The 72,089-nt window shown below is 36.8% G+C and overlaps 1 protein-coding gene across 1 annotated transcript; it reads right to left on the bottom strand.

Annotated features, from left to right (window-relative positions):
• Positions 1-44,618: 44,618 nt before the first annotated feature.
• Positions 44,619-49,397, bottom strand: LOC131064252 (disease resistance protein Roq1). The gene is made up of 5 exons (XM_059208270.1): positions 48,605-49,397; positions 47,381-48,488; positions 46,963-47,253; positions 45,054-46,862; positions 44,619-44,963 (listed from the first exon to the last, which is right to left on the bottom strand). Exons 1-5 carry the CDS (start codon positions 49,138-49,140, stop codon positions 44,619-44,621), a joined length of 4,089 nt encoding a protein of 1,362 aa, XP_059064253.1. The 5' UTR covers positions 49,141-49,397.
• Between the last annotated feature and the right edge of the window lie 22,692 nt (positions 49,398-72,089).

Raw genomic sequence — 72,089 nt, 5'->3', positions numbered from 1 at the left:
AACAAAATTCATGTCGGCTTCTATGTCGGTATGCTTCCTTTCTCTGTCGGTCTCGGTGTCTGTGTGCCAGTGGATGCCTTTGCCAGAGTCATAGGATTGTAAGGTTGCCATCAATGACAAAACCTTCAATCACTTACAATGTCTCATTAGAGTGCATTTGCCAACAATCTCCCCCTTTGGCATTGATAGCAACACTCATGAGAAAAATAAGTGTCATAAAAAATGTTGTCCAAAAATGTGTTACCAAAAATGTGCTTGCTCCCCCTGAGCTGATGAGTCCATTTACCATTACTCTCTATTCTAAAATTTTTCTCATTACACTACTCCCCCTTTGGCATCAACGACAAAGGTTGTCAAAGTGTCAATAGAGTAGGGTTTCTTGTTTCATCCTTGTAGGTGGTTGATTAAAATTTGAAAAAGATCTGCCAAAACCAGATTCATACTCTCAAGAAACTTTTTACTATAATTTATTGTGGCCTCTGTCCTCTAAGCTGTACCGGTGAGGTGTTGCATTTGTTTTGCTGGTGTTTTCTATCCTTGAATTAGAGCATCAGATATTTCTTTCCTTAAAGTGGTAAGATAGTCCAATTTTGGACTTAGTCTCCATCTAAGATCTTTAGCCTTACCTTTTATCCTTTCTTTTTCTCTTTCCAATTTCAATAGTTCTTCCTCAAGACCTATTATCTTTTGCTCAAAAACTGATAATGAATCAGGTGAGTTGATGAAATTGTCAGCAAGTTGATTTATTTCTTCCTGTATCTTACTGATCTTTTTATCAATATCAACTATCAAAAAGTTAGTTTTACATGAATCTCTGTATAGCTCTTTGAATTCTTTTAAAGTATTACATAGTTCTGGTAGAAGTGTGTCAAATTTCCTCATGTATTTCTTTATTTCTTCCTCAAAGAATTTGTGTTTCTCTTTCTCTAATCCTTCCTTGAATGCTTCCTCTTTTATTTGTTCAACTATCACATTGTTGTCGGTAATATACTTAGACAAAGTATTAAGTTGACTCAAAGAATCCTTATTATCTATATTACATTTTGGAGCTATCATCTTCAAAATTGGAATTGTATCATCTATATCCTTGTATGCTTGTGAACTACAATCTATTATTTTCTTAATGGAGTCCAAAAGAACTTTTGTTACATTTGTTGATTTGAATCCTGCTGTTGAAGATCCAACATTCTGTATTCCTCTGGTGGAAGCAATATCCTTGCTTGTGGTGACCTCTGGTAGGTCAGTTTGTGTTTCCATTTCCTTGACTAAGGGTTTGCTTTGCTCAACAGTTGCTGGTGGCACTGACTCTGTATAAACTTGTTGCTATGATGGAGCCTATTGCTATGCTTGTTGATCAGCCTGTTTCCCTGTGTTATCCCGGTCTACCTTTTGAACCATCTGTTGTCGGGGCCTCACTAGCCATATCTGACTTTTCAGTTGTATCCTTATCTACCACAATATTAACTTTCTGAGTATCAATATCAACTGTGTATAATATCTCAAAATTAGGATTTGGATCCTCTTGTGGTGTTTACATACTCTTACTAGCCGGTTGATTATCAGTAGTAGCTACTGGTGGAGTATATAAGGGCGGTGGGGGTAGATTATCTATTATTTTTATGCTGGAAGGGTCCACCAACCTTGCCTTTTCCTTTATCCTTGTCTTTCTTGTAAACTTTGATGGGTTTAGGATTTCTATATTCTTCCTATTTTTCTTTCTCAACAAGAAATATATCCCATGCATTAGCAGTTTCCTCTGCAACCTCATTCACTCTACCAACCATAAGTGCTATATGTCGGTGTGCAATTGAGAATACTGACCGGTTAGCCTCTGAGATCATATCATCTATCTCCTTTGGTGATTTAACTAGATAAACATCAAGTAGCTTCTCTATTTTTATTTTCTTGTCAAGCTCCACAATAGCTTCCCTTCTAGCTTCAAGTCTTCTAAATAGTTTAGCTGGTAATTCATCTACAACTTGCATTAAAAATTTCTTGTAAATGTCTAAGTGTAGGATTACACTGTTTTCAACTTTCTCTTTGTCATCAGCTAATAATGAATCATATAATTTATTGATGTTATTCAGTTGTCCATCCTTTGTTATTTCATCAAGTAATTTATCAATTGGAGCAATGTTTGGTTGAGTCTCTTTCTTGGGTGTTGTCTTTTTCTTCTTTGGAGTTAAATTTTTAGTCGGGGGCCTCAATGCCTGTTGTTTTTATCTGGTTCTTCTAGGTGTAGCTACCGGTGAAAGTTCTCTTTTCCTTTCAACTCTTTTGAATGCAACTGGCATATCACTCTCTGAAGAAGTTGCTACTGGTGAAAGGTGAGTTTCAGGCTGTAGTGCTTTTAACTCATCTTTAGTGATGCCGATTTTCTTGAGTACATCTTCTTTTATGGCTTCAACTTGCCTGGATCCCCTTCTTACTGTTGCTTCTACTTTCTTTACCCTTTTCTTAGATTGGATTTGACTTTCAATGGTTTCAGCACTACCAAATACTTTTTCTTCAGGTTCCTTAGGTGCTTCTAGTAGGGCTTTTGCATATGTTTCAATTATGTGATCATCAGTTTCATAACCCATTTCAGTAACCCAAATTGTTCTTGGGATAACTACCTCCATCTAAATCTCATCTTTCTTGATAACAAAGCATATTTCATCCTTATACTTGTTTACTATTGCTTGTGATAATCTTATTCTAGAGTTCATCCAGGCCTTCAATGACTGAAAATATTCATTTATATTCATTTCCCTGTCTTCACCCATGTTGTTCAGTAAGTCAGACAATTGTTTGCCTACCGATATATCAAAGCCAAGATTTCTAACTCCAATACTGGGCACTTGTTTGATTACATGCAGCATTAAACAGACAAGTAGGTTTCCAAATCTAAATCTCCCCTTTTTGTCCTTCTTGATCTTTCCTAGATTATCAATCAGTTCATCCTTTAACCACTCACAAACATCAATTTTCACATTATCATTGATCATGTCATAAGCACTATTTATGCATAAGCTGGAAACTGAATTCAATCTGTTTGCATGTGTTGTTTTGTAGCCTAGAATCATGATAATGAATCTGACATTGATATCCTTAACATCATTTACCCTTAAAGATCGCTTGTCAAATGTTGCACTTATTAGTTTAGTTACTAGGTCATTTGAGACCTTATTTGTCTTATCAGGTCTGTTACCAGTGGAGGGTAACCCTGTTACAGCCTTTAATGCCTCTTTAGTAATTTTGTGGATTATATCCAACCAGAAAAATTCACCATGTACCCTGCTTAATACTATCCTTATCACTTCCTTGGGAAAAACCGGAATACTGAGAATATCAGTAAAACCTAGGGTTTCAAATATCTTGTGTTCAGGTTTGATATTGCCGGAATCAACACAAATTTCTGTCTTGTACATGTTTTTGATTTCCTCATCACCTAGTTCTTCTATGTGACGATGAATGTATAACCTAGGATCTTCTGCAAAAACTACTTCTTTTGGAATTTGAGAAAATGCACCAACATTATCATCCTTTTTAGCAATTTTCGGAGCTAACTAAAATACGGGTCTAGGGCGTTTGATCACTTCGACTACAGTAGGGTTTGCTATGAATTCAAGAGAAGATGAAGAAGCCATGGATATAAATACCTTTATCTGCCTTAGGAATGGTTGCTTGCCGAATTTCTCCTCTTCTTTGCTTGGAATGCCTTCGCTCTGGGATTTTTGTGCTCTCGATGATTTGAATTCATGGTGAAATGAAAATGGAGCAAAAAAACTTATTTATAATGTTTATTCTATCAACTACAACATTTAATGCATGTCAGTTAGGTAATCACTTAACTTATCTGCTGGTATAGAAGTAATTTCAACTTCTAACCATCAATTGAGGGAATAATAGCATGTTTTGCATTTAGTTTCTAAACCCCCAAAAGATTTTCCTTCAGTTTGATGAAGAGTCTCCTACCGGTGGAGTGTTACTCTATTCTACCCATGGAGGAGTATTCCTTCCAACATTCAGTTCTGATTTCCTGATCCATTGTTTTCATAATTCTTGCTTAAATTTCTTCTCTTCTTTGCTTGGAATGCCTTCGCTCTGGGATTTTCATGCTCTCGATGATTTGAATTCACGGTGAAATGAAAATGGAGAAAAAAAACTTATTTATAATGTTTATTCTATCAACTACCACATTTAATGCATGTCGGTTAGGTAATCACTTAACTTATCTGCTGGTATAGAAGTAATTTCAACTTCTAACCATCAACCGAGGGAATAATAGCATGTTTTGCATTTAGTTGCTAAACCCCCAAAATATTTTCCTTCAGTTTGATGAAGAGTCTCCTGTTGGTGGAGTGTTACTCTATTCTACCAGTGGAGGAGTATTCCTTCCAACATTCAGTTCTGATTTCCTGATCCATTGTTTTGATAATTCTTGCTTAACTTCTTCAACCTTTTCTTTACCTTTCAAGCTAGGACCTTTATTGTCTACCAATGAGGACTTGCTTCTACAAAATTTTGCAATATGTCCAATCTTGTTACAGGCATAACAAGTTACATTATTTTTCTGAATTGCTTTCCCATAGCCTATGCCGGTATGTGTCCTGCATTGATTAGATAGATGTCTAAATCTTCCACATACATAACATTTCACATTCATTCTGCAGTTTTCTGAGTTATGACCAATTTTGTTGCATTTAGAACATTGAACGGTGGGTGGATTGGTGTTCTGATAATTTCTAGATCTACACTGATTTGCTCTATGACCATACTTATTGCAATTAAAGCATTTGCAAAAAAATTTATAAGCATTAGGTTGTCTTACCAGTTTGCTGTGATCATGTGTGTTTGCAGTACCGGAGCTTTCTCCAATTTCAAAGCCAAGGCCATTGGTATCACCATTTGATTTCTGATTCTTTATCATCTCATTTAGTTCCTCTAAGCTTTTCTTGAATTTTTCTTTGTGTTGGATTGCAGCAGCTAGTTCTCCTTCCAAGATTCATTTCTGTCTCATGAGTTCTCTTGAATCATTTTGTGTGTGTATCAGATCTGTCTTCAACATATCATTTTCATGACTTAGTCTTGTGTTTTCATTTGCAGCATCATTTAGTATTCTAACCAAATCATTTTCATTCTTCATCCTATCTTCATTTTCTTTATAGAATCTCATAGTCATATTTTGCATCTCATTCTTCATTGTATTGTTCTCCTATCTAAGCTTGTTTACCAGATCATTAAGAGCATCTTTCTCATCATCATATTTTTGCATCTTTTCACAGAGTTCTCTTCTCTTATTTCTAGCTCTGGTGTAGTTTTCCTGAAGTCCTTGAATAATATCCTGAGCAGCCTTTAGATCATCTTCAAGTTTGATGTTTTTCAATTTTTCTGCATCATAGTCTGAAAGAGAAGTTTCCAATTGTTCCATCAATCTTCGCATGTTTTACCGGTGTCAAGATTTTCCTCGAGCTGTCAAGCTTCAGAAAATAGAGGACCAAGCTCTGATACCAATTGTTAGGATTCCCACAGATACTGAGAGGGGGGGGGGGGTGAATCAGTATCTTACCGATTATAAGATTTTCTTAACTTAAAACATGTAAAGCATATTAATACTGCATACCGGTGAACCAGAAATAATGCAATAAACAAATATAGCAATAACAACATGAACAACACACCATAACATAGTAGTTTAACAAGGAAACCCGGTGTGGGAAAAACCTCAGTGGGATTTGTGACCCACAATATTCTCTTACTGGCCAATAAGAGAGTATTACTTACAATAGGGGCCTGCACATGCAGGAAGGCCAAGTCCCTAGAGCTCACTGCTCAAATGGAAGTCTCACTGACTTACAAAAATGGATTACATGAATCCAATGTCTTGTACTGCTTCATAATAGCATCTACAATGCCAGATCCAGCACTGATTTATAGCTCTGCTTCATACATAAACCCTTAACCTATAATTCGCATAATAGGTCTGCCTGATTTCGCCTAATTTCATTCCTCCATGCTTATTCCTATCTCTCACTCCTTATCCAAAATGTTCTACAATGATCTCTTATATATATGAGTCATTTTACAATTCACCTAAGTCGGCTTACAATGATTTTAGAATAATTGCAAAATAAATTACAAACAAAATTCGTGTCATCTTCTATGCAGGTATTCTTCCTTTCTTTGCCAGTGCCGGTGTCTGTGTGTTGGGGTTTGTGTGCCGGTCGATGCCTTTGTCGGAGTCATAGGATTGTAAGGTTTCCATCAATGACAAAACCTTCAATCACTTACAATGTCTCATTGGAGTGCATTTGCCAACATCAACTGTGTGAAAGAATCTGGCAACTTTCTCAACTTCTTACAATTATGTAGATCTATAGACTTCAAGCTTATTAAATTTCCAAAACCATCAGGTAGTGAGGAGAAAATTTCATAACCTGATATTTCTAGCTTTTCCAGGTGTATCAACTGCTTAAAAGAATCTGGCAACATACTCAACTATTTTCAAGACTCTAGATGTATAAACTTCAAGCTTATTAAATTTCCAAAACCATCAAGTAGTGAGGAGATAATTTCACGATCTGATATTTGTAGATTTTCTAGGTGTATCAATTGAGTGAAAGAATCTAGAAAATTTATCAACTGCTTGCAATATCATAGATCTATAGACTTCAAGTTATTAAATTGCCAAAACCATTAGGTAGTTAGGATAGCATTTCACAATATGACATATATAGATGTTCCAGATTTATCAAGTGATCTAAGGAATCAGGCAATGTGCTCAATTACATGCCAACCTTTAGTTGTATAGACTTCAAACTTATTAACCTACCAAAACCATCAAGCGGTGAAGATAGATTTGGAGAGAATAACATCAAATATTGGACAGCAAATGTAGGCCATAAAACTTTAGTTAAAGAGGGTGGGCAGGAAAGGAGAGGTTGAGTTAGAGAGGGATAAACTTGAGAGAGAGAGAGAGAGAGAGAGAGAGAGAGAGAGAGAGAGAGAGAGAGAGAGAGAGAGAGAGAGAGAGAGAGAGAGAGAGAGAGAGAGGGAGGGAGGGGTTGAGGTAGAGATATAGAGCCAAAGTGAAAGAGATGGAAGGAGGAAGGTAGGATTTGAGGGAGGGGTTGATATGGGCATGTTGATTATTGAAATTTGACTAAGTTTGAAATTAAAAGCTACTCTAAATTCTAGAATCTACATTATAACTTCTACAAATCTGAAACCACTCTCAAACATCCTTACAATATATACATAAAATATATTGCATTGTTGAAAGAGAAATAAAGAGAGGGATTGAAAAATTGTTATGCAATAGATTTGGCATGCTCCTTATTCGGCATGTGCCATATTTGGCACACACCAAATAGAGTGAATGCCTAATGCAAAATTTACATTTTTTGAATTTGGTGCATGCCAAAGTAATTTCCTTGTGAAACGCTAAGCCTTAGGCTTGGATTTTCCTTGGGCATCTAACCCAAAGGCTTGGACATCCTTCTCAAGCCTGAGACATGCTTTTTCAGCAAACATTGAAAAATTTCTAACATTTTTGTTCATGCTCTCCGTCAAGTTTGCACATGTTTTAATGCAAACAAAAATAAACACCATACAATAATCAAGCTGTCTCTTAGCTATCCAACCATATAATTCTTTCCAATTTTTTATAGTGTTAAGGTCTTCATCTCTAATTTCTTATGTTAGTGTGTCTATTTTTTATTAAAAACTAACATGTTGTATGTTGGGCAATATATTTTTCTCATTTATCAAATTTTGAAACAAACTACATTTTTAGAAACTAGACTCCATTATGCACAATTTAAAATAAAAATGATTTTTGATTAGTTTTCACAAAGTTTTGGGTGGAGCATGCTCAAACTTCTATCTTTTAGGATGTGTCCACTTTAGAAATTTGTAAAAATTAATATATTCATGAAAATATTAGCTAAAAAATCTAGCATAAACGTCAATGTGTTGGCAACTTTTTCACTAGAATAATTTGCAAAATTCTTAAAAAAATGTTAGCATCTTAAGGGCACCACATTTAGTGTTGTGTTATGTTTTTCTAATAAAACATGACCAATAAATGTGGTGCCCCTTTTTGAAACCCTTATCTCCACCATTTTTAAAACAAATTAGTAATTTATAAAATATTTCTAGAGTACTTCAACTTTTGTTCTTGCTGTATCTTCAAATTTTGAGTGTACCTATCTTCAATTTCTCATTGAGGTTTAGACTTTGCTGATTTCTCGAAAAAAGAAAAGAAAAAGAAAAAGTGGCATCTTAAGACCCCTTTTTGGTCTCCCATCTTTGTGCACTTACCCATATTATTAATATCATTCTCAAGTATTCCTCGTCATCATCATCATCATCATCATCATCATCATCATCATCATCATCATCGTCATCATCACCTTATTATTTATTAAACTCAATGTACCTTTTATTTATTTAATAATTTAGAATCCTTTGTGTTCAAAGAAATTATTAAATAATAAAATCCATCTAATATCCTTATTGTCTATCAAATATTTTAATAAAACAAATCATATTCCACCTCACATTACCATATTATCCATTAAATTTATCAATTCTACCTCATGAGTTAACTAAGTTAACTCTTCTATCAATTCAATCTAGTATCCAATTAAATCAAATAACTCAATCCTACAAAAATGTTATTATAATTAACTATCAATCAAGTGTATTGATAAGCTAAACAATTTAGTTGACTAAATATTATGAATTAAGTATCATATTAACTAAATATCTGCACGCCAATAAAATGAATTCATTGTTTATTCATCTACATTTCATTTAATAATATATTACCACCTCTTCTCATTAGATCCATCAATAATGTATTACACAAACTTGATTCAATTTTAAATATGATTTATCCATTGAGGCTTTCAAAATTATATCAATTAAGCCTTTCTTCCAACTTTTCAATAATTAATTCTTGATACAAATGTATGGTTATAATTATATACTCCAAATAATTTCATAGTTATAATGGGTATGTGCAAGATCATGGGGGCCAAAAAGTGGCAATGGAGAAAAAAACGTGTTTTAAACTTCTCCAAATATGCTAAAATCTGCTTTGACTTTTTGTTTGGGTCAGCCAAAATTTGAATTTGGTTTGGTAATACCAAACCAAATCGGATATCCTTTAATATCGGATATCCAATTTGTGATGTCATATTTTTTCAAATCGGATATCCGATTTGTGATGTCATACTTTTTCAAATCGGATATCCATTTTTCTCAACATAAAAAATATAGTTTAGTAAAATGGACATAACGTTTGCATTTCTTATCAAAATTTTAATTTTTTACAGGCGTCGGAAAGGTAATTCAGAGACCTATGAAATGGATAAGGTAAATTTATGATATTATAGACCAAAAATTAATTATAATAATTTTAAGTTAGTCTTTCAATTTTAAAACTTTAAATACTCACAAATTTTGCATACAAAGTCTCATTTTTTTCCTATCACCTCCTTTATGTATCACTTGTCTATCTATACTTATATAAATATATTTCATCTATCTCTTTCTTATCTACTTATGTCACTTCTTTTCTCATCCCATCTAGATAAATAAATTCCCAAGTTACATGCATCTCTGCATATATCTCCACCTTTCTATTCCTATCTATCCCTCTCCCACTCAATCATTGTCATACCTTATTTCTATATTTCTCTCTAATAATCTCTCTTCTCTCTATTTATTTCCATCCTCTACCTTATCCTACCTATACTTATATATTACTTGTCTCTATCACCTCCTTTCTCTCCCTATCTTTCCCCCTCTATCTCTATATCCCTATAGATCTATCTTCATGTATATTTATATCTCATTATCTCTAAATCTCACTTTTTCACTCCATCTCTCTCTCCATTTGTCTTACTCTATCTATCACTTTCTATCCACATCTATCTCTATCTCCATCTTCACATCTCCATCTCCTTCCCTATCAATCTCTCTTTCTATATGTTCCTCTATCTTTATATATCTTCCTCTATACATGATTAATCTACGTCTTTGTCTCTTCCTCTATCACCCTCTTGAAGTATCTTTCCCTTTCTCTACCTTTATCTCTTTATTTAATCCCTCTGTATATATATTTGGCTCTCTCCCTCCATCCTTCTCTATGGTGCCTTTATATATCTCTATATCTCCCTCTTTCTCTCTCTCCATCTCTATCTATCCCTATCTATAATCTCTATCTCTCTTTCTCACTCTCTTGCACTATCTATATCTCTCTATCTATAGATATTTCTCTTCCTTTACATCTCTCTATCTCTTCCTTTTTTATCTCTCTCTTTACCCCTATCTAACCATTTTTCTCCATCTCTTTATATATTTATCTTTGTCTTTACCTCTCTCTTTCTCTATATCTATTCATCTCCCTTTCCCTTTATCTTCATTTTTTATCTCTATCTTTCTCTCTCCTTTTCAATATCTAGATATGTCTACCTCTTTCTATCCATCCTTGTCCTTTATTTTTTCTCCCTCTCACTTCATAATCCTTAATATCTATATCTCTATTTATGTCCTTGTCCTTTAGTTCTTCTCCCTCTCTTTAGCTCTTCATCTCTCTTCACCCTTATATCTCCACTTATTTGAAACTTAGTACATATTGTCTCCTAAGGGGTTATATGGTGTTCTAAGTGGTCACAGAACACCATATGACCCCTTAGGACACAATATGACCCCTAACGACACCATATGGTCTCCTAAGGGGTCATATGGTGTCCTAAAGGGTCATAAAACACCATATGACACCTTAAGACACAATAAGACCCCTAATCACACCATATGGTGTCCTAAGGGGTCATAAGACACCATATGACCCCTTAAGGCACCATACGACCCCTCATGATACAACGTGGCATCCTAAAGGGTCATATGGTGTCCTAAGGGGTCATAGGAAACCATATGACCAATTAGGACACCATACAACCCATAGCATCATATAGTGTCCTAAGGAGTAATATGGTGTCCTAAGGGGTCATAGGACACCATACGACCCATTAGGACACAATATGACCCCTGATGACACCTAAGGCATCATAGGATACCATACAACCCCTTACTACACCATATGGTGTTTGAAGTGGTCATATGGTATCCTAAGGGATCATATAACACCATATGACCCCTTAGAACACAATAAGACCCATAACTATATGATATGGTGTCCTAAGGGGTCATAAGGTGTCATGAGACACCATATGGCCCCTTAGGACACAATATGATCCATAAGGACACCTAAGGGTTCTTATGGTGTCCCAAGGGGTTATATGATGTCCTAGGAACCTTTACGACACAATATGACCCCTTAGCACACCATATAACCCCTAATGACACTATATGGTGTCCTAAGGGGTCGTAGGACACCATATGATCCGTTAGGACACAATATGACCCCTAAAAACACCTAAGGGATCATATTGTGTCCTAAGGGGTTGTAAGACACTATATGACCCCTAACGACATCGTATGGTATCCTAAGGGGTCATATTGTGTCCTAAGGGGTCATAGGACACCATATGACCCCTAACGACACAAAATGATGCCTAATGATACATAAGGGGTCATAGGACACCATTTAACCCCTTAGCACACCATACGACTCCTAATGACACCATATGGTGTCCTAAGGGGTCATAAGACACCATATGACCCCTTAGGACACCATACGACCCCTAATGATACAATGTGACATCCTAAAGGGTCATATGGTATCCTAAGGGGTCACAGGACACCATATGACTAATTAGGATAGCATACGACCCATAGCACCATGTAGTGTCCCAAGGAGTCATATGGTGTCCTAAGGGTTATAGGACACCATATGACCAATTAGGACACAATACAACCCCTGATGACACCTAAGGGGTCATAAGACACCATATGAACCCTTACGACACCATATGATCCCTTATGACACCATATGGTGTCCTAAGGGGTCATATGGTATCCTAAGGGTCATATGGTATCCTAAGGTGTCATATAACACTATATGACTCCTTAGAACACAATAAGACCCATAACAACATGATATGGCATCCTAAGGGGTCATATGGTGTCGTGAGACACCATATCACCCCTTAGGACACAATATGACGCATAACGATACCTAACGGATTATATGGTGTCTTAAGAGGTTATTTGATGTCCTAGGAACCTTTAAGACATAATATGACCCCTTAGGACACCATAAAACCCCTAATGACACAATATGGTGTCCTAAGGGGTTATAGGATGTCCTAGGAACCTTTAGGACACAATATAACCCCTTAGCACACCATACAACCCCTAACAACACCATATGGTGTCCTAAGGGGCCGTACAACACCATATGACCCGTTAGGACAAAATATGACTCCTAACAACACCTAAGGGGTCATAGGACACCATATGACCCCTAACGACACTTTATGGTGTCCCAAGGGGTCATATTATGTTCTAAGGGGTCATAGGACACCATATCTCCCCTAACGACACAAAATGATGCCTAACGATACCTAAGGGGTCATATGTTGTTCTAAGGGGTCATAGGATACCATATGACCCCTTAGTACACCATACAACCCCTAATGACACCATATGGCATCCTAAGGGGTCATCAAACACCATATGACCCCTTAGGACACCATACAATGCATAATGACACCATATGGTGTCCTAAGGGGTCATATGGTATCTAAAGGGGTCATAGGGTCATATAGTGTCCTAAGGGGTCATCAAACACCATATGACCCCTTAGGACACCATACAATGCATAATGACACCATATGGTGTCCAAAGGGGTCATATGGTATCCTAAGGGGTCATATGGTGGGTCATATAGTGTCCTAAGGGGTCATCAAACACCATATGACCCCTTAGGACACCATACAATGCATAATGACACCATATGGTGTCCTAAGGGGTCATATGGTATCCTAAGGGGTCATATGGTGGGTCATATAGTGTCCTAAGGGGTCATCAAACACCATATGACCCCTTAGGACACCATACAATGCATAATGACACCATATGGTGTCCTAAGGGGTCATATGGTATCCTAAGGGGTCATAGGACACCATATGACCCCTTAGGAGACCATACAACCCATAGCAACATAATATGGTTTCCTAAGGGGTCAAAGAACACCATATGACCCCTTAGAACACCATACTACGCATAATGACACCATGTGGTGTTGTAAGGGGTCATAAGACACCATATGACCCCTTAGGACATAATATAACCCCTAATGACATCATATAGTGTCCTGAGGGGTCATAGGATACCATATGACCCCTTAGGATACAATGTGACCCCTTAGGACACAAAATAAACCCTAACAACACCTAAGGGTTCATATAGTTTCCTAAGGGGTCATAGGACATCATATGACTCCTTAGCACACCATACGACCCCTAACGATACCATATAGTGTCCTAAGGGGTCATAGAACACCATCTGACCCCTTGGAACACCATACGACACATAACAACACCAAATGGTGTCCTAAGGGGTCATATGGTGTCCTAAAGGGTCATAGGACACCATATGACCCATTAGGACACAATATGACCCCTAACAACACTTAAGGGGTCATAGGACACTATATGACCCCTAACGACACTGTATGGTGTCCTAAGGGGTCACAGGATGCCATATGACACCTAACGACACACAATGATGCCTAACGATACCTTAAGGGTCATATATTATTCTAAGGGGTCATAGGACACCGTATGACCCCTTAGCACACCATACGACTCCTAATGACACCATATGGTGTCCTAAGAGGTCATATGGTGTCCTAAGGGGTCATAGAACACCATATGATCCCTTAGGACACCATACAATATATAATGACACCATATGGTGTCCTAAGGGGTCATATGGTGTCCTAATGGGTCATAGGACACCATATGACCCCTTAGGAGAACATACGAACCATAAAAACATAATATGGTTTCCTAAGGGGTCATAGAACAACATATGACCCCTTAGAAAACCATACAACCCATAACAACACCATGTGGTGTCGTAAGGGGTCATAAGACACCATATGACCCCTTAGGACATAATATGACCCCTAACGACATCATATAGTGTCCTAAGGGGTCATAGGACACCATATGACCCCTTAGGACACAAAATAAACCCTAACGACACCTAAGGGGTCATAGGACATCATATGACTCCTTAGCACACCATATGACCCCCAACAACACTATATGGTGTCCTAAGTGGTCATATAGTGTCCTAAGGGGTCATAAGACACCATATGACCCCGTAGGACGCCATATGACACATAACAACACCAAATGGTGTTCTAAGGGTTCATATGGTGCCTTAAGGGGTCATAGGACACCATATGACCCCTTAGGACACCATACGGCACATAACAACACCAAATGGTGTCCTAAGGGGTCATAGGACACCATATGACCCCTTAGAACACCATACGACACATGATAACACCAAATGGTGTTCTAAGGGGTCATATGGTGTCCTAAGGGATCATAGGACACCATATGACCCCTTAGGACACCATACGACACATAACAACACCAAATGGTGTCCTAAGGGGTCATAGGACACCATATGATCCCTTAGGAGACCATGTGACCCATAACAACACAATATGATGTCCTAAGGGGTCATAGAACACCATATGACCCCTTAAGATACCATATGACCCCTTAGAACACAATGTGACCCCTAACAACATCATATAGTGTCCTAAGGGGTCATAGGAGACCATATGACCCCTTATGACACAATATGACCCCTAACAGCGTCATATGGTGTCCTAAGGGGTTGTGGAACACCATATGACCCCTTAGGACACCATAAGACCCATAACACCACCATATGATGTCCTAAGGGGTCATATGGTGTCCTAAAGGGTCACGGGACACCATATGACCTCTTAGGACATAGTATGACCCCTAACAAAACCTACTGGATCATATGGTGTCTCAGGGGTCATACGACGTCCTTGACACCTTAGGACACAATATGACCCCTTAGAACACCATACAAACACCAACGACACCATATGGTGTCCTAAGGGGTCATAGGACACCATATGACCCGTTAGGACACAATATGACCCCTAACAGTACCTAAGGGGTCATATGGTGTCCTAAGAGGTCATAGGACACCATATGACCACTTAACAAACCATACGACCCTAACAACACCATATGGTGTCCTAAAGGTTCATAAAACACCACATGACCCCTTAGAACACCATAAGACTCATATCAACATGATATGGTGTCCTAAGGTGTCATATGGTGTCCTAAAGGTTCATGAGACACCATATGACCCTTTAGGACACAATATGACCCCTAACAATACCCGAGGTGTCATATGGTGTTCTAATGAGTCATATGATGTCCTATGGCCCTCTAAGATACAATATGACCCCTTAGCACACCATATAACCCCTAACGATGTCATATGGTATCCTAAGGAGTTATAAGATGCCATATGGTGTCCTAAGGAGTTATAAGACACCATATGACCCATTAGGACACACTATGACCCTTAACAACACCTAAGGGGTCAAAGGACACCATATGAACCCTTAGGACACAATATAACCCCCAATGACAACTAATGGGTCATATGGTGTCCTAAGTGGTCATATGACATCCTATGACCCCTTAAGACACAATATGACCCCTTAGCATACCATACAGATCCTAACGACACCATATGGTGTCCTAAGGGGTCATAGGACACCATATGACCCCAAACGACACCTAAGGGATCATATATTGTCCTAAGGGGTCATATGGTGTCCTAAGGGGTCATAGGACACCATATGACCCCTTAGGACACCATATGATCCATGATGACACCATATGGTGTCCTAAGGGGTCATAGGACACCATATGACCCCTTAGGACACAATATGATCCCTAACGATACCTTAGGGGTTATATGTTGTCCTTAGTGGTCATATGATATCTTAAGACCCCTTAGCACACTATACGAACCCTAACGACACCATATGGTGTCCTAAGGGGTCATAGGATACCATATGACTTGTTAGGACACCATATGACCCATAACGACACCATATAGTGTTTTAAGGTGCCATATGGTGTCCTAAGAGGTCATAGGACACCATATGACCCTTTAAGACACAATATGATCCCTTAGCAAACCATATGAGCCCTAAGGATATCATATGGTGTCCTAAGGGTTCATAGGACACTGTAGGACCCGTTAGGACACAATATGACCCCTAACAACACCTAATGGGTCATATGGTAAAGTTAGAGTTGAGGATAGGTATGCCAGAGAGATGGTATTTGGGGAAGAGAGAATTAGAGAGAGTTTGGGGTAATTAGGGGTTGGGAGGAGAGGGGGATGGGAAAGTATCAACAAAGGGAGAGAGGGAGAGATGAGGAGAGAGGTTCCAAGAGAGAGGTCTAGAGAGAAGGTAATTAGGGGAATGGGAAGGGGGGAGAGATAGGGAGGGAGTATCAACAAAAGAAGAGGGGGGGGAGATGGGGAGAGAGCCCCCTGATTACCCTATCTCTAGTCTATCTATTTGTTAATACTTCCCTCTTCCCCTCTGCTCCCCCTAATTATCCTCTCTATCACTTTCTTCACCTCTCTCCACATCTCTCCCTCTCTCCTTTTGTTGATACTTACACTTCTCCCTCTCTTCTTATCCGCTAATTACACCCAACTCTCTCTCACATTATTTATTTCCCTCAATTACCCTCAATCACCTCTCTCGTCCTGTGGGTTTATAGATACTTCCCTCTCCCCCTCTCCCCCTCCCCCCACCCCCTAATTATGCTCTATGTCCTCTTCATCTTTGTCCTCATCTCTCTTTTCTCTTTGTTGATACTTCCCCCTCTCCCCCTCTCCTCCTACCCCCTAATAATCTCAAACTCTCCCTCTCATTCTCGCTTCACCCCAATCACCCCCTCCCTCTCTCTCTTCACCTACCACCTAATTACCTCTAGCTCTCTCTCTCTCACTCTCTCTTCCCCCCAATTACTCTCTCCTTCTCACTTCTCTCCCCCTCTCCTTTTTTTGATACTTCCCTATGCCTCTCCTTGCCCCCTCTGAATTTTGTTGCTAGAGACGAGAAGGAAATGCAGAGAGACTAGTCTAGATCTTAGGGAAGAGAGAGTGACATAGAGGAGGAAATTATGAAGAGGTAGAAATATAAGCACCTTGTAGAGTTTGAGATAATGAATGAGGTATTCAATGATAGTTAAAGATATAGGTCTAGAGAGAGATGTATAAATATGGACAAAAGAGAGGGAGGAAGAAACAAATAGTTGGAGTGATAGGTTTAGGAGAGAGGTGGAGAAAGGAACAAACATAGATAACATGGTTTATCAAAATTTATTGAACTTAATTAAATTCCTAAATTTTCTATTATTAATTACTTATTTAGTTTATTTTGAGATGATTGTTACAAAAAAATCATGCAATAGGGAAATCATATGAAAAAGTAATGAGCTTTTTATGTTTTTTTGTATTAAGTATAATAGAATCACAAAGCTCATTTTTTCTCATTCGAGCATCCATGTTACAAACTTATTACAAATACCAGCTCCTTTTGAGCAAACTTATTACAAATACTAGCTCCTTTCGAGCACCAAACTAGAAACAACAATTGGAAGACCAAGGGTCACAACTTAGAAATTCACTTAACAATGAGACAAATACAACCAATGGAAGACCAAGAGTCACGACTTATAATTCTACACAAAGGTGTCCCTCATGGGAGTTGAACTTGAGTCTCCACATTAACAACTCAATGTTTTAACCAACTAAGCTCAACCCCTTGGACAACTTTTTATGTTTTAAAAATGAAAGATGAATGTAAATGAATTATAATTATTTTTTTAAACAAATAATTTAAATATACCTATTCCATATCATAGAGATCTAAATTGCCTTTCCAACGCTCATAAAAAGTCAAAATTTTGATATAAAACGCAAAAGTTATGCCCAATTTACTAAAATATATTTTTTTATATTTTCAAAACGGATATTCGGATATTCGATTTTAAAACATAAATTTTTCCCTCCATTTTTTCATTTGAGTTTTCTTTGGGATTTGGCTTGGAAGTGACAAGCCTAGAAAGTCAATTGAAAAAATGTGTTTTTCAGTATTCCTTGATTTTCTAGACTTTACACTGGTGGTTAACGACTTTTTTATAACCAAAATTAATAAAATGAAAAGGGTTTTTTAAGGACATTCTTAGGTTTCCAATAATATAAGGCTTGTCTTATTTCAACTTCATTAAATAATTATTATTTATTTTCTAATTAAATTTTGACAGAAGCCTTGATTGATAGACTGATTGAAAAAACACGCATAACTTTCAAACACTATAACATTTTTTGAATCCGAAACATGCCTCACATCCTATGCTTCATCTAATATAGAGAAAAAAAATGAATTTCATAAGGTTTTGACCAAGTTAAGGTGGTCAGACGTAGGAGTTTCTGAGTTTCTGAAAAGTTGTAGTAAAAAATTCAAAAATAATTATTTACTTTATAAAAAATTATAAGAAAATGTGTCACATCTGGACATGAGTCTAATATTTATATTATAAATTTATAAAATAATATTATGATTTGATTGTGATTAGGGTGGTCAGACATACACCTACTTCTTATCTTTTTCCTGTAATTTTAATACCACTGTATTGAAATTTGAAATTTTCATCAAATAGGATTTTTTTCCAAAAAACAACTAGTAGCTTAAAAACTACGTTCAATTTTCTATAGATTCTTTTTTAACCTTTTTTTTAAAATAATGTTCATAACTTATTCAATATTTCATGTCAATTTGCATAACTCTGATTTTTTGAAATTTCATTGCCACTTAAGGGCCTGTTTTGGTACACCATGATCCTGCACATACCCTAACAAGAGACGTAAAACATCATGTTCCTGCTGAGAGTTAAAAATGTGGATGGTAGAGGGGAGTTAGAGAAGCTTAATGTACATGCTAGGTATAATGGTAAAGAACACAATGCCTTGATGGTTTTTCCAAGAAGGAATGTAGAAGGAAGATATCTATCAGTGCCAATTGCATTTTATAACTACTGATAATTACAAAAATGTAGATGACTACAAGATTGGAAATAAATTAGGAGTAATTTTCATCAAAAATCTGATTAAACTAATTTATAAATTTTATTTTTCATATCCAAAATTAATAATTTATACTTTGTAATTGTTAATTTTTAAATAACTATATTTAATGAATTTTATTCAAAAATTATACTTAATTAATATATTGAAAAATATAATATTAATATAACAAAATTACATGTATTAAAGGTTTTCTAGATTTTAACTGCATTAATACCCACTATTAAAAATAGTTGAAAAAAATTATGATTCTAGACAAGGCATTTTGAAAGGTTGTAAAAACAAGTTTGGATCATCTTATAATATCCCCATAGAATTACATGTAAGTATGAGTGCAATGAAGTTAAATGATCATAGAACATGTGGATAGAAGCTTATGGAAGAACAAGGATAAAATACAGTCATGTTAGAGAGGTGTGTTGTATGCCTTATATAATCATATTATTATATTGATGTTGTCAAGAGATACGTTATTAGCCTTCTTAATGTCATTAAATGTTTGCTAGTAGATATGGTGCATTTTCAATTGCCAGGGGACACCACACTTGGAGGTTCATACTAAAACTTAATATTATGAAAATTTTATGTCAAATGGAATGCCACATTTAGGTTATAATAATTTTTCTCTTTAGCATTTGTTGTATATGTAATATTGGATAATGTGATAACAAACTTTAAGAAGTTAGATTAAATAGGAGGGCTCATAATTTTATCTTGGAAGTTCTAATTAGCCTTGAATGATGAGTCAAATATAGGCATCTACCTTATGAAATCTCACTTCAAGTGAGTTTCCATTATGGTTTTCTTAGTAAGTTTCCATGGTAAATTCTTTTCTTTGTCCTTGTTTATATGTAGAACACTTGGGAAAGTGGCTTGAGAGAAGCTTGAAAAAGCATGCATAATAAGTGTGAGGAGATTAGAAGTTAATGGAATGTTATTAAAACCCTACCAAGAGTAGAAAATGATAAATATTTAGTATTGTTAATATTTTCATTATATCTATAACCACATCTAGTGTTTAATAAAATTTGCTCGATTTTTTCTCTCTTTAAGGGGATTTTCGGGATACATATGATGTTATTTGTATGAATGGGTTGTTTTATATGTTAGATTTCTAAAGCTTTTTTTTTTTTAGTTATATTGTTGATTTATGTCAATATTAAATTTGATTTAATAGACCACTCTTAGGGTTGCTCTAATACAATTAATGGTAATTCCTAATGATTAACAAATGTGACAAACATTGTTATTATGTTCAAATTATAAGTAGATGGTTTTTTTTAGGGATAACATTTGGAGGTGCACTTAGGTTGTGGAGGATCACAAGGATTAAGAGTCGATAGGGATAGGGCAAAAAGAGAAATATAAATAAAAGTGCATTATTTCTTTAACTCTTATATTTTAGTTTGGGAAATATTTTAAAATTAATAAGGATAATGTCGATATTTTATCTTGAATCTGAGTAGCAAGAGTTGGTAAATTCTTTTCCAAATTGAGTTTTTGGCACTCTCAACTCTTGCAACCTTAATTTCATTGTTTTCATTCCCATAATGATATTCTCATCCTCAACATTTTTTTATTGACTAATGCACAGTAAATAAATAAAAATACAATGATGAAGGGTAGTTAAAAGACTATTGGCAAGATGTAGAACATTAAACTAAATTAATAAAAAGATAATGAGAAACTAAACCAGGTAGATAATTGTTAGTCCAAAGACTAGAATAAGAACCATAAATTATTACTTAATTACATCAAGACATTATACCATACTAACTCCAATAAATCATTACACAAAATCATTTAACAATCCATGAGAAGAACCAAACCAACAATACATACGAAAATTGAAGGTAGCAATTCTCAACATTTGCAACAACATCAATTATTTTCATGATTTTTAAACCCTTAACGCTTGCTACCATAAAATTCAATATATTTTCTTTGGAAATCACCAAATTTAGTGTATACCTACATTGATGGAGGAGTCTAAAGAATTCTTCTAACCTCCAAAATGCCTCTTGAACTCTCTCTCTTCAATATAATTTTTTATTAAAGATTTAATTTGTAAGAAGGAATTCATACATAAGTTAAGAAGGCCGAATATAGAGAATATCAAAATTAAATGTGCAATTTAATTGCCATAATCTATATATTTATAAGATTATATTCAAATTCTTTTAAAAGAAAAACAAATGTTTCCACTCTGTCACCTCACCTATTCCTAGTAATGAATTCCTTAATTCCAAATCGAAGAGCTTCTTATGATAGAAATAAGATCGCAACATGAGTTTCCCTAGCTCACATGGTCCTTAATATTATGTCATTAATGCATTGTATGAATTCCCAAAGAAGAAAATTTGAAAGCAAGAAAATATTGTAATCACACCAATGAAGACAATGGTTATAAGGTCATAAAATCTCCATTTCTATATGGACGGCCTTCTTCACACACTACCCTAGCATATTCATCTCCAACAAGAGGTTTGACACCTTTGTCTTATCATTCTTATACACTCATTTGCCTTTGCCCAACATAAACTCTATATATCTATCAAAATTATCAGTTATCAATCAGATATTTAATACCAGCAATGTTTGTGTAATATCATGCCATAGAGATGATTCGATGCCTTAGAAATTCTTCACATAAAGTTATCCTCTCTCACATAGGCATACAGGTTTTGGTTGTTGAAAGTACAGATGGACATCTTCGATTTCCATGCTCAACATTCATATAGTACACTTCGAACACTTCTCTTTCCATTTAAGAAACTCCTATCCATATTTGAACATGGATAATGTTTGGGTAGTATGATCTGGCCGATCTATCCTAGGCATGTAAGAAAAAGTAATTAAGAAGTTGCTAGCAGCTAAGTAGACCTATTTATTAACTCGTATCATATTTTTGTTCTATTGGAAAACAAAAACATATACCCACTAAACATTCTATTTTGAATTGTAAGTATGTTTGTATACTCGAGAATGAAGTGTTCCTCAATAAATTGTCCCTAAATGCCAAGAATCATATCTTCTCTGGCCCTGAATACACCTAAGCGCCACGTAGGAAATTTAGACCCCAACTTAGAGGTACACCTCACAAGGCCATATAATTAGATTTCACTTTTCCCAAAACTGGTTTAGTAAAAAACCACCATGAAAAAGAGTAGTTTTGTGAGACAGAGGCTTGACACATTCCTCCTTATTATCATGCCTAGTGGTAGGTGAGTTCCAAGCCATGGATTGCGCCTGCAAAACCTCATATACCATTTCATAACAAAGAACATTCTCCTCCTTCCACAACTATTTCTCTTGGCTCTTCCCACCCCACCCCCTACTTTAGAAAATCGGCCCTTTTGTCTCAGTGATATCCACTAGTTCGTATTGCATTTCATAAAATGTAGTGTTAATGTATTTTTCTTACACCTTCAAGCAAAATGTCGCTTCCAATGTGATGCTTGCAAAGAAAAGGAAACAAGTGCACAGAGTATGCACCCATTAGCCCAAATCATCCATATAAATCATATGTCAAGCCATTATCGTAGGAAATATATGTGGATTATGAGTTGAGGAAAATCCCACTTACTTTCTTGGCCTGCTGCCCATTTGTCCACTTTGGTTGTACTAAGGGAGAGAAAACAAATAGAAAAAACAACTGGAAAAAAACAAAACTGTTGGGCTGACTTTTAGACTAAATTAAATGAAGCAGAGGGAGGGGGATGTGCAGTAATATGGACGTAATGTTGGGTGTTGAGCTATGTTTTGCATTTATTTTGTGCTAAGTTGGCAGGGTTCAACTGGCTGACTGATTGTCTGCACTATGGGGGACTCTGTTTTGGCTTGGGAAACAAACCCATTAAAACAACACTCAAAAAATCCACCATTGTTCCAGGGGAGAGAGAATGGTATTATAAAATGTAAATGATCTATTATTTGTTATTTTTTAAGTCAAAGTTCAGACTTTCTTCCTTTCGAGCTCTTTTCACATCTACCGATCTTAGCATTTTTTTCTTGAGATAAATTAATTTATGTTTGACCTCTAAATCTGAAATTTTTATGTCTATCCAGGTTTTGGTCTGGAAACAGTCTTGTTTGTAATACAAAGACTGCATTCTTGGGGGATTTTGTTGTGGTAAGCACAACATTCCTTGGCTAAAGAGGGGTCAAAGAAGACATCTTCCAAAATGAAGTTTATGAAGTTAGGATCCAAACATATTTCAGGCAATGGGTAATATCACGTTAGCATTTTTGACTTTACAGGTTGTACTCAATATTGGCTTAATTGGGAAACTAACCTAGACTCAACTGTTTAGATTGTGGAGTGCTTCTGGTAGAGGAGAATGGAAGAGGATAATGTGTTCTATTGCATTCTGCTAATTAGAGACTCCTCCAAAATAGAATTGTTATGACTGACTGACGTAGCGGTTGTGGCTAAACCCCAAACGCATACTCCACACACAAACAATAATGATAGGAAGTTCAGGGGAAAACATTGTTGTCAGAATTGTGACAGGAACGAAATAGAGAATAACAAAATTCGATAACAAAAATGTATTTAGCATTCAATTACAATGAGAATGGGAACCATCAATAACAACCAACAATGCAAATGTAAACACCAAAAAGGTTATCTTTATTATTACTCAGCATATGAAGGTGGCTACTTAAAATAATAGATGTTTACAAACAAACAAACTGGTCATCCATCTATTGGTTGAATTCTCCTCTGCAACTCAATAACCACCTGCACTTTGTTTCTGTCTCCACATGCCCCTTTCATCGACTCAACATCCTTACGGCTCTACCTGTTATAGTTTCCCTGTGCATTACTTCATGCAACGTTTTCTATTTTCTCTCCCTTTGTGAACCCAAGTATCTGATGGGCTTACTTCACAAACAAATCAACTATCTTTCTTGACCACGACCTTTCCCCTCTGTTTGCTACACAAACTCGGTCTGCTTTTACACGTTAATCCTTTGTTGCTATTCATCCAAATCGGGACTCTTTTGGTTTTGCCCAATTATCAATCCATACTCCCATTCCTGACACTTAAGTTTCTAAAGGTCGGCCTATCAGCCTTTCTATCTAATACCTCTTCACACTAACTATTGAATCCCCTCTTGTACTATCGATTCTGGCCTTTTTCATTCCAGTCAAATCACCTTCCCTTTGCCTATCATCCTTCTCCCTTTCAGCACCCATCCTAATCGGGCCAATTCCAATCTTTAGCATTTTTACCTAGTTTATTTCTGAGTTACTCCTCCTAACCATTTAATTACCCTTTGTAACTGATTATTTTCATCACTCATTAATCATTCATATTCAATTCAACCTCTTGCTGATGTGGCGACAAGATCAGTGATTAGTCATTTAGGAAATTCTAGCGTGATGCTCCTACATCACTGATGTTGAAAGCATGCAACTTTCTCTTGCTTTTGAAAGTAGAATTTTTCTACAAGGTTCTATGTTGTTACTTCTTAGACAAACTTTTGGAGAGATGGATTGATTATTTTGTAAATTTCATTATGCAATGTTTAATTTTTTTTCTTTTTAAGAGCTTGTTTATTAGTTTTGCATCGATGACATAGATTGATGGCCTCTTTCTTTTGGTTCATACTCGCCATCTCAACCTCTCTTTTTAAAAGATAAACTAGTAAGAAATTTTTTAATTTTCATTGTATGTGCTTTTAAATGGATCTCAAAATCAGTCATTTTTATTTATTTTTGGTTGTATGATTGTAGCAGGCACATTGTTAACAGGTTTAATCTCAGGAATTGGCAATTTTTGCTATGGTTTTCGTGGTTTACAAAGGATAAAATAGCATTTACGAAGGAGTTTTTGACAAGAAAAGATGTTTGTTTCTTGTTGAGTAAAAGATGCAGCCAAATTAGTTTTGCCATCTAGCTTTACATGTGTTCTTCATTCTAGAAAGATCACAACTATCGCTCTACAGTTTTCATCATAAGTCTTACAGGAATATAATTTACAACTAGATTCCTTTTTCATAAATATTAGAGTCCTCATACCCAAGGCATTTATGCATTTTACTAATGTCAAGTGTGGAGATCTTGTTAATGCCTTTGGAGCCTTAGAGTTTATTATACCAAGTGTGGAGATCTTGTTGCTAGCTCTTCTAGAGTTTGTGTTTGAATGTCTGATAATTAAATTTAATTCACAGTTTAATTAAGATCATCGGGGTATATGCACAAAGTTGTGGTACCAAATAGGTGCCACACTTTAAAAAAAAAAGAAAAATGCTCATAAGGCGCGCGCACTATAGGGCACTCACCTTATAGGCTTGGTGTGCCAAGCCTTAGGCTTGACACACCAAGCCTATAAGGCGAGCGCCCTATAGTGTGTGCCTTATGAGAGAATGTGGGCTTGGATCATGGGTCAAGGGTCCCATATAACTATTTTTTAGTGCATCTCATTTGGCGAGCGCCAAATGACTTCCATTGAAATATTTTAACCTTTGATAAATTTATACTCTATACCCTATAATCTATACTCTATACCCGATAGTTTGATAGCCACAACCATAAAAATTAAACCATTTCAAACCTATAAAAAATACCCTAGATCGTATGACCAAATATGCTAAATCCTCGACCCTATACAATAACCATACACCCTATAACCTAATATGCTAAACCATATCAGGTCGTTATGGGTCGTATGGTGTCCTAAAGGGTCAAATGGTGTCTTTTGACCCCTTAGGACATAATGTGGACCCTACCGACTATCCTAAGGGGTCATAGGACACTATATGACCAATTAGGAGATCATATGACCCCTAGGACACCATATGACCCATAATGACACTATATGGTGTTCTAAGGGGTCATATGGTGTCCTAAGGCCCCTTAGGACACCATATGACCCATAACGACACTATATGATGTTCTAAGGGGTCACATGGTGTCGTAAGGGGTCATATGGTATCCTAAGGGGTCATAGGATACTACGTGACCCAATAAGACACCATATGACCCATAACGACACCATATTAGGACACCATTTGACCCCTTCGAACACCATATGACCCATAATGACACCATATTGTGTCCTAAGGGGTCATATGGTGTCCTAAGGGATCATATGGTGTCGTAACGGGTCATATAATGTCGTATGACCCTTTAGGATACCATATAACCCCTTATGTGTCGTTAGGGTTCACATTGTGTCCTAAGGGGTCATATGGTGTCCTATGACCCCTTAAGACACCATATGGTATCGTTATGGGTCATATGGTGTCGTAAGGGGTCATATGGTATCCTATGACCCCTTAGGATATAATATGGTGTCGTTATGGGTCGTATGGTGTCCTAAGGGGTCATATGGTGTTCTATGACCCCATAGGACACCATATGACCCCTTAGGACATAATATGGTGTCATTATGGGTTGTATGGTGTCCTACGGGGTCATACGGTGTCCTATGGGGCCATAGGACACCATATGACCCCTTAGGTGTTGTTAGGGATCATATTGTGTCTTAACAGGTCATATGGTGTGTTATGACCCCTTAAGACACCATGTGACCCCTTAGGACACTATACGACCGGTTGCCAGTTTGACAAAAATGAAGACTGGTAAGAATGTGTTATGCCGCTTTGCTCCCTCATACCGCTTGTGATCTACAAACCGCTTGGGGTCAACATGCCACTTCAGACCGGGAAACACATTCTGCAAAATCACCACTAGTCTAAAGACTAGTATACAACATACTGGTTGGAACAAATATCGGTTGAGCATGAGCTCATACATTTAAAGGGGATCTCAATACCAGTGTGTGTCCATCAATGACAATCACAACATAAACAACAAAAATGCCAACACATATGGTGTCTTATGACCCCTTAGGACACCATATGACCCCTTAGGACACAATTCCCCACTCTCTATGTCACTTCTCTCTCTCCCTATCTATGTCTATAATTCTTTCCTCTCTACCTCCTTACCCCTCTTTCTCTCTTATTTTCTTCTCTCCCTCGCTTACCTGTCTACCTCTTCCCTCTCTTGGTCTCTCAATCTCTCCCTTACATAGGGTTGGGGGTATTGGTTGTATTGATACCTCTCTCTCTCTCTCTCTCTCTCTCTCTCTCTCTCTCTCTCTCTCTCTCTCTCTCTCTCTCTCTCTCTCTCTCTCTCTCTAGGTTACTCTCCCTTTCTTCCTCTCTCCATCTCTATCCCTCATTATGCACATGTCTCTCCCCATCTATCTCCCTCACCTCTATCCTTCCTCCCTAGGTCTCTCACCTCTTTCTTCCTAGGCTCTAGATCTCTCACCTCTCTATATCCCCCTCTATCTATGTCATTGCTCTCTCTCCCTATCTAGGTCTATAATTCTTTCCTCTCTAACTCCTTACCCCTCTTTCTCTCTTATTTTCTTCTCTCCCTCCCTTACCTATCTACCTCTTCCATCTCTTGGTCTCTCAATCTCTCCCTTACATAAGGCTAGGGGTATTGGTTGCATTGATACTTATTTCTATCTCTCTCTTTCTCTCACCTATCTCTCCCCTCTCTAGGTTTCTCTCCCTTTCTTCCTCTCTCCATCTCGATCCCCCATCCCTCCTTAACCTCATCTCTCTCTCTCTCTATTCTTTATGTTTCTCCCTTCCTCTCTACCTCTCTAATTATGCATCCTTGTATAATTACCCACCTCTCTATATCCCCCTCTATCTATGTCACTTCTCTCTCTCCTTATCTAGGTCTATCTATGGACACCATATGACCCCTTAGGACCATACGATGTCCTAATGGGAGAGAACTAAAGAGGGGACAAATATATAGGTGAGAGAACTATATGGGGAAGGAGAGATGAGAGACCTCTAGATGACAAGAGAGAGGATTGAGATAGATAGAGGGGGGGAGAGAGAGGTAAGTAATGAGACATGATGGAGAGGTAGATAGGTGGAGAAGAAGGAAGTGAGAAACCTAGAGAGGGGAGAGAGAGTTGATGACCTAGAATGTAGAGAGAGAATAAAAAAGTGGGGGAGTGAGATATATATGGGGGTGTGTATGGATGAGGAAATAGAGAGGGAGAGGAGAAGGGAGGGATATACCTAAAGAGGGGGGGGGGGAGATAGAAGAGGAGAGACAAAAGAAAAAAGAGAGCAGTAAGAGGGGATGAATGGAGAGTTGGACATGGAGAGAGTGATAGACCTATGGAAGAAAGAGATAAAGAGGTAAGGGGAGGAAGAGAAGAGGAGGGGGTTCATAAAGGGATAGAGTTAAGGTGGAGGGAGAGAGAGAGAGGTAGAGAGGGAGGGAGAGAACTATAAAGGGGATGTATAGATAGGTGAGAGACCTAGATGGCGAGAAAGGAGTGAGATAGATAGAGGGGGATAAAGAGAGGTGGGTAACGAGACCTATATGCAGAGGTAGATAGGTGGAGAGGGAGGGGAGAAACCTAGAGAGGGTGGGATGGAGAGGTAATGACCTAGAAAATGAAGATAGAGAATAAGAGAGGAAGAGAGAAGACAGAGTGGGGGAGGGAGATAGAGAGGGATAGGGGAAGAAAGGAAGGGAGAGAACTAGAGAGGGGAAGGATGGAGAAGAGAAGAGATATAAGAACAAGGAGATGGATAAGAGGGGATGAATAGAGAGGTGGACATGGAAGGAGTGAGAGACCTAGCAAACGAGGAGATAGATAGGTTTGGAGAGAGAGAGAGAGAAGAGAGGGAGATAGTTCATAAATAGGTAGGGGTAAGGGGAAGGGAGAGAAAGGTGGTGAGGGAGGGAGAGAACTAGAGGGTGGACAATTAGATAAGTGAGAAACCTAGAGGGGGAGAGAGAGGCGACTAATAATATAGGGAGGGAGAGGTAGTGGGGTGAATAGGGAGGGAGAGAGAGCCCTAGATATGGGGAGAGAGAGGATTGAAGGGATAGGTAGGGACCAAGAGAAAGTAGTGGGAGGGGAGAGAAATAATAACAGGGTGAGAGAGAAGAAGAGAGAGGGAGGGTGTCAAGGATAGAAATGGGGGTATAAGGAAGGAATGAAAGGTAGAGAGGATGGGATATACCTAGAGAAGGGAGAGAGAAGTGAGAGAGACAAGAGAGGGAGAGAGACAGGTCTAGAGTTTGGGGAAGATAAAGAGAGTGAGATATAGAGATAAGAAATGCTAATAGGAGCATGCTGATTACTGAAATTTGACATGTTGATTACTGAAATTTGACTATCTGAAATTTTATATGATCCTCTAAAAACTAGAATCTACATTATAACTCCTATAGAGCTGAAACCACTCTCAAACATCCTGCCAATATATACATGTAATATAGCTTAAAGTATAAGAAAGGAAAAAGACATATTGAAATGTGACTTATACTTAAATGTTATTGTAACGTCGTAAATTGTACGCACTTGCTAAAGCAGTACAATTTCACACCTAGTTTAGCACCCGCCTTGGCGCATTTTGCATTTAGCATTGCATTTCCCCTTTAGCACTTAATTAATCAAATTAATTAGGTCTAAGGTTCTATTTCATCATCTTCCACATCATAAAATTGGGCCCTTTCATTAAAGTGTGCCCCTTTCATTTTATTCCTCCAATACATCATTTAATCAAAAACCCTAATTAGGTCCTATTTTGAACTTGGGGGCTTGATTTCGGGGGTCAAAACATCTTGAAATCACCTGTAACTTTGGGATTCTCTCTAAAATCATCATATCCGACGGTTCTGAAAATTTCGTGAAAAGTTGTCGAGACCAGGGCTCCCGGAGTGCACACGGTCCCGGACATTTTTCCCGAAATTTTAGGAGTGCGATCCAATCATAAAATAAAGCTTAACCCCAAGAAATTGGCGGTAGATTCAATCTCTAGGTCGGCCAAAAGTTGAAATTAAGACCTAGGGTTTCATATATAAGAGCTCTCTTTCTTCTTTTGAAAGGATGGGATTTTTTGGTTTCAGGGGACCTTCTATGCAGCGAAAGAGCAGATCTTTGAGGACTTCAATAACATTCAACATCCATCCATCAAGCATTCATCAATTTCATTCATCCATTTAGGGCTTTGAAGGCATTGAAGAGCAATAAGGGATCACCGACTGAAGATTGGCTTGTACCCCTCCCTTGGGGTTGGGTATGATTTCATGTTGTTTTCATGTCTTTGCATAAGCTTCATTACATCATTTGTATTCATGCTTTAGATCACTCTACATCTTGATTTGGAGCATTTACATTATCATTTACAAGCAATTAGGGTTTACTTTCTAGGTTGCTCTAGTTTGCTTACTTGCATTTTAGGATCTTGCACACACACAAGGTCTGCACACACACTACTTTTACAATACAACTTGGCTATTCATGGAGGTGGAAATCACCAAAGCGGGGGTTTTACTAAGGCAAAACCCTATATAGCCGCCCACCATACCTTTTCAGATATAAGTGCAGGTTTCGGGATTCGGACGACGCCGCAAGTTGCAGATCCGACGGAAGCGGACCGAGACAGAACTTCACACCAAATTTCAGAGCAAAAGACTAGGACAGGGGCGTGGGGCGCCCTGGTCCTGCCAGGACAGGGGCGCTAGGTGCCCTGGTCCCTGGGACAGGGGCGCTGGGCGCCCTGGTCCTTCTGTCAGACAACAAGTTTCAGACAGCTTTTCAGGTTACCAAACAGCAGTTTCAGGTGCAATTTCAGGAGCAGAATCAGGACAGTGGTGCTTGCGCCCCCGTCCTGAACATTTCCACTCAGATTTTAACTCTGGGTACGCATCTGCATTCTTGTCTTATCCTTGTGTTTACAGCTTTCCATTGTTTAATTTCAATTCTGCAATCTTGTTTGTAGTTCATGCTTGCACTTTGGAATTGAACTTGCATCATTTTATCTTTCAATTACAACAAAAGAACAGAAACCCTAATAGGTAGCCCGTGGCTCTCTCTTACGCAAAAAGAAGTAGCCAATTGTGTGATACCTCTAGGCTCTTTCGTATTCCACAATGTGTGTCAAAAGGTAGGATTAGGACATGTTAGCCTAGTCTCGCTTTTTCCCCTACACATTTTGGTGAACCTGACATGAAACTTATTATTGCTTTCTCTTGCATTGCATTTGTTAGATCTAGATTTAGTGTGTTTCATTTTCAAAAAAAAAGAAAGAGAAAAAAAAAAAAGAGTGTGTTTCTTTGTTTCTTTGCATTGTGTGTTTAAGTTTTATGCAACTTTTATTTCAAAATGTCAGATTTTTATTTGCAAGATGTTCATGTTTATGATGATGTATGCAATTATGTCGATTATGAGTATAGCCAAGATGAATTAGATGAAGCTTTAGATGAGTTTTTGAATCCTAAAGATGCCAAACCTTCATTTTACCAAAAACTCATAAATATTGTTACTATGCCATTTCGTTGTGATGAGAAAGATAAGTCGAATGATTCCTCTCAAGGGTAAATTCCTATCAACTCTTCCACTAAATCTAGTAATATGGTTGTTTTCAATGATCCCCTCTATGAAGAGATGTCTCCTTTTGAATCAAAAGGTAAACCTTTTAATCGATATGATCATGCTTTGTTGGATGATGCTCTTGATGACTTTGTGGCTTTATCGAAACCTTTAAACAAGAACAAAACTTCTAAATTAGTTAACATGATAAACCTAAAAGAGCATAATAATCCTCTCTTTGAAGTCCAAGGTGCTTATCCTTCTCCCACCTTTCAAGTTCCTAAATCACCTCTCCTTACTGTCCAAGGAGGGTATGGTCATGATTCCTTTCTTACTCCGAATAAACCTATCATCACCGTGCAAGGAAGAAAACCTATGAGTCCTTATAGTTATGCCAAGCAATTAACTAGAGAGAGTTATCATGCGGTTTCCCATACTTATCATACTAGAAATAATAGGCAGCCTAATCCTCCTCCTGTTACTCCAATTTCTCTTCCTAATCCTCAACCAATTCTTCCACAAGCTCCACGTATTTCACAAGTTCTTGGTAAGGAATATGATCTCATAGAACAACTTAAAGCTACCCCTGCTAAGATATCCCTTTGGGATTTGATTCAAACTTCTTCCGCTCATCACGGAATGTTACAAGATGCCTTGAAAGATTTGAATGTTCCTCCACCGAATACATCTAGTAATATAGTGTCTTTGGTTAACTCTGTGATGAATCCTAAATCTCAAATTGTGTTTACTCAAGATGAGTTGCCTACTAGTGAAATTCAACATCAATATGATCCCTTGATGATTGTGGTTATCATAAATGACACTGCTATAAGACGAACACTGGTAGATAATGGCTCTGGCCTTAATGTGTGTAGCATTAATCTATTGCATAAGATGAATGTGGATACATCCCTTATTGAGCCTGACTCTCGTCCCATTTGAGGCTTTGATAATGTGGCTAAGTCTTCATTAGGTATTATCACCTTACCCCTCACAGTGGGGCCTGTTACTTTGCCTACTCCTATCCATGTTATGTCGGGAAATCTAACATACAACTTGTTATTAGGGAGACCTTGGATTCACAGTATGCAAGCTGTCCTCTCTACATTGCATAGACAAGTTAAATTTATTTATAACAATAAGACATATACCTTGATAGGTGATACTAATTTCCAAGCTTGTTTGCAAACATCTACTTCCAAAGGGAGTTCTTCTAAGCCTTCCTCTTCTAGTGATGACTCTTTAAACAAGATACCTATGGATGAATCCTCACTCTCTGATGATCAAAATTCTTTGGATAAGTCTGAAGCTCCTGAAGAAGATTCTTCTCAACTTGAATCTACACATGAGAAGGCTTTTGATCCTGAGAAGGTTCTCGCAGAAGATTATTGGGGATCTCTTGATTTAAATCCCACCTTTGTAGGTGAATATAGGGTTCCTCCTAGAGAGCTTAAAGTTGAAAAGAAGGAAAAAGCTAAAAATCAATCAACATTACCTGAGCCTATGAGCAATAATTTTGTGGCTGCTTCTCAAACTTCTTCTCCTCACACCTCTAATTCTGAAGGATTTGATTCTTTGTCTTATGAAAAACCACCTTCTCTTTCTGAAATGGCTGATCGTTATGGTCGTGGTTTTCATATTTTAGCTAAGCATGGGTATCATGGAAATGGTTGTGGCACTCACGAACAAGGGATAAAGGTTCCTCTAGAGAATAATCTTTATGATGTGACCTTTGGACTTGGTTATAATCCCTGCAAGCACACTAAAGCCTCTAAAAGACCATGTATTAGTGTTAATGTTATTTCTACATCTCTACCAATGAGACAACCTGAGTATATTGATGGGGATCCTTCATGTGCCTGTGCTTTGGATGTCTTTCCTACCGATGATGCTTTAGCTGAGTTTTTAGGAGCATATGATACTCTTCCTTGTTATCATCACAATAGGGGATTTCCTTATTGTTTGAACACTGAAGCTTATTTTGGAAAAGAGATTGATAATGATGAGATTGTGGAAGAATTCCCTCAGTTAAAGGATACTCCTCAACAAAGTAATCTTCTTATAAGCGACACCATTGATGTTAAGATGGATCCTTGCAATGAAGAAAAAGTTATTAAAATTGGAAAATGTTTGGATGAAGAAGAACAAAAACAATATGCAGATTTATTGTGTGAATTCCCTGAGATCTTTGCTTGGACATATTCTGACATGCCTGGTATAGATCCTAAGATTGTTACTCATAATATTGTCTTAGTTCCCGATGCTAAGCCTATGAAACAAAAGATTTGAAAAATGAATCCTAAGGTAGCTTTGCTTGTTAAGGCTGAGATTGAAAAATTATTGGAGGCTGGATTTATCCGCCCTATTGATTATTCCCCATGGATTTCAAATATTGTCGTTGTGGCTAAATCAGATAATAAAATAAGAATGTGTACCAACTTTCGAGATTTAAATAAGGCTTCTTTGAAAGATGATTTCCCTCTCCCAAACATTGACATGATAGTTGATTCTACAGCAGGACATGCTTTGTTATCCTTCATGGATGGCTTTTCAGGATACAATCAAATCTTCATTAATCCTCAAGATCAATTCAAAACTGCTTTCACCACTCCTTGGGGTACGTTCTGTTGGGTGATGATGCCTTTTGGACTTAAAAACGCCGACGCAACTTATCAACGAGCGATGACCCTTATCTTTCATAATTACATGCATAAGATTTTAGAAGATTATGTTGATGATATTTTAGCCAAATCCATTCTCCGTATAGATCATATTAAGATCCTTCGTCAAATCTTTGAAAGAATTCGTAAATATTACATGCGCTTGAATCCCCGAAAATGTGTTTTTGGTGTGGATAGTGGAAAACTATTAGGATTCATAGTTTCGCATCGTGGGATTGAGGTGGACACTAAGAAAATAGATGGTATTGTCAACATGCCACCTCCTAGAAATGTGTCTCAACTCAAAAGCTTACAAGGAAAGATTCAAGCTATTCGTAGGTTCGTATCTCAACTTGCGGATCGTACTTTTCCTTTTACTCAACTTCTTAAAAAGAATATCACTTTTCAATGGAACGAAGATTGTCAACAAGCATTTGAAGATTTAAAAGTATATTTGGCTAATCCTCCTATCCTTCAACCTGCCGAACCTTCTAAACCCTTTCTTCTTTATACAGCTGCTTCCTCTCATGCTCTCGCAACATTATTGGTACAACATGATAAAGATGGTAAGGAATGTCCGGTTTATTATATAAGTCGTACCTTACTCGATTATGAGACCCAATATTCTGCGATAGAAAGACAATGCTTGGCCTTGGTGTTTGCGACTCAGAAATTGAGACATTATCTCTTAAATTAAGAAGTCCACGTCATGGTAAAGTTTGATCCTTTGAAGCATCTTTTCTCTAAAACTGATTTATCAGGGCACCTAGCTAAGTGGGTTATGATGTTAACTAAATTTGAACTTAAATTTGTTTCACAAAGAGCAATTAAAGGGCAGGCGTTGACCGATCACTTAGTTGAGGCCCCTTCACCTTTCTCCTTCCCTAACCCTGAGTCTTTTCCTGATGATTTCATTCTTTGCACAGAGAAAGATGAAACTTGGGAGTTGTACTTTGATGGCTCTAAGTGTCGTACAGGATCGGGGGCAGGAGTTGTTCTGATTTCTCCTACAAAGAAATCCATTCCCTTATTTTATCGTCTCAATTTCCTATGCACCAATAACATTGCTGAGTATGAGGCTCTTATAGTAGGGATAAAGGCAGCCTTGGCTTTGAATGTAAAGCACATACATATTTATGGAGATTCTCAATTGATTATAAGACAAGTAACAGGACTGTATCAAGCAAAACAAGACAAATTATCACAATATAAAGACCTTGCTATCTCTTTGTTACAAAAATTCGATTCTTATACCATGGAACCTGTTCCTCGAAAAGATAATCGACATGCGGACGCAATGGCATGTGTGGCTTCTCTTGTATCTTTAGAGGACCCTGTGGTTGATCTTAAATTTGTTATTCACAACCTTATTTCTCCAGCTATTGTAGATGATTCTAGCTTGGTGACATGCTGTGACTTTATAGGCTCAGATGAATGGTATTCGCATATTGTAAGATATTTGACCGATGGTACCTTTCCTGATTCTGCCAATAGGAACACTAGAGCTAGAATTCGCAAGCTATCCGCTAGATATATCATTCTTTCTAATGTTCTTTACCGAAGGGGTTATAATGGTCTTCTCCTTCGCTGTCTTAACAAATCGAAAATCCCTATTGCTCTTGAAGAGGCGCATTTAGGTGCCTGTGGGGGGCATTTTGGAGGCAAATCCTTGGTTCAAAGGTTGCTTCGTATGGGATATTATTGACAAACTATGCAGAAGGATTCTTTTTCATTTGTTAAGAAATATCATCAATGTCAACAACACAATAATCTGATTCATGCTCCTGCCCAAGAACTTCGTTCTCATGTAGCTTCTTGGCCTTTCTCTGCATGGGGGTTGGATCTCATCGGTAAAATCTCTCCTCCTTCATCTCAAGGACATACTTTCATTATAACCGCAACAGATTACTTTACAAAGTGGGTAGAAGTTGTTCCCCTTCGCTCTACTACTGCTGAAGTGATTTGTCGATTTCTTCTAGAAAACATTATTTCTCGATTCGGGATACCTTCCACTATAATCTCCGATAATGGGACATCATTTAAGAACAAGGACGTGAAGAAATTCCTCGAGAAATATCATATCAAACATCGATTTTCTACACCATACTATCCTCAATCAAATGGTCAAGCCAAATCATCCAATAAGATAATTGAACAAATTCTTTGCAAAACCGTGAATAAACATGGTAAGGATTGGAATACTCAACTACTTTATGCTCTTTGGACCTACCGAATGAGTGTACGAATTGCTACAGGAACCACCCCTTATAATCTTGTTTATGGTGTTGATGCTATTATGCCTTTAGAGTTAGAGATTCCATCACTTAGAGTTTCTCTCAAAGGTATAGTAGATGATGACTCTTATAGAGAACAAAGACTTCAACAGCTTGAGATGCTTGATGAACAGCATATAAATGCTCTTGAGCATATTCAAACGTATCACAAAACTCTACAAGGAAGCTATAATGATAAGGTTATTCAACGTTCCTTCTCAGTAGGTGACTTAGTTCTCTATGAGAATCAACGCAATGTGAATGTCTTACCTGAAGAAAAGGGAAAATTTAGTCCTAATTGGCTTGGACCGTATATTGTTGTTGAAGATTATGGATCAGGTGCTTACAAAATAGTGGATGTAGACGGTACGCCTCTTAAAGAACCTATAAATGCTATGCACTTGCGTAGATACTATGCTTAATTCCTCATTCCTTATCTTTCATTTCATTTATCTTCTTTTCACTTCTTCGAGATTGGATAATATGTTAGCATATCTTGGTTAGAGCAAATAGAATTAAATGATGTTTTGTTTAATCTATATTGCTTTGTTCCTAACAAGCGCGTTTCTTTACTCTATGGTTTGTCTTGAATTCATTTATGTAAATTGCAAAAGATTTACATTTCCATTATGCTGGCATATTATACAATGTCTTTGTGTTAAGTAGAATTGTATCATGTTGTGTTTAAATTAAATCACATTAGTTGTATGATTCTTAGGCTTAACACATATTTCTTCTCTATCATCAATGTAGTACTTGATTAAATATTTATTTTAATTAAGTCACACATGTATCAATTTAATCATGGAGCATTGAAAAATCAATCACATGAAAATTAAATTAAGAACATACATGTACATCTATCAAATGTATTAACTTTAATCAAAATATACATTGTTTTAGGCATTAAAGATAACACATTTGAGACAAAGAGAAGCATGTGTATATATATATATATATATATATATATATATATATATATATATATATATATATATATATATATATATATATATATATATATATATATCATGTTTTCATATACAAAAGTAGGTCACTATACATCCAAAATGTGACCTATCTTACATCACGAGATCATCTCCTATCCTTGGGGCTAGTGGCTGAAGAGTGACGACTAGATGCTCCCTCCTGATCCGACCGTGAAGGTGGACCCATAGGTGTATAGCGTGATATAGACCGTGAATGGCTCCGAAAGGAACTCCTACGATCCCTATCCATAAGGATCACGCGATACGAGGTAGCCTCAGCCTGAGCTGCTGCTAGATCATGCTGTGCCTGTTGAAGGTTCTCTGATAGAACTCTCTCTCTCCCTCCATATTTCCACCTGTACTCGAAATGGGGAAAACAAGTCATCATGCCGACCCGCGTTCCCTTGAGGCCTATAAGCAACCTGTGAGGAACTAGGGATCTGTGCCATCATGGAAATATTTGTCACTGCTTGTTGGATCAAGGAACGCCACTCCTGCACATTAGCTGTAGCAATAGAACAAATTTTGTATTAGTACCATTTTATATCATCAAAACATTAATCAATCAATATAAACCTACTATACCTGGATCTCCCTCACGCCAATAGGGATCGTGATATGGTAACATCTGTGACTGGGAACTACTAGGCTCCCCACGCTCAAATGATCTGTGCACGATGGGTACAGGTCTCCGTATTGCCTCGTGTTCCCTCTTTTGGGGAATAGGAGGAGGATCCAAGGCTATGGTATCATCTCCTGAATGGTGGGGAGCTGCATCTGACTCCTCCTCATCTCTATCCTCCTCCTCATCATCCTTGTCCTCATCCGCATCCTCATTCTCCTCATCATCATCTCTATCTGTGTCATCCTCCTCTCCTTCCTCCTCCTCGACACTAGGCTATTCTCCTATGGGTGGATCAGGATCTCCTGCCTCCTCATGACCCTCTCCCTCCTCTGGCTCCTCCGATCTGGATCCCTGATCCTCATCTCGATCTCCATGTCTCCATGGACCTGGATGGCCTGTCGGGTGATCTGGTGGAAAGATAGGCCCCGGGTATGTCCTCACAAACCATGAGAGATACCTGCGTTGTGCTCCGGGATCTGCGGCATAATCAGTGACCACATCCTGATCAGACCCCTCTATATCTGTAATCTCGATATCATCTGTCGTAGGTCTCGCTACTGCTCTGGGTCTGGGAAGGACTCGTGAGTGTCGAGTGTAGATGGGTACATCGGCTGGAACACACTGCTCTAGCCCAAACTGTCTCCGTACTCGGTCAAAGTAGAATGGGACTATGATATGTGGGTATCGTCCTCTCAGTAGGTGGTTCCTCTGTAAGCATGCTAGCTGCCTCTCCATTCCATCCCATCTGTGCATCCGCAGATATGGTCTCCATACTGTCACCTCAGCTGTCAATCTATCGAATGTCACTCTCCAATATAGTAGATCCCCAAATCTCCACTCGCTGGTAAGTGGATAAGCAAACACCCTAGGTCGCTCACTAGCCGCACATCAAATAGCCGACAGGCATGGTGCATGTAAAGTGCTCAAATATCCACACCTGCAGAAGTGTGCATGTCATCAAGCTACAACCCTGTCCAAAAACATACTCCTCGAGGTCGTGATAGAGATGTGCAAGCATACTCTGACCCCAGGCATATACTCTCCTATGTCTCTCCATAGCCTTGATGCACCATGTGAGACCCCCATGCATGTGCGTACCTCGCCCATTAGGGCAGATGGCTAGTGCAATGATGGCAATCATAAGATGTCTCATAAGGGGCACCTCTCCTGTAGGATGTAAGAGCCAACTAACCATGATGCGACCTCTCGTCTCACCGAGTATGACTCTCCTTATGCAGTATAACTGCTCCCTCTGATAGTCCTCCGCTAACTGATTGGTCGCGTATGTCACGGTAGCTCCTATAATAGGTAGGCAAAGTATGCGGTACACATCCTCAAGTGTAACCGTCATCTCTCCTACTGGGAGATGGAATGTACATGCGTCAGGATCTCATCGCTCCATAAGTGCCATCAGCATCGCAGGATGGAATCGAATGGCTGGCATAAGGATCATATACCACAAATCTACTATAGATAATGTATCTCTCTGCCTGAGTCAGCCGGAGAATCTGATCTCGCAAATTGCGAAAAATCTGCCCTGCCGTGTGCTCTCATGTATGGGAGACCCTGCAATACAAAAACACCAGTGTAATCAGTACTTAATCATCAAAATCATCTATGCGAAAAACGAAAACTGTCGAACATCGAAAGCTAACCCTTGCCAAGTCCTGATTGGGACCATGGTGCCCTTCAGGGACCATGGCGCCCTGAGAGGATCATGGCGCCCTTCAGGGACCATGGCGCCCTGATAGGACCATGGCACCCTGATAGGACCATGGCACCCTGGGTGGGACCCAGGGTCAGATTCCAAGGCCCACATTCGATCACAGAAACTCAAAGTCAATAGAAATGCAAAAAGTCAAAGTCAAAGTTCAGTCAACTCACCTCGTCCAGTGGCTCGTCACTGATCACGGCCTGTCGCATGATCTCCATCCTCGTGGGATGCTCCGGTCATCGTGAAGGCATGATGATGGCTATGTGGGCTCCGCTGCAATGAACAATACTTAGAAATCAACAAAGTGACAAATGCAATAGTCACTTTCAAGGTATATATTTTTATTTTGGTTTCAAAGCCCTAATTTTCCTCTATCACTCATTTCATCATAACTTAGGTTTGGGAGATGCGATTTTCGAACCGTTTGTTGTGTAGGAATCGTATTTTTGTTCCCTTACTCCCTTGATGTTCCAAAATGTGCTCTGATGAAGTCTCTTTAGTGAACATCTCTCATCAATAATCTCTCACACAATTTATCGTAAGTAAACATGTTATCCTGTTTCACCTCCCTAATAAGCAAGCCGAAACAGGGGGGCCATATAGCTACTCGCAAATTTCATCACTTTCCTTAGTAAGCATTAGGTGATTTTGTGATCTAACGTGTGTTTTGTAGGGTGCGGTTCCTAACTGTGTACAGCAGATATCGCTGGAAGCTTCGGTTGACGGACTTATGGATATATCCTTTTTCAAATAATGTTTACTTTCCTGTACTTTAGCTTGCATATGCACGTAGTACTCATATGACCGCTAAAGTGGGGGCTAAATGTAACGTCGTAAATTGTACGCACTTGCTAAAGCACTACAATTTCACACCTAGTTTAGCACCCGCCTTGGTGCATTTTGCATTTAGCATTGCATTTCCCCTTTAGCACTTAATTAATCAAATTAATTAGGTCTAAGGTTCTATTTCATCATCTTCCACATCATAAAGTTGGGCCCTTTCATTAAAGTGTGCCCCTTTCATTTTATTCCTCCAATACATCATTTAATCAAAAACCCTAATTAGATCCTATTTTGAACTTGGGGGCTTGATTTCGGGGGTCAAAACATCTCGAAATCACTTGTAACTTCGAGATTCTCTCTAAAATCATCATATCCAACAGTTCTGAAAATTTGGTGAAAAGTTGTCGGGACCAGGGCACCTGGAGTACACACGATCCCGGACATTTTTCCCGAAATTTTAGGAGCGCGATCCAATCATAAAATAAAGCTTAACCCCAAGAAATTGGCGAGAGATTCAATCTCTAGGTCGGCCAAAAGTTGAAATTAAGACCTAGGGTTTCATATATAAGAGCTCTCTTTCTTCATTTGAAAGGATGGGATTTTTTGGTTTCAGGGGACCTTCTATGCAGCGAAAGAGCAGATCTTTGAGGAGTTCAATAACATTCAACATCCATCCATCAAGCATTCATCAATTTCATTCATCCATTTAGGGCTTTGAAGGCATTGAAGAGCAATAAGGGATCAGCGACTAAAGATTGGCTTGTACCCCTCCCTTGGGGTTGGGTATGATTTCATGTTGTTTTCATGTCTTTGCATAAGCTTCATTACATCATTTGTATTCATGCTTTAGATCACTCTACATCTTGATTTGGAGCATTTACATTATCATTTACAAGCAATTAGGGTTTACTTTCTAGGTTGCTCTAGTTTGCTTACTTGCATTTTAGGATCTTGCACACACACAAGGTCTGCACACACACTACTTTTACAATACAACTTGGCTATTCATGGAGGTGGAAATCACCAAAGCGGGGGTTTGACTAAGGCAAAACCCTATATAGCTGCCCACCATACCTTTTCAGATATAAGTGCAGGTTTCGAGATTCGGACGACGCCGCAAGTTGTAGATCCGACGAAAGAGGACCGAGACAGAACTTCACACCAAATTTCAGAGCAAAAAACTAGGACAGGGGCGTGGGGCACCCTGGTCCTGCTAGGACAGGGGCGCTGGGCGCCCTAGTCCTTCTGTCAGACAGCAAGTTTCAGACAGCTTTTCAGGTTACCAAATAGCAATTTCAGGTGCAGTTTCAGGAGCAGAATCAGGACAATGGCGCTTGCGCCCCGTCTTGAACATTTCCACTCAGATTTTAACTCCGGGTACGCATCTGCATTCTTGTCTTATCCTTGTGTTTACAGCTTTCCATTGTTTAATTTCAATTCTGCAATCTTGTTATTAGTTCATGCTTGCACTTTGGAATTGAACTTGCATCATTTTATCTTTCAATTACAACAAAGGAATAGAAACCCTAATAGGTAGCCCGTGGCTCTCTCTTACACAAAAAGAAGTAGCCAATTGTGTGATACCTCTAGGCTCTTTTGCATTCCACAATGTGTGTCAAAAGGTAGGATTAGGACATGTTAGCCTAGTCTCGCTTTTTCCCCTACACAGTTATATTTCATGTATATATTCTCCTGTCGGGTGGGTATGACTTGTGCCCAAGTTGAAAATTGTTCCCAAAATGTGAAATTGGACAATGCAGAGCATTTGGCGAGCGCCAAATTTGGCGCTCGCCAAATGCAAAAAAATGACTTTTCACATTTGGCGAGCGCCAAATGTGAAAAGTCAATTTTTTAAATTTGGCGCACGCCACTCGCCAAATGGTTTTCTTTGGAAACCACCAACCCTTTGGGTTGGATTGTACTTGGGCATCCAACCCAAAGGGTTGGACGACCATTTTAGGCCTGTAACGTGTTTTTATCAAAAGATTAAAAAATTTAACATATTTTTGGCCATGCTCTCATCAGGTTTGCACGTGTTTCAGTGAAACTTAAAAAAACACCATAGAGACTTCAAGATCTCTCTTAGCTATCCAAGCATGTAATGTTTTTCACATTTTGATTTCGTTAAGGCTTTCATCTATAATTTCTTTTGTTAGTGTGTCATTTTTTTGTCAAAAACCAACATGCACTAGTTTGGCTATAGTTTTTTACACGTTCATCGGATTTTGAAGAAACATACATTTTTAGAAACTAGACTCCATTCTACACAATTTTAAAAAAAAAAATTGATTTTCAATTAATTTTCAATGATTTTAGGGGGGAGCACGCTCAAATTTCCACTTTTCAAGGTGTGTCCAGTTCAAGAATTAGTAAAAAATCATGTACTCATTAAAAAATTAGCCGAAAAATCCAACATAAACTACAAGGTGTTAGCTAGTTTCTCACCGAAGCGATTTTAAAAATTAAAAAAAAAAGTTAACATTTTAGGGGGGCCACAATAGACGCTATGTTATGTTTTTTGTATAAAAACAGGACAACTTTTTGTGGCCCCCCTTTTTGAAGCCCTTAATCTCCACCATTTTAAAAAAAAATAGTAGTTTATAAAGAAGACTCGAAGCACTCTAACTCTTGTTCTTGTTGCATATTCTAATTTGGAGTGTAACTATGTTCAATTTGTCATTGAAGTTCAGAATTTGCTGATTTCAAAAAAAAAAAAAAAAAAAGTGGCATCTTAAGACCCCCTTTTGGTACCACAACTTGGTGCACATACCCATCAGATATAGTTTTTTGTTCTAAAATGTATTTTGATTAACAATTAACGCTAATTAAAATTGGTAAAAAATTCAGACACAAGTCCTTGTCAAAAATAGTTTTTGGAGAGCAAGAGGCGTTTCAATGTATATTAGTATTTATATAAAGGCGGTTTTGGTGGGCTTATATTGGGAAGCCCCTTGGGATGTAGTTACTGTATTGTTGGGAAGCTTCGGTCAAACACGGAGGGAGGAGGAAAGAAGGGATTTCTTTCTTGCTTGCTTGTTGACGTGATTTACTAATAGACATGGCGTCCTCCACAGGATTTTACCAACGACTTGGTTCTGTTTTCTTTGAGTGATGGTAAGATCTGATGGATTTGTTGTTCTTTAAGAAAAATGTACGATGTGGGATGGAAATGATGCATGATGATGATACAAAGATGCAGCTAGTAGCCATAATTCTTTCATTATGCCAAGTTGCACCATACATGGTGAAGTGACAATTTAAAAAATAAATAAAAAATGAATTATGCAATGGTAGTTACCAGTAGAATCATAGATAAATAACCTTTTTTTATTATAAAAAATTTGAAAAAATCAAAATTATACAAATTCAAACAAATATTACTAATTACAATAAAATGATTGGTCATCATATAAATCAAATTGATTTTAACTGTAATATTTCATGCATTCACTAAGTTTTGATTCATGCTAATCAAATATTAAGAACAAGATGCAAGTATTTAATCAAAGAGGATTCAAAAATAGTTACAGACATATTAACATCTAATGAAAAGAACATGAATAATATTTAATTATTCATGCATTCACTAATTAAGTCTTTAAGTCATGATGATTAAATATTAAGAACAAGACTCAAGTATTTAATCGAAGGGGATTCAAAAATAGTTACAAACAGATTAACATCTAACGAAAAGAATATGAATAATATTTAATTATTAGTTTAAAAAATACAAAAGTATGCTTGTAAAAGATGGAGAAGTGCATTAAATTCAGAGTTAAAAAAAAGAAAAATAAGAATTGGATGTTCATATTGTGACAAACTAATTTTAAAATGAATGTTCAACATATAATTATAAAAAACAACATTATTTTCTCTTACAACATATAAATCAATAACAGAAGATTAAATACTTATATTATATTTTGACAATTTTAATCAAACAATAAAAAATCTATAAATTAATAAAATAATTTATTTTATAAAATAATTAAATAATTACAAGTAAAAAAATATTTTATATTATATATAGCAATCATAAAATGAGTGTTACCTATTCCAGACGTGCTAATAATCGGTAAAATGCCTCCACCACTCTTTCCCTTCTTCCCTCAACTACCACTGCGCTCTCTCTCTCTACTTCAACACTTCCCCGGAACCGAAATGAGTGAATGGACATATAAAGATTCCGGTCGACGCACACACGTATTCGTACCACTTTCCTCTCCTCCTCATTCTTCTCCTTTCCCTCCAAATAAAACAAACAAGCACCCTTATACAAATGTCCGGACGTCTCATCCACCTCGTTGACCACAAGATCAGGAAACGCCAAAGAGTTTACAGCTGGCTCCGCGACACGGCTCACGCTACCTTGTATCTCCAGATACCTTGGGCATTCCTACAAATTGTATTATATTAAAGTCAGTAATATGAACATTTTACATAAATACGAAAACCTCTGAATTTGTAACAATTATTATTTATTTACCTTCATAGACTGAATACAAGGTTTCACAGCTGATATGGTGTCACATTCGAGCACTAGTTCGTCCAATCGTTCCACTCTCTCCAAACTTTGTATACCGGGCACCTTCCAACAGGTATTTCGAAGCAACAGATCCTTCAATGACTTGGAGTGTTGCAAACCTTCTATTTTTTCAACTTTGGGGCAATCCGCCATTTCAAATTCTTTCAGCGAAACCAAATCAGCAAAGCTTGGGAGTTCTTGTATCTGCGGACAATCACATATAAGCAATTTTTTAAGGCTTACGAGACCACTAATACACCCAATATTCTTCAGCACGTGGCATTTTCTTATTGATAGGGTTTTGAGAGAGACTGGCAGTGTCTCTATCTCCATTAAATGGAGATTTTTCTCAACATCGAAAGTTTCAAGATCGGGAAAACAATTACTGGAAATTGATATCCTGGAGACTTGTTTGTGGTCTTCAGCCCGGGCATCAAAATCCATTTCACCAATAGAATCTATAATTCTAATCTTCTTCAATGAGCACAAGTTTACAAGAGAAGTTTGCAAGCATTTTAACATCGGACTTTCAAATGACTCTAATTTGACCAGTGCACCAATGTTAGTAGGTAAAGCTCTCAACTTGATGCAACCTGTTAGATCCAAGCTTTTCAAGGATGCCTGGTTCACTATTTGATGAGGCAGATCTTCTATTTCCTCGCAACCTCCGAGTCCCAAGAACGCGAGCTTCTTGATGTTTTCAAGTACATCTAATTTCAGTTTAAGCTTGGCACAACCCAATAAATTTAGATTTTCCAGGTGCATCAGCTGCTTGAAAGAATCTGGCAACTCGCTCAACTGCTTGCAATTACAAAACTTTATAGACTTCAAGCTTTTTAAATTGCCAAAACCATCAGGTAGTGAGGACAGAATTTCACAATATGATATTTCTAGCATTTCCAGGTGTATCAACTGCGTGAAAGAACCTGGCAACTTGCTCAACTGCTTGCAATTTTGTAGATATATAGACTTCAAGCTTTCTAAATTGCCAAAACCATCAGGTAGTGAGGACAGAATTTCACAATCTGATATTTCTAGCATTTCCAGGTGTATCAACTGCGTGAAAGAACCTGGCAACTCGCTCAACTGCTTGCAATAACATAGATTTATAGACTTCAAGCTTTTTAAATTGCCAAAACCATCAGGTAGTGAGGACAGAATTTCACAATCTGATATTTCTAGCTTTTCCAGGTGTATCAACTGCGTGAAAGAACCTGGCAACTCGCTCAACTGCTTGCAATAACATAGATTTATAGACTTCAAGCTTTTTAAATTGCCAAAACCATCAGGTAGTGAGGACAGAATTTCACAATATGATATTTCTAGCATTTCCAGGTGTATCAACTGCGTGAAAGAACCTGGCAACTCGCTCAACTGCTTGCAATTTTGTAGATATAGAGACTTCAAGCTTTTTAAATTGCCAAAACCATCAGGTAGTGAGGACAGAATTTCACAATCTAATATTTCTAGCTTTTCCAGGTGTATCAACTGCGTGAAAGAACCTGGCAACTCGCTCAACTGCTTGCAATAACGTAGCTTTATAGACTTCAAGCTTTTTAAATTGCCAAAACCATCAGGCAGTGAAGATAGATTTGGAGCAAAAAACAACAAATACTCCAGCGATTGGAGGCCACAGAACTGTTCTGGCAAACTGCTACCGTCAAAGTCAAATAAAAGCTTTTTCAAATAGTGAAGACGTCCAATTGAGCTTGGAAGCCGCTTCAATTTTCTGCTCCTCTGTATAATAAGCTCTCTCAATTGTTCAGGAGGCTGCACGCAAACATTATTATACTTAATTTAATTCAAAAAAGCATGAACGAAAAATAAGCTTTTTAAGTGATCTTATTAACAATGAAATCAAAATACTTACATCCACATTATCTTCCCACAATTCTTCCAGCTCATCAGCACCATGAATCTCTAAAACACTTAAATGTCTTAATGTAAGCCATACTGGAATTCTTTTTAGGGGAAAACCTTCCCAGCGAAGCCACACAAGATGTTCTGATAACGATGCAAAATTTTCTGTGAAATCATTTCCTTCTACATGAAGAATTTCTAATCCATTTGATAATCTACTTGAGATTCCCATTAATTGCGTGTACTCTTTGTATGCGACAAAAGTAGCTGGAGGTTGTATCCCTCGAATTGGCATTTCTTTCTGAATTAAAAAAATAGAAATACAAACTATTTCAATGAACTTAGTGAAAACAGAGGCAGACAGAAGGATACCTATACGATATCACTTATCAATGATTAACGATAATTGAGATGCCAATTAACCTCACCTTGAAATGTTTCTTTATGTCATCAATCTGTGGCTGCCAAAGACGATTTGACGAGTGTCTACTTGCAATCTCCCTTCCCATATCCCTGAGATGATCATGCATCCTTAGCTTCTCCCTCATCTCGTGGAAGAAGTGTCCTCTCCGATAATCTCCCTCGTCAACCAGCTCCACAAGACACTTATTCACAAGTGTTTGTAAACCGTGCAGACCACTCCAATGCATTCCATCCCACACTGCTATAGCAGTGCTTTTCCTTTCTCCAATGAGAAAACAAGCCACATCCAAGAACATCTCTTGTTCTTCTTCATCCAGAGCATCGTAGCTAAGCTGTAGACTTTTTTTGATGTCGCCAGGCAATACTCTTAACATTTTATGTAACTGGGATTCCCAGTAATCTTTGGACTTTCTGCCATGTAATTGTGCACCCAATACCTTCAGTGAGAGAGGTAAACCATTGCAAGCCTTTAAGAACTCTTCAACCAGAGTTTCAAATTCAGCATGTGGAAAGGGTTGCAAGAAAGCATGCCAGCAGAATAACTGCTTAGCATGTAACTGGTTAAATCTTGGCATTTTATAAATGCAGGACAGACCCCATGATTGAAGGACACCCAATTCCCGGGATGTCACAATAACCATACTTTGGGATACAAGATTGTCCTTATTTGGCAAGAGAGCATTCAACTGGTCGATATGATCCACGTCATCCAAAACGATGAGCGCCCGATGAGAGCTCAAACGATTTCCAAGAACGGCCTTGCCTTCATCTACACTGTCGAATGGCAAATGACGCACACCGAGGTCTTTTAGAAGCTTTTTCTGCTTTTCAGGCAGAACTTTTCTGGATGCTGCATCTCGCACGTCTTCAACAAAACTGCATTTTTCAAAGCAGGAAAAATTCCTGTTGAAGAACTCTTTGGCCAATGTGGTTTTACCACTACCTCCCATGCCCACGATCCCCGTGATTTTTTCGTTGTCATCACTGGCGATTGATTGGAGGCCTTGTACCAGTTCATCCAATCCAAGTGGATGTTCGGCTACCCATAAGGGATCTTTTTTCAAGATTTGAAGTGCATGATTCACAATATTCTTTAAAACTCTGGCCTCGTCCCTAAACATTTTGGGCGGAAAATTAAAACTAAATCTAAAAAAACAACAGAAAAGAAGTCGAACCAAAGAATTGGACATAATATTTGACTATCGAAGAAAAAGAGAAATAATACATACTCGTTATTGTTAACCGGGTAGCCGGAACGGAATGAAATGTTGTGGAGTGCCGTTTTCCACTCATCGAGCTTTTCCTGGGTGTACCTGCCTTTCTTTCCATATTCTGAAAATGCATGAGCATATATTCCTTTTTGTACCCATCTGACATCTGAGGACTCAACATGATAGAAAACGGGAATGATTTTAGCAGGAGTTTGGAGCATGAAAGCTAGCTCAGCCAAACACCATGGGGATTCGGCATAGTCGGGAGACAAAATTGCAATGTGAAGGGAGGCACTGGTCATTGCTGCTTGTATTTCTGCTGGTATCAAATCGCCGGGCTGAAGTGCTTCTACATCAAGGAAAGCTCGAAATCCCATGCCATCAAGTTTTTCCTGAATTTTGTTGGCAAATGTGTATTTCGTATCGCTTCCGCGATGGTTAATGAATATCTGCCAGGGCCCCGTAGATGCAGACACAGAGAAACATGGTGCGAGCTGCTCAAAAGCGTTTTTGGGACGAATCTGATCATGGCTGGGTGTAGAAGAGGAAGCCATTTCAAAGGAAATGAATTTAACGGAACACGGAGAGGAGTAACGAAACCAGGATCGTTTCGGTATCAGGTAAAACAAGGGTTCAAAGGTAAAGAGAGAGGATAAAAGCTAGAACAGAGAAGTTCAGAAGATGGAGATGAAAGATGGAATTTTCGAGATGAAGAAGAGATGAAGAAGAATGAAAGCATAGTAAACGGTGTGTACGAAAGCGCGTGAATGAACAGCGTTCCCACAACCTCTAGCAAAGAAGCGTCCCGCGGAAGGCAACAATAATTATAAAGGATCTTTTGTATTTGGAAAGAAGAAACTCTGTTTCGCAAAGTGAAACTTGATAATTTCATTCCGTCCGTCCTTTTGTCAATGTAACTTTCACACGTATTGAGTACCCAATAAAATTACCGACTGGGTATCAAAATTTGAAATTACTATTGTACGGATAGGTTTGAAGGGAGAGAAAATGATTAAAATCGTAGTAGATTAAAGTAATATTAGTTACAATAATTTAATTATATTAATACAATTTTTTTAAAATAAATTGTATATTAATTTTGATTTATTTTTAGTAAGTTTTTTATGTCAATAAAAAATATTTCATTTATGTTATTTTATATAAAATTTTAATTATTATTTTTTAGATTATAATTCTAATTGGTTTGATGTTTTTTTAATTTAATTTGTTCATAATTATAATTTTTTTTTTTTTTTTTCAAATATCAATTACGCACATGCATTATTAATTTATATTCAAATTTAATAATGGTCTTAAGTTGACTCCTTTCCAACTAGTCATTATTTGTCATTTCTTGTGTCATATCATTCAAATTGTGCATATAAATCAAGCATAAAAGACATTACACCTCGATCAATTAATCTTTCATTTCATCCATCATTCATCAAACCTCAAAGATATAGTTGTTCATGTTCAAGTGTTAAGGAGTTAAAAATGTAGAGTAAATAATAGAAAGATGAATGAAGAAAGATATAGAAATGTCTTATGGATCCCACTCAAAGGGTTGATGAAGTTGGTGTGGCATGCATAATCCTATGCTAGAAAGAGGGGATTTTATGTTGTGTAACTCACAAGGAGAGTTGATAAGTGATGTATCTATATTCAAGGTATCTAAATTAATAATGTTTGGTTGAAGGGGAGGCTTGGGCAATAGGTCTCGAAGTTTGTACATTAAAAAATATAAAACAATTGATAGTGGAAGGGGTTTCAATGATTGTAAATAATGCAATGATTAAGGAAAATATTTTTAGCTAGAAGGGAAAATATTTTTAGCTAGAAGCTTAATAGGTATGTAGAAAGGGTCTTAATTGTAAAAGACTTCTTTGACACATTCAATTTTTCACATTGTAAAAGAAATTTAAAAATTGTGGCAGATCATATGATGTAAAAATGTCATTTAGCGAATAAAATGGTGTAAAAATGTGATTTCTTACTTGAATAGGTAGCTTTTATTTTGACTTGAGATGTTATAGAGTATCATGATAGTTTCGAGAAAAAATGATTGCTATATTGAAACCCATAATATAATTAGGATTATGTAGAGGTGACTCCAAATATTCTCCATTGATATATCATGACATTGGCACGATGCCATCAATTTTTCTCTTCCCCAACTTGACCTTTCTCCAATGTAGTTTTGATATTAATACATATAATTTGCAAAGTAGATTTTTACTGGTATTAGCTTTATTTTTGAAAGTTTCTTTATTGTTTTTTTAATATAAGCAAATTTTTTTATGTCTTCATAATTCCTAATTTTAGTTTCTATATTTTTTTTAAAATTAGAGATTGTTATAGAGAATGTTGAGTAGTTCTCACTTTTGTAACTTAAAATCCATATATACTAGTATGAAAATATTTTCTGGTGAAATCTTTAAAAAATATATACTTTTTTTATAATTTTCATTAGTGTATGTTGATCTATCCCATTCTGTATCTAAAATCACAATGTTAAGATTTTCATGTCATTTTTTATAAATTCATTTGATTTTTCTTTTAGATGTTTTGAATTGTTTTCATGTGTATTATCTACCTTGTTCTTAGATTTCTCACATGTATTTTCTTATGTGAGCTTCACATCTAAATAATTAGTTTACATCATTAGTAAATGTCATATGGTTGATGTCTTGAAACTAAACATTTATTCATAATATATGTGAGAGATAGTATGACTTGTGAGAAATAACATTTGCATTACATTAAGGTGAGGTCAAGGTGACAATGCGTGAATATCTGTGACAATACTAGTTTAATTGTTTAAGGGAAGTTGCATAGTTAAATATTTTATGTTAAATATCAAGTATGTATTGATGTTGTCAAAAAGACACTTGGTTTAATGACAAAGGTTATGTTTTAGGCATCCAGATCTAGGTGGCGAGTTCAAATCTAATTCTTTGTTATATTCTACAAACAATAACATAATACTTTATTATATTTTCATAAGTAAACTTTATTTGCAATGAATTAATTTATTTTTTGTTGCACATGAAACATGCAATAAACCATTATCCTTATACAATAATAATGAGAATATATTCTATTAATATATCAAATTTTGACAATTCCCCTCCCTCACAACTATACATGTTCAACTAGTGGATCTTCTCTCCTAGTGGATGTTCAATAGCATTAAATAGTGGAAATCAAATTATTATTTTTATTGATAAAACAAGTTCAATTACAAGATGATTACATCAAAAGCTACACGGTGTAAAAGAATTTATTATAATGGAACTTGTTTATGTTAATCTTTTCAATCAATTGTGCTTTTAGAGATCAAATTATGAGAGGCCTCTCACAACTATTGATACATATTCAACTACCGGATCTTCTCCCCTTGTCAAATCAAATTCTTTTACACCTACTTTTATTACAAATTATAAATATAGACATCAAAACTATTAATGTATCCATTACATTTTCAAGCATTAACTTTTTATTAATCCTATAAATAATCATATAATTTTTATTTATTTTATTGATTGAAAAGATAATGCATTCTTAATTATATTTTAAAAACAACTTACCCCTGCATTGCGCAAATATCTTTACAGATTATTTAGTTAATTTATTTTTATAAAACTATAAAAGATGTCGAAGCTTCCTTCTATTAAATCTTCTTTCAGAATTATCGTTGAGTGGAGAGAAAAAGAAAATCATTTTCGTAGTCTGTCAAATCTTAGTTAAAAAGCTGGGGAAAGCAGGAGTCTTATGAAAACAGTATTCATCCAGCTGTCTTATCAAGAAAAAGAATGGAAGGAGACGGCATAAAGGACAAGGGTGTGGGCCCCGCTCAGCGAGAATAGGTACATGACCACTGCAAACTGGCATGTATTGATTTCCATTAACTGCGTAGGGCCCAGCGCGTTAAAGTAGGAGAGACGATCGCAGGACCACCGTGTAAAGTGGGAGAGTGATAAGACTTCACGAGCACGGTACCTATTGAGCAGCCGACAGGTTATTTTTTCCAGACTTAAAACTATTAATAAGTCGTATAAAAGTATAATAGGTAATATATATTGATATATATTATTTTACAACAATGTTTATTATAAATATATGAATTTATTTAAAATATTTTAAAATGGTAGGATTAAGATAAAATTATTTCTAATTTTATATTATTTTTATATGAATTTTTAGTATGTTTTTTTATTATATAAATTTAGAAACTTTGTCAATTTATTTTTTAATATTTTTTATAAGATTGTCTTAAATATCAATATAGAAACTTCTAATAGTTGAAATGATAAGATATAATCATTTCTAATTTTTAAAAATATTATAATAAAAAAATCTAAAATGGTTTCTATTATTATAATAAACAAGATTTTTGGGTTGAATTTAGAAACTTACAAGTAAATTTAAGATTTTTTTAGTACATTACTAATTTATCATTGTTTTTTAAATTTTTACTTTTTTTGACGAAATTATTTCTTTTCACCTCAATTGAATTTTATTGGAATTTCAATTCTATGAAGCTTAAAGAATTTATATTAAACTATTCACAAATTACTAAACCGTCATAAAAAAATCATATGCACGACGGAACCCTCCTGATAAGATTCTTTCTCCCTCCAAAATTTGATTTGGGTTTTCGTCATTTCAAAGTTTCGTTCAATATCTACTTAAAAAAAATTAACTAGCATTTGCACCAAAATGAGGTGCAATGGTTACACGGATAACAAGATATACCTCGAGTAATTTATAAGAGGGCAAGAAAAAAACCATAAGAAATTGAAATTACTTTTCTTAAGTCTCTCCTATAAAGAAAATTAATATAATGTGGAAGCAACAAAAATACCCTCTACATAACCATTTGCCCTAAACATCTAAAAATGCTTATCTAGTCAACGTACAATTTATGCTATTAGTCAACATACAATTTCTACTATTAATTTTTTATATTGTTGCTATCTAACTATGCATTAACATTCATATTAAGTGTTTTTCAGCTTTTGGTAGTTATAAGCATTAGCTAGTTGATGGTTGTGTTTTGCTTGGCAACTATTGGTCTTTTAAATATTTGTGTATCTTCAAGGAAAATAGTATAATCTAGTCATATCAACTCGAATCCTTTTAAATAGTTATGTATCTTCAACGAAAATAGCATATTCTAGTCATATCCACTCGAATCCTTAGCTAACCATTTTTTATCTTCTTTTGTAATATTTTCATGCGCAAAGAAAGATAAATTTTACTACTTTACTTTGTGTCTCCATTTTGGAAATGTTAGACAAAATTATTAATTATGGTAGGAGAAAAGAAGGAAAGTAAATGTACATGATATCAATTCAATATAAGTAAAAGTTGCATATAGAAGTGAATTGCATATGCATACATCTAAATAAACACATACATATTGTTACAATTGTTCATATCAAATGTACTCGACATAGGTATAATATAAGGGACAAATGCACTTTTGGAAGAAATGAATTTCACATTCTTATGATAATGGTATACATGACATGTATTTGACAAATAAGACCTAGCAATTTTCGTATATGTTTTTGTAAGCAAACATTTACATGTGTATCTCGAGACAAATGCATACATATATTGTTCCTCCCTAAAAATTATGAGTAAATTCTTCATGTTTAAATTTTGTATCCAAACTTATAAGTTCTATAATCTAGATATAAATTAATTGTTTTTTAAATTATGTAATTTTATCTTATCATGTAAAAAAAAATACTTATATCCTTAGTCTTTTCTTATTTTCACACATATTTCTATAAGTTTCTTCCTTTCCATTTATATAGTTCTCTTTGTTTCTATTTACTTATTACATACAAGATCTAGATATGCATGCATGAGCTCTCCTTTGTATTATTGTATTATTAGATTGTAAGTACTATATTATTATATTCTAATTATATTAACATTATTATTTGATTACTTACTATATTCTAACTATTATTGCATCATTATTTTATTATTCTTCTAATTTAATTATTGTGTTCTTTATATTATATTATCATCAAGGTTAATTCTAATCGTAATTCTAATCTCAAATTTAACTATGACTCACTAAGTCTGGATTTATGGTTGTATTATTTTGTATACTTCTCTTGAGAGCTACAACCCAACTTTGGAATGACCTATAATGTTTCTTCTATATCGTTGCCAATCAGGTGTGAAGGAAAACCTATGCCTGGACTTGTTCAAGCAGAGCATGAGGCCTAGATCTTACATGCAGACAACTTAAAATATAATCAAGCTCATAAACTAAATATAAATGTGTGAGAGAAAATCATGCTCAAATGTAAATGATTGAAAGATATAGCTAAACAATCTAGAAAAAATAATTAGCTCAAATACCTCGAGATTAGGATGTTGAAAAGAAAGAAAATGAAGCATAAAGACATAAACAAGAGAATGCAAACTCCATTTTCGACCTTTGATTTGATTATCCCAGGGAAAGATGTGTTCTCTTTGATACAAAACTTGCTCGATCTAGCTCCATGATGTGATAATGTTCATTAGATTCACAATATGAGGATTGGATGATAAGATATGGGGATAAAATTGGACATTATGACGATATGGATGTGCTAATGGTAGATGATATTCTGCATGATGACAATGTGAATGTATGAAGGTGGAGGATTTTCTTGAAAATGAAGAGGGATTAAATAGGAGATGGGAGGAGAAGAAGGGATTGGAAATATGCAACACTTGTCCTCAAGGAGGACAAGTGGCAATCCCAAGAATGACAAGTGTCCTTCACAAAGACACATGTTATAAGAGGTTTGACATTTGTCTCTAAGGACTCATGTCTATTTTGGGAGGAAGCCACCGAAAATAGGCTTTAATTTCCTCATATTAAGGAAATTAGGGAATGTGTGTGTGCACACACATGTGAGGGGAGGTTACGATAAGATTAGTTTGGAGAGATAGGGTTGGTTTGGGAAGATAGGGTTGATTAGAACCCATGGTTAGATTAGAGGTTAGGTTAGAAGGGGGGTTGGTTAGGTGGTTAGAAGTTAGGAGATGTGATCCAAAGGGAATATTTGAATTAATAAAATTCAAATAAAGGGATGGAAAAAGGGGGGAATTATTTAATTGAAGGGATTGGAAAGGGGTTCATTAATTAATAGATTGATTAATTAATTTGGATTGGAAAGGAGAATGGCTTCATTTAATTAAATTAGCCAAAGGGGATACTTGATTTAAATTGAATAACATGAATTATTCAACTAATACAAGGGTCTTAGAAGATTTGATTTGATTAAATTAATCAGCGAAATTTAAGTGTCTACATTTTGCCCCTCTTCGCGACGACATTAGAATAGCATAGGTACAAAGACAATAAGACACTTACGAGGGAAGAAAAAGGGGGAGTGAGAAAATGCCCTAGGCAGATGAAGGAATGGCTAGGGATGCCCCCTCAAGAGGGTGCATGGGGAAAAAGGGTCGAACAACGTCTTGAAAGAAACATTCCCCCAACAGATAGGATGGAAGGCAAGAAGTAGACAGTAAGGGGAGAAAATACAAATGCAATGGAAATGAAAATGGAAATAGCATGGAGTGCAAGCACCTACGAAACGAGATGTCATGTAGCACTAATTTTGATTTAGCAGTGTCTATGAGTCACCAGGGTATAAGGAACTAAGGTGAAATTTTGCAGCCAATGTATGGACTGACACGTATAAACAGACACGCATGCTAATCTAGCACCACATAGAGTTACACAGACCCTACAAGAAACGGTGCTAAAATAACCCCAAGTAGAAGATATGCCCCAGTGTAACATGAGATGACAGAGACCTCATAAGGGTACAACAAGGGAGACATCCAAAAGACACGCCAAGTAGAAAACCAAAAGAAACAAGATCACATCCTGGGCCTTGTTATTCCTAGCTCACCATGATATAAAAGATTGTGGCAATCGAGAGGAAATAGGACTTAGGGAGCTTAAAAAGATAAACAAAGATAAAAAAGAATCAAATCCAATACAAGGGCCACAAATATCTTTTGTCAAAAGGATAACTGATTGGATGAGGAATAATGATGTCTAGTATCAGATAGGACACATCCTGTATAAGACAAAGATTATCAAAATGTCTAGTTTCAAGAAGGATACATCTTGTATATGACAAATGATAGATGACAGTTGGATGGATAAGACAAAAGGTACTTGATGTGATCATGATGACAGAGATGCTAAGGGATGATTGTTGATGAACCAGCTGATAGGATGTGATCTGAGAGGATAGGACTAACACACGCAACTATGTACAATGATGCCTATATACAGGGGATAACTATATACAACTAACAAGATAGACCGAAAGGAATTGGGAGGATTATACAGGACGGGACACTATTCACACACAAGAGACCCAACGCAGAGGGTTATTTACAAGGACCATACACAAGCTAAGTACAAGGTGAAGCGAATGGAGGCAAGTGATAGGTGAGGTAGTGATGGTAACATGGGATACCACGCAGAAAAGGGATGGATACAATAGAGGTGCAGTTGGGAATGGGCAATCATGGGATACCACACTGAAAAAGAGGTGGAAAGTAGGAGGATGTAGATGGGGGCAAGTAGTGATAGATACCACACCAGGGGAAGATGGATGCAAGGACCAAAGGATAATGGGACTGCCCTTTTACACATGGCGCATATTTTCAAGTTTTCACCATATGTACATGTCCAAGTTGCTTGTTTGTCAAGTTTTGCACCATTGGTTGCATTGATACTTATTTCTATCTCTCTCTCTCACCTATCTCTCCCCTCTCTAGGTTCCTCTCCCTTTCTTCCTCTCTCCATCTCAATCCCCCATCCCTCCTTACCCTCATCTCTCTCTCTCTCTCTCTCTCTCTCTCTCTCTCTCTCTCTCTCTCTCTCTCTCTCTCTCTCTCTCTCTCTCTCTCTCTATTCTTTATGTTTCTCCCTTCCTCTCTACCTCTCTAATTATGCATCCTTGTATAATTACCCACCTCTCTATATCCCCCTCTATCTATGTCACTTCTCTCTCTCCTTATCTAGGTCTATCTATGGACACCATATGACCCCTTAGGACCATACGATGTCCTAATGGGAGAGAACTAAAGAGGGGACAAATATATAGGTGAGAGAACTATATGGCGAAGGAGAGATGAGAGACCTCTAGATGACAAGAGAGAGGATTGAGATAGATAGAGGGGGGAGAGAGAGAGAGGTAAGTAATGAGACATGATGGAGAGGTAGATAGGTGGAGAAGAAGGAAGTGAGAAACCTAGAGAGGGGAGAGAGAGTTGATGACCTAGAATGTAGAGAGAGAATAAAAAAGTGGGGGAGTGAGATATATATGGGGGTGTGTATGGATGAGGAAATAGAGAGGGAGAGGAGAAGGGAGGGATATACCTAAAGAGGGGGGGGGGGGGGAGATAGAAGAGGAGAGACAAAAGAAAAAAGAGAGCAGTAAGAGGGGATGAATGGAGAGTTAGACATGGAGAGAGTGATAGACCTATGGAAGAAAGAGATAAAGAGGTAAGGGGAGGAAGAGAAGAGGAGGGGGTTCATAAAGGGATAGAGTTAAGGTGGAGAGAGAGAGAGAGAGAGGGAGAGAGGGAGGGAGAGAACTATAAAGGGGATGTATAGATAGGTGAGAGACCTAGATGGCGAGAAAGGAGTGAGATAGATAGAGGGGGATAAAGAGAGGTGGGTAACGAGACCTATATGCAGAGGTAGATAGGTGGAGAGGGAGGGGAGAAACCTAGAGAGGGTGGGATGGAGAGGTAATGACCTAGAAAATGAAGATAGAGAATAAGAGAGGAAGAGAGAAGACAAAGTGGGGGAGGGAGATAGAGAGGGATAGGGGAAGAAAGGAAGGGAGAGAACTAGAGAGGGGAAGGATGGAGAAGAGAAGAGATATAAGAACAAAGAGATGGATAAGAGGGGATGAATGGAGAGGTGGACATGGAAGGAGTGAGAGACCTACCAAACGAGGAGATAGATAGGTTTGGAGAGAGAGAGAAGAGAGGGAGATAGTTCATAAATAGATAGGGGTAAGGGGAAGGGAGAGAAAGGTGGTGAGGGAGGGAGAGAACTAGAGGGTGGACAATTAGATAAGTGAGAAACCTAGAGGGGGAGACTGAGGCGGCTAATAATATAGGAAGGGAGAGGTAGTGGGGTGAATAGGGAGGGAGAGAGAGCCCTAGATATGGGGAGAGAGAGGATTGAAGGGATAGGTAGGGACCAAGAGAAAGTAGTGGGAGGGGAGAGAAATAATAAGAGGGTGAGAGAGAAGAAGAGAGAGGGAGGGAGTCAAGGATAGAAATGGGGGTATAAGGAAGGAATGAAAGGTAGAGAGGATGGGATATACCTAGAGAAGGGAGAGAGAAGTGAGAGAGACAAGAGAGGGAGAGAGATAGGTCTAGAGTTTGGGGAAGATAAAGAGAGTGAGATATAGAGATAAAAAATGCTAATAGGAGCATGTTGATTACTGAAATTTGACATGCTGATTACTGAAATTTGACTGTCTGAAATTTTATATGATCCTCTAAAAACTAGAATCTACATTATAACTCCTATAGAGCTGAAACCACTCTCAAACATCCTGCCAATATATACATGTAATATAACTTAAAGTATAAGAAAGGAAAAAGACATATTGAAATGTGACTTATACTTAAATGTTAATTTCATGTATATATTCTCCTGTCGGGTGGGTATGACTTGTGGCCAAGTTGAAAATTGTTCCCAAAATGTGAAATTGGACAATGCAGAGCATTTGGCGAGCACCAAATTTGGCGCTCACCAAATGCAAAAAAATGACTTTTCACATTTGGCGAGCAGCAAATGTGAAAAGTCAATTTTTTGAATTTGGTGCGCGCCAAATAGGGTGAGCGCCATATTTGGTGCTCGCCAAATGGTTTTCTTTGGAAACCACCAACCCTTTGGGTTGGATTGTACTTGGGGATCCAACCCAGAGGGTTGGACGACCATTTTAGGCCTGAAACGTGTTTTTATCAGAAGATTAAAAAATTTAACATATTTTTGGCTGTGCTCTCCATCAAGTTTGCACGTGTTTCAATGAAACTTAAAAAAACACCATAGAGACTTCAAGATCTCTCTTAGCTATCCAAGCATGTAATGTTTTTCACATTTTGATTTCGCTAAGGCTTTGATCTATAATTTCTTTTATTAGTGTGTCCTTTTTTTGTCAAAAACCAACATGGGCTAGTTTGGCTATAGTTTTTTACACGTTCATCGGATTTTGAAGAAACATACATTTTTAGAAACTAGACTCCATTATACACAATTTAAAAAAAAAGTTTTGATTTTCAATTAATTTTCAATGATTTTAGGGGGGAGCACGCTCAAATTTCCACTTTTCAAGGTGTGTCCACTTCAAAAATTAGTAAAAAATCATGTACTCATTAAAAAATTAGCCGAAAAATCCAGCATAAACTACAAGGTGTTTGCTAGTTTCTCACCGAAGCGATTTTAAAAATTCAAAAAAAAAGTTAACATTTTAGGGGGGCCACAATAGATGCTATGTTATGTTTTTTGTATAAAAACAGGCCAACTTTTTGTGGCCCCCCTTTTTGAAGCCCTTAATCTCCACCATTTTCAAAAAAAATAGTAGTTTATAAAGAAGACTCGAAGCACTCTAACTCTTGTTCTTGTTGCATATTCTAATTTGGAGTGTAACTATGTTCAATTTGTCGTTGAAGTTAAGAATTTGCTGATTTCAGTAAAAAAAAAAAAAAAAAAAAGTGGCATCTTAAGACCCCCTTTTGGTACCACAACTTGGTGCACATACCCATCAGATATAGTTTTTGTTCTAAAATGTATTTTGATTAACAACAATTAACGCTAATTAAAATTGGTAAAAAATTCAGACACAAGTCCTTGTCAAAAATAGTTTTTGGAGAGCAAGAGGCCTTTCAATGTATATTAGTATTTATATAAAGGCGGTTTTGGTGGGCTTATATTGGGAAGCCCCTTGGGATGTAGTTACTATATTGTTGGGAAGCTTTGGTCAAACACGGAGGGAGGAGGAAAGAAGGGATTTCTTTCTTTCTTGCTTGTTGACGTGATTTACTAATAGACATGGCGTCCTCCACAGGATTTTACCAATGACTTGGTTCTGTTTTCTTTGAGTGATGGTAAGATCTGATGGATTTGTTGTTCTTTAAGAAAAATGTACGATGTGGGATGGAAATGATGCATGATGATGATACAAAGATGCAGCTAGCAGCCATAATTCTTTCATTATGCCAAGTTGCACCATACATGGTGAAGTGACAATTTAAAAAATAAATAAAAAATGAATTATGCAATGGTAGTTACCAGTAGAATCATAGATAAATAACTTTTTTTTATTATAAAAAATTTGAAAAAATCAAAATTATACAAATTCAAACAAATATTACTAATTACAATAAAATGATTGGTCATCGTATAAATCAAATTGATTTTAACTATAATATTTCATGCATTCACTAAGTTTTGATTCATGCTAATCAAATATTAAGAACAAGATGCAAGTATTTAATCGAAGAGGATTCAAAAATAGTTACAGACATTAACATCTAATGAAAAGAACATGAATAATATTTAATTATTCATGCATTCACTAATTAAGTCTTTAAGTCATGATGATCAAATATTAAGAACAAGACTCAAGTATTTAATCGAAGTGGATTCAAAAATAGTTACAAACAGATTAACATCTAATGAAAAGAATATGAATAATATTTAATTATTAGTTTAAAAAATACAAAAGTATGCTTGTAAAAGATGGAGAAGTGCATTAAATTCAGAGTTAAAAAAAAGAAAAATAAGAATTGGATGTTCATATTGTGACAAACTAATTTTAAAATGAATGTTCAACATATAATTATAAAAAACAACATTATTTTCTCTTACAACATATAAATCAATAACAGAAGATTAAATACTTATATTATATTTTGACAATTTTAATCAAACAATAAAAAATCTATAAATTAATAAAATAATTTATTTTATAAAATAATTAAATAATTACAAGTAAAAAATATTTTATGTTATATATAGCAATCATATACTTGTGAGCACAAATGGAAATATAAATTCTTTGTACCTATTAAGAATTAGTGGAAAGAAAAAAATCCAAGAACAATAAACTTTACATAAAGTTAATTTAGACCGCCACATAATTCTCCCTAATTCTATTAATGCCTAGGCTATCTTATTTTCTCAAAAGCATAAAATGAGTGTTACCTATTCCAGACATGCTAATAATCGGTAAAATGCCTCCACCACTCTTTCCCTTCTTCCCTCAACTACCACTGCTCTCTCTCTCTCTACTTCAACACTTCCCCTGAAGCGAAGTGACCACATGTATATAGGACGATACTTGTCTAAGCACACACATATTAGTACCACTTTCCTCTCCTCCTGATTCTTCTCCTTTCCCTCCAAATAAAACAAATAATCACCCTCATACTCTTGTCTGGACGTCTCATGCACCTCGTTGACCACAAGATCAGGAAACGCCAAAGAGTTTACAGCTGCCTCCGTGACATGGCTCACGGCTCACGCTACCTTTTATATTCTAACCATTTAATAATTCTATGTATATCTCTAATATGAAATAGTTGTTATTCAACTATTTCTACTATTTTCCCACATAATGGATTTTCAACGGTCATTGAGCTAAAGAATGTGTTTACAAACTTGATACTAATCCATTCAAATTCAAATTTTAAAGATTAGCCCTTATTGACACCTCATCCAAGGTACTTTAGTTTTGTTTCCTCATATTTCTTTGGCATTGTTAAATGTGCCTCATGAGATTTTGTTCTACATAATTTCTTTGTTTCCTTTATTCATATTTCTCTTTGTCAATCAAGAAGGTTATAAATTTAATAAAGATGATAATAAGATTCATTAAATATTATTAACCAACTAAAATCTTTCTATTTATATTATATAGGTTAGGTACATTACAAAACTCAATATATGTTACATAATGTCATAATTATTATTCACTAATTCTTGAACATAAATGTAACTATTTCTAAAATCCATTATACGCATTGAAAAGTTCCATGTTAAGATTTATTGATTGAACAAAATATATATTGGAAAGAGATTTAAGGTGATTCTATTGTCAACTTTTGAAGGAGCAAGGACAATTATAAATTTATCTATGTAAATTAGCCTTTATGCTCCTATTGGATGGTCTACGATCTTGGTCAAAGAATGCATTTATATGTAATTTTTGTTTGGCTTCTAGGTAGTAACAGTGCATTTTGTGGGACTTTTAATAAGCACAAGGGTCAAAAAGTAAACATTTCAAAGTGTCACATTAAAGATGCCCCAATAACCATGCACTTAAAATGGCCAATGCTTATAAACAAATGCCCTAGTAGTCTTTCACTATGGGTACCAATAAAGGTATACAAATGTGCTAGTTTGGTCGAAAAACGGTAAAAGATGAACAGCTATTGGTACATGTGAAATTTATTAATGCCCTTTTAGTGTTTTTTTTGGTTTCTATAAAATTAGTAATTGGGGGGTAGGGTGTGGAAGGAGTGAATGGTTATTGGAACATTGTTGGTAACTGGTGCTCTTCTCTTATGTCTTTTTTTTCCTTATGATGACAAAAGTGGGATTCCATAAAGCATGGGTAAGGTTTGTTGTGATGTTTTCCTAAAATATGTAAGAAATTTGTTACTAGACAAATAGTAAAGGAAAAATATAAGATTTTTAAGGAATTTTAGCTTACATACAAGATACCATAGGTGGAGTCAAGGAAATCATATTCCATTGATGTCTATCTAATGGGTATCATTTATGTGTTTGGACAAATTAGTTGGAAGATTATAATAAATTTTACATAATATTTTATTATATTTTCATAAGTGATCTTTATTTGTAATTTATTTATTTATTTTGGTTTCATATGGACCATGCAATGAATCTCCAATCCTTGTTCATTTGATTCACTAATGGGCATTTATTTGCATTTTGGAGTAGTAATCATATATGTAAAGTAAATTCAAAAGAATTACTTATCTGATATTTATTAAAACAAAAATAGATATTTATTGATATTTTAATATTCAAATTGTATTGAAAATATGTTCTATTAGTAGGTCAAATTATGACAAGTCCCCTCACAATTTCCCTCATAACTACTTGTACATGTTCAACTAATGGATCTTCTTCCCTTACTCAAATCAAAATCTCTTACACTTACTTTAATTACAAATAATAAATATAGACATCAAAATTATTGATGTATTCATTGCTTTTTCATCTATTAATTATGTATTAATCTCATAAATGATCATATAATTTATAATTTATATTCTTAATTAAAAAATTAATCATTTAACAAAGAAATAAAATAAATATTTTTAATTATATGTAAAAAAACAACTTCTTAATTTTGTAACTCTAAATAGTACAAAAATCTTACCAAAATATTTATTCAACTTATTTTATAAAATTATACTTAAAAATTAATGTAAAGAGATAAAAGCTTTCCTTTGATTTCATTAATTTTAAAATTATAGTTGAGAGTGGAGGAAAAAAAGATATTGTTATTATTTTTTATTGAGAGAAGGAAAAAATAAATTATCTAGGCTAGTGATGATTCTGAAAAAGAATCTGTAGCGTCCTAAAATTGTGACACTTGCAATTTCGACCGCATTTAGGTCTTCATGATGGCGACGCAACACTAAACCTAAATGGAGACCCCGAAACTTGTTCATGACACCAAAAACTGCATTTTCTTACATCCTGGCCTGATCCCTCCTTGCACCCTGCTGTCCCAGGAGGTGGGACCAGAGCGCCCAGCACCCTAGTCCTTCAGGACTAGGGCGCCCAGCGCTCTGGTCCCCCAGGACTAGGGCACCCAGTGCCCTGGTCCCCCAGGACCATGGTGCCCAGCGCCCTTGTCCCTGGCCCTATTTTGGGCCCGGTCTCCTATGGGGCTTCGGGTCTTTAAGTTTGCAAATTGGAAAATAATATTTCCTTGTCGGCCCAAGGTCGGTAAAATCAGTCTATCAGCCCTAATTGACAAGTATAAAAACTACATTTCCTCTCCCATTTTGAGGAGGAAGGACATAGATGGAAAAGTGGCGAAAGCGATATTCAAATATTCAAACATTCAAGCATTCAAGCATTCCTTCAAGCAATTGATCATTCTATGTCTCCATTCAAGGCTAAGTGTTGCATTCAAGACAAGGATTCAACCATTGAAGAGGAGATCACATACCACATACAACATACAACAACATTTACATCTTCGCATGTAAGAATACAAACATTCTTACAACAAGGTATCAGTACTTGTTTACATTACAAACATTTACATTTACAGCATTTCTCATTTCTTGGTTAATTCCAAAATCGGGGTTTGACCTAAGGGCAAACCCCTCATCCCTAACCCCCCAATCGTCCTCTCTTTTCTGTGTGTAGGTTGCAGGTACGCAGCTGAAATTGAAGATCTAGAATCCTTGTGTAGAGACGAACAGATCCCCCTTCGTTTCGCGGATTTTTCGGAGGACCATGTGCACGCCGGGTGCCATCGTCCCGTCAACTTTCACTCAAATTTGCAGGACAGCGTCGTCTCGACATTTTACTGCTAATTCCAGGTCCGCAGCTTCATACTATATTCCTATCTCTGTTTATGAGCGAATCTTTATCACTTGACATGCATTCCTAGCTTAATCTTTCTATCTACATTCTTTACAAAAGAGGGTAGCCTTGCTGTCTTAACCCTTGAAACTCATTTAGAATCCAATCTTGCATTGTGTGGGCTTGGATCTTGTGGGTTTCAACCCGTCTTTTGAATGTAAAGTCTCCTCTAAGTGAAAACCGTCGATCCTAGTGACCTCCCTTCTCTCTCCTTGGAGTTGGAGGGGGGAGAGCAACTAGGGTTCGATTTTCCGCTTTACATTTTGGTGAACCCGATGTGAACATCCTTTCTGATTATTCATGGTTAGATCTAAAAATTGGATTCCTTGATTACATTTCCATGTTTGATCTTTTGCAAATTTTAGAGGTTGATTGCATAAAAAACCCTAAATTTTCTTTTTAGTAATTAAGCTTGTGAAATGTTTAATTATTAATGCTTGTTTCAGATCTACCCTTCTATTACAAATTGTCACTTCATATTTGTGCTTTAATTCTAAAAATTAAGTGGTTAAGTGTTAAAACCCTAATTTTTAAAAACCCTCTTTGTTCAACCTTTGACTGATAATTTCACTGATCAAAACATCTCCAAATCAGCTGTAACTTTGGATTTCGCAACAAAATCATAATATCTTTCATCCCTGAAAATTTGGAAAAAAGTTGCGAGGACCATGTGCACCCCGAGTGCCATCGTCCCAGACATTTTTTTCGAAATTTCGGGAGCTAGATCTTACTGTATTTTTCTGCTAAAATCCAGAATTTTGGCTGACTTTATCAATTATAACACTTTCAAAATTAAAGTCAAAGTTGGTCTAGGGATTGCTTGGATTAAGGCTTCTAATCATTCAAAATTTGTTGAAATTGAAATTTTGTGTCAAAATTGCATTCTTATTATCCTAAATCTGAAAAGTGTGTTGGCATTCATTCGAAATTTCAGTGCTTTATTCAAATTCTTGCAATTTGTGACTTTTGAAATTAAGTGTTTAATTACAACAACTTTGATTTCTGCTTTCAAAATTGAATTTTGCGTGAAATTGAGTCAACTTTTAAAATTTCAAAGCTTGCATTGCTCTTAGTATTCCCTCTAAAATCATAAAATTCAAAATTTCAGTTTCCCTCTCTTTTTCAAAATTCAAATTTTGCATTTTTCAACAATCTTGGTAGGGTTCAATTTTGAGATTGCAACTTTAATTTGGCCTACCTACAGATCGTAAAATCACTCAATTTTTTCAAATTAGCTTTAAAATCATCATAACTTTCATCATTGAAAATTTCGGAAAAAGTTGCGAGGACCGTGTGCACCCCGAGTGCCACGGTTCTTGATATTTTTTCTGAAATTTCGGGAGATTGTCATGATTGCATTTAACAGCTTAAATCTAGGAGATTGGCTGATTTTATTGAAATTTGCTACCTCTAAATTCAAAATCTTCTCTCTCTCTCTAGTGCATGAGTTTTACAACAATAAGCCCTACTTACACTATTCCCGTTAGACGAAGCCTTAGAATTAAGTCTATCCAAGGTTTAATTATTGAGGAGATGGAACCTAATTTGAATAGCCTTTTTAACGAGGACACGGGAAATTCCTCTAATCCTCCTAATGATGAAGAAGCTCTCCTTGAGGTTTCTGTAGAACAACTTTCAAAATTGGATAACCAATTTGATGATTTTCAGAAATGGATGTCTCAAGAGTATCCCAATAGTCAAGCTCTTTCATTAATTGAGGGTCTAAAACGTATGGTTCAAAGTGATAAGAATGGAATTGATATTTTGCGTGGTATTGCACACATTGTGGATTCGAATGTGATGCCTATGAAGAGTTGTGCTGAAACTTTGGGTTATACAGAACCTCCTACTCAAGTCAATCATTCTATTCCTTTGACAACTTCTATTGCTAGCATACCTACCTTTACATCAAACATAATGACTACTTCTATACAAGACATTCCCCCTGTGATCACCAGTCATGGGGGCAATCCTTCCTCTTCAATTAACCCTCTTCCTTCATTCAATCCGACTCCTTCATTCACTCCTTCAATGAGTGTCCCTCTTACATCTTCACAAATGAACCTGGCACAAGGGGGCAATTCGTTTAATCATTTCATTCCTCCTTGTAGTGTTCCTTGTTTCCAATCATCTCCTATGACTAACTATCATAGTGTCCCGCCACCTTACTCTCAATCAATGCCTTCTTTCAATAACATAACACCTCCATCACAATCTAACACGTCTAATATGAACTCTTCGACTGAAGCAACCATTAACAATCTTGCACAAACTGTCTCTTCTTTACAGCAACAAATTGCCTCTATGAATCAATCTAAGTTTAGTGTGCCCACATTTGATGTTGCGAGCCCACTTTCTCTTGACATTGTTCGAGCTATCCCTCCTAAGCATGTTGAAATCCCGCATTTGGAGCTTTATAATGGTAAAGGTGATCCTCTAACACATGTTAAGACTTTTCAAACAATATGTACTGATTTTGCTTATGACCAAAGGTTGCTTGCAAAACTGTTTACTAGGACATTAAGAGACAAAGCCCTACAATGGTATTGCTCATTGCCTTCTTATTCTATTACTTCTTTCGAACAACTTGCAAATGCTTTTATTCAACAATTTCAAAACAATATAAGTCCTAAGGTTACTTTGATTGATTTAATGCATTGTAAACAAGGTGTTAAAGAAAAAGTGACTGATTTCATTGGTAGATATAAGCATTTATATGCTCAAATTTCTTTTCCAGTACCTGACAATGATATTCAAAGAATCTTTATTTCTAATTTACAAAAAGATATTCGAGATAAACTTCTGTTTTCTGAGTTTACTTCTTTCCAATAGTTGTGTGCAACTCTTCACAATTATCAACTGACTGTGAGTCAAATGGAACAGGCAAATCCTATGGCTCCGAGTGATAAGGGTGATAGTAGTCAACAACCATTTGGAAAGTTTAAACCGAATAGAGAGTCCATTAAATTCAATGAAAACATCATCAACAACAATGTGAATGTGGCATCAGGTGTGCCTCCTATTTCTAAGTTTTTCAAGAAAGAAAGAAAGTTTACTCCTTTGAACGAATCATTGCATAGTATTATGAATAAGTTATTGGAACAAAATGTGCTTACTCTCCCTCCTATAAGGCAAATAGATCTTACAAAGATTAATTCACCCTATTTTGATAACAAATCTTTTTGTCAATTTCATCGTCAACCTGGGCATGATACTGAAAAATGTTTTGCTTTAAAGGGTAAAATTCAAGATTTGATTGATAATAATACTATCTCTGTTTCTGGTGTGAATGATAAAGGCAACACATCTGTAGCTCCTCCTAATCAAAATCTTCAGATTTTTACTGATCCATTACCTTCTCATGCTTCTAATGCAATTGATACCAATGAGTCCTCTGTCTCACCTGAGGATCTTGTGTCTATGACTCCGAATGTGATTAACTTCGTAGAGCAGCAAGAAATCCCTAAAGAACCTTCCATCACATTTGATTCCACTGAAACTATCAGGGCACCTGATGGTCCTTTATACATAGTTGCAAAAGTCAAGAATACACCTTGCCATGGAGTGCTTATTGATCCTTCTTGCATGGTTAATGTTATTACTGAAGAATTTCTTTTTACTTTGCAATTGAATCAAGTGATCTATGACAAAACAAATGTGGTTGTGAAATTATTTGATGCATTTTCTTTTCCTGCAATTGGTTCTATTACATTACCTATTGAGGTCCATAACAAATCCCTTGATGTGAACTTTGCTATTATTCCTTCATCCGAACAATTTCGTGTGAAGCTAGGCTATCCTTGGCTATCTTCCATGAAAGCTATTGCTTCTCCTATTCATAAATGTTTGAAATTTCCCCATAATGGTGAAGTTGTTACTGTCAATCATAGTCTCTTTAAACCAGCTGAAAGAACTTCTAGTGTTCCTATTGATTACTTTTGGCCTAAATAATTCCAATCTCTTCCACCGCGAAGTGATCATCTGTTCAAATCTTATCAAAAGTGGAAAACAGATATGATCCTATCTTTAAGTGAACCTAGAACACCTAAACTTGATATTCCTATTATTCTTGAGAAGGAAGTTCTTCCTTTGAAAGATAAAACTAATATCTTTCCTCAAGAAGATTCCCAACCCATTCCTATGGATGTGACTATGTCTGTCTGATAAACTTTCTAAAAGTAGACCTATACCTCCTCGTCATGATGGACTTGGTCTCCTTCCTAAACTGAATATTCCTCCTTTATATGGAACAGTTCCTCCTCCTTCCTTCTATAGAGAGAAGAGACCTTCCTCTTCTCCTATTATCCAACCCAAGAGACCACAACCTAAACACCCAAGTGATAAGGATGAGAACATTCCTCCTCCTCAATCTTCTCCACTTCCTACTAAGACTAGATGAAATTGTTCTGCGCGTGAACGCCGACGAAAGCGTCGTCTTAGAGCTCAGGCAGCTGCTTCTCAAACTTTGCAATCCCCAAAAACACCTTCAGCTAGTATTATTCCATTTTCCCCTCAGCCAGAAATTGAGCCAAAATCTCCTAAACATAAGATGCATGATGGTCTTGATCCTGTGCGAGTTAAAGATCCTATTTTTATAAATCTTGATGATGATATAGATGAAAATGTTATTCATGATGAAAATACTACTTCTCTTGCTTCTGATAGTGAATATGAATTTGTTGATATTGATAACCATTTATATAACGAATTTTCTAAAGCACTTATCCTAGCTCCTAGACAAGAACAACGTGGCTTGGAACATGAACATAGCCCTTGTTTGGATCTTGTGATAGCTCCATCTGCTGTGTTGAATATTCTTCCTCTAGCGCATTCCCTGCCTTCCTGAAATATTGATCAGCAAGATCGGGGGGTAGATGACGTGCTAGACTAGTTTCATTAGCATAGCAGACTCTCTTCTCCCCTCTTTTGTTACTTCTTCTATGTGTTATTCTCATTCTTCTATTTGTTGTCCTTAGTGTTGTCTACTTGAGGACGATGCAAAGCATTGAGATCTCTTTTGGTCTCTCTCATGTTGACTCAAAAGACACATGTGTTCCCTTCTTCTAGGTGACCTTCCTTGATTGGGGAATGAAGAACAATTATGCATACATACATATGATATACATGAATTATCATACAGCATACTGACCCCGAGGAAAGCGAAGTCACCTCGTGCTTTGTGTTTTGTGTCTATTATCCTTGGGTTTATCTCACACTTGGGGGCTAAATCTTTGCGATAACGTGCTCCTTTCCCTTCTCATTTCTTATGTGTATCACTACCTTAAAGCAATCACCCCCGTTGAGGCGTGTGCGATCGCTTTAACGTAGGGGGGCATACACCTCGCATATCTCTTCAGGATACTTGAAAATTTCTTGGCGAACTTAGCTTTGCCTTGAGAATTTTTGGTATTTCTCTTGCATGACTCATAGTGAGGGAACCTTACTACTGACAGTCATGGTTCTCCCTCGTGATCTTCCCTTTTACTTTGTCAATCGAAGTCGTAAGATCCTTAGTCCACTGGGGGCTTGGTGTATCTTGCCTCCTTGACGCGGTGAAAGTCTTTCAATGTTGTTTCCTTTTACTTTACCGGAAGTATGAGCGTATGCTTATACTCCCGCTAAAGTGGGGGCTAAATGTAGCATCCTAAAATTGTGACACTTGCAATTTCGACCGCATTTGGGTCTTCACGATGGCGACACAACACTAAACCTGAATGGAGACCCCGAAACTTGTTCATGACACCAAAAACTGCATTTTCTTGCATCCTGGCCTGATCCCTCCTTGCACCCTGCTGTCCCGGGAGGTGGGAACAGAGCGCCCAGCGCCCTGGTCCTTCAGGACTAGGGCACCCAGCGCCCTGGTCCCCCAGGACTAGGGCGCCTAGCGCCCTGGTCCCTGGCCCTATTTTGGGCCCGGTCTCCTATGGGGCTTCGAGTCTTTAAGTTTGCAAATTGGAAAATAATATTTCCTTGTCGGCCCAAGGTCGGTAAAATCAGTCTATCAGCCCTAATTGACAAGTATAAAAACTACATTTCCTCTCCCATTTTGAGGAGGAAGGACATAGATGGAAAAGTGGCGAAAGCGATATTCAAACATTCAAACATTCAAGCATTCAAGCATTCCTTCAAGCAATTGATCATTCTAAAGTCTCCATTCAAGGCTAAGTGTTGCATTCAAGACAAGGATTCAACCATTGAAGAGGAGATCACTTACAACATACAACATACAACAACATTTACACCTTCGCATGTAGGAATACAAACATTCTTACAACAAGGTATCAGTACTTGATTACATTACAATCATTTACATTTACAACATTCTCATTTCTTGGTTAATTCCAAAACCGGGGTTTGACCTAAGGGCAAACCCCTCATCCCTAACCCCACAATCGTCCTCTCTTTTCTGTGTGTAGGTTGTAGGTACGCGGCTGAAATTGAAGATCTGGAATCCTTGTGCAGAGACGAACAGATCCCCCTTCGTTTCGCGGATTTTTTGGAGGACCGTGTGCACGCCGGGCACCATCGTCCCGCCAACTTTCGCTCAAATTTGCAGGACAACACCGTATCGACATTTTACTACTAATTCCAGGTCCGCAGCTTCATACTATATTCCTATCTCTATTTATAAGCGAATCTTTCTCACTTTACATGCATTTCTAGTTCAATCCTTCTATCTACATTCTTTACAAAAGAGGGTAGCCTTGTTGTCTTAACCCTTGAAACTTATTTTAGAATCCAATCCTGCATTGTGTGGGATTGGATCTTGTGGGTTTCAACCCCTCTTTTGAATGTAAAGTCTCCCCT

This window comes from Cryptomeria japonica, chromosome 7 (genome assembly GCF_030272615.1).
Source record: "Cryptomeria japonica chromosome 7, Sugi_1.0, whole genome shotgun sequence".
NCBI classification, from domain to species: Eukaryota; Viridiplantae; Streptophyta; class Pinopsida; order Cupressales; family Cupressaceae; genus Cryptomeria; species Cryptomeria japonica.
This window is presented reverse-complemented; position numbering and strand designations above follow the sequence as displayed.

What these genes read in the sequence shown, in the direction of transcription:
- LOC131064252 (XM_059208270.1), bottom strand. Translation starts at nt 49,140, where the DNA reads ATGGCTTCCTCTTCTACACCCAGCCATGATCAGATTCGTCCCAAAAAC. An exon ending in TACCCGGTTAACAATAACGA is followed by an intron (nt 48,489 to 48,604) that starts GTATGTATTATT and finishes CAAAATGTTTAG; the next exon opens with GGACGAGGCCAGAGTTTTAA. An exon ending in ACATAAAGAAACATTTCAAG is followed by an intron (nt 47,254 to 47,380) that starts GTGAGGTTAATT and finishes TTTTTAATTCAG; the next exon opens with AAAGAAATGCCAATTCGAGG.